Source organism: Parasteatoda tepidariorum, chromosome 6 (genome assembly GCF_982258835.1).
Source record: "Parasteatoda tepidariorum strain Cologne lab strain chromosome 6, Ptep-v5.0, whole genome shotgun sequence".
Lineage (NCBI taxonomy): Eukaryota > Metazoa > Arthropoda > Arachnida > Araneae > Theridiidae > Parasteatoda > Parasteatoda tepidariorum.
Window position 1 is genome coordinate 114,323,862 of NC_141760.1, and position 72,089 is coordinate 114,395,950.

At 28.8% G+C, this 72,089-nt stretch overlaps 1 protein-coding gene across 9 annotated transcripts; it reads right to left on the bottom strand.

Annotated features, from left to right (window-relative positions):
• Positions 1 to 22,409: 22,409 nt before the first annotated feature.
• Positions 22,410 to 39,493, bottom strand: LOC147808312 (pre-mRNA 3' end processing protein WDR33-like). Of its 9 annotated transcripts, XR_015434834.1 has the most exons (9): positions 39,289 to 39,493; positions 36,200 to 36,268; positions 36,022 to 36,126; positions 34,013 to 34,101; positions 33,142 to 33,243; positions 30,772 to 30,854; positions 29,312 to 29,371; positions 26,688 to 26,746; positions 22,410 to 23,800 (listed from the first exon to the last, which is right to left on the bottom strand). XR_015434834.1 is itself a non-coding variant. In XM_087166495.1 (5 exons), exons 2-4 carry the CDS (start codon positions 36,227 to 36,229, stop codon positions 34,039 to 34,041), a joined length of 198 nt encoding a protein of 65 aa, XP_087022621.1. In that variant the 5' UTR covers positions 36,230 to 36,268; positions 39,289 to 39,487; the 3' UTR covers positions 22,410 to 23,800; positions 34,013 to 34,038. The 9 variants fall into 9 exon arrangements, 3 of the variants coding, with proteins under 3 accessions (XP_087022621.1, XP_087022619.1, XP_087022620.1); XR_015434833.1 differs by lacking the exon at positions 26,688 to 26,746; XR_015434829.1 differs by having other exon boundaries at positions 22,410 to 26,746; positions 39,289 to 39,486.
• Between the last annotated feature and the right edge of the window lie 32,596 nt (positions 39,494 to 72,089).

Below are 72,089 nucleotides of genomic sequence, written 5' to 3' on the forward strand. Positions count from 1 at the left end.
ACTATACAGAAATTGTTTTTCTCCTCATATCGTATTTTAGACCATCATCGATCCAACGACACCTGTGCTAACTATTATAAATCGAGTGACATGGACAGAATAAAATATTTTTATAAAATGCTTTATACAGATTTCTCAGCATATGTATATATTTTTCGAAATTTTGACACCTCTCCTTTGATCTGGTATTAGTATCAAAGTTGTCATTTGAACCCAAAAATTATAAAAAATTGCTAAAGTGTCCACCAAATTATCCCCTTATAAATGGATATTAATAATAATTTGAATGCAATGGAGAGGAATGGCCCCAGTCGAAGTGAACGATAGTATACTTTAAATGTATACTATACAGAAATTGTTTTTCTCCTCATATCGTATTTTAGACCATCATCGATCCAACGACACCTGTGCTAACTATTATAAATCGAGTGACATGGACAGAATAAAATATTTTTATAAAATGCTTTATACAGATTTCTCAGCATATGTATATATTTTTCGAAATTTTGACACCTCTCCTTTGATCTGGTATTAGTATCAAAGTTGTCATTTGAACCCAAAAATTATAAAAAATTGCTAAAGTGTCCACCAAATTATCCCCTTATAATTGGATATTAATAATAATTTGAATGCAATGGAGAGGAATGGCCCCAGTCGAAGTGAACGATAGTATACTTTAAATGTATACTATACAGAAATTGTTTTTCTCCTCATATCGTATTTTAGACCATCATCGATCCAACGACACCTGTGCTAACTATTATAAATCGAGTGACATGGACAGAATAAAATATTTTTATAAAATGCTTTATACAGATTTCTCAGCATATGTATATATTTTTCGAAATTTTGACACCTCTCCTTTGATCTGGTATTAGTATCAAAGTTGTCATTTGAACCCAAAAATTATAAAAAATTGCTAAAGTGTCCACCAAATTATCCCCTTATAATTGGATATTAATAATAATTTGAATGCAATGGAGAGGAATGGCCCCAGTCGAAGTGAACGATAGTATACTTTAAATGTATACTATACAGAAATTGTTTTTCTCCTCATATCGTATTTTAGACCATCATCGATCCAACGACACCTGTGCTAACTATTATAAATCGAGTGACATGGACAGAATAAAATATTTTTATAAAATGCTTTATACAGATTTCTCAGCATATGTATATATTTTTCGAAATTTTGACACCTCTCCTTTGATCTATCTGGTTTTAGTATCAAAGTTGTCATTTGAACCTAAAAATTATAAAAAATTTACTAAAGTGTCCACCAAATTATCCCCTTAAAACCAGCTATTAATAATATTTAGAAAGCAATGGAGAGAAATGCCTATAAGTGAAGTAGACAATAGTATACATTAAATGTAGGCCATACAGAATTTTTTTTCTTCCTTATATCGTAACTTACACCATCATCGATCTTAGCGATACCTGTGCTAGCTATTATAAATCGAGTGACATGGACAGAATAAAATAGTTTTAAAAAATGCTTTATACAGATTTCTCAGCATATGTATATATTTTTCGAAACTTTGACACCTCTCCTTTGATCTGGTATTAGTATCAAAGTTGTCATTTGAACCCAAAAATTATAAAAAATTACTAAAGTGTCCACCAAATCTACCCCTTATAACCGGCTATTAATAATAATTTGAATGCAATGGAGAGGAATGGCCCCAGTCGAAGTGAACGATAGTATACTTTAAATGTATACTATACAGAAATTGTTTTTCTCCTCATATCGTATTTTAGACCATCATCGATCCAACGACACCTGTGCTAACTATTATAAATCGAGTGACATGGACAGAATAAAATATTTTTATAAAATGCTTTATACAGATTTCTCAGCATATGTATATATTTTTCGAAATTTTGACACCTCTCCTTTGATCTGGTATTAGTATCAAAGTTGTCATTTGAACCCAAAAATTATAAAAAATTGCTAAAGTGTCCACCAAATTATCCCCTTATAATTGGATATTAATAATAATTTGAATGCAATGGAGAGGAATGGCCCCAGTCGAAGTGAACGATAGTATACTTTAAATGTATACTATACAGAAATTGTTTTTCTCCTCATATCGTATTTTAGACCATCATCGATCCAACGACACCTGTGCTAACTATTATAAATCGAGTGACATGGACAGAATAAAATATTTTTATAAAATGCTTTATACAGATTTCTCAGCATATGTATATATTTTTCGAAATTTTGACACCTCTCCTTTGATCTATCTGGTTTTAGTATCAAAGTTGTCATTTGAACCTAAAAATTATAAAAAATTTACTAAAGTGTCCACCAAATTATCCCCTTAAAACCAGCTATTAATAATATTTAGAAAGCAATGGAGAGAAATGCCTATAAGTGAAGTAGACAATAGTATACATTAAATGTAGGCCATACAGAATTTTTTTTCTTCCTTATATCGTAACTTACACCATCATCGATCTTAGCGATACCTGTGCTAGCTATTATAAATCGAGTGACATGGACAGAATAAAATAGTTTTAAAAAATGCTTTATACAGATTTCTCAGCATATGTATATATTTTTCGAAACTTTGACACCTCTCCTTTGATCTGGTATTAGTATCAAAGTTGTCATTTGAACCCAAAAATTATAAAAAATTACTAAAGTGTCCACCAAATCTACCCCTTATAACCGGCTATTAATAATAATTTGAATGCAATGGAGAGGAATGGCCCCAGTCGAAGTGAACGATAGTATACTTTAAATGTATACTATACAGAAATTGTTTTTCTCCTCATATCGTATTTTAGACCATCATCGATCCAACGACACCTGTGCTAACTATTATAAATCGAGTGACATGGACAGAATAAAATATTTTTATAAAATGCTTTATACAGATTTCTCAGCATATGTATATATTTTTCGAAATTTTGACACCTCTCCTTTGATCTGGTATTAGTATCAAAGTTGTCATTTGAACCCAAAAATTATAAAAAATTGCTAAAGTGTCCACCAAATTATCCCCTTATAATTGGATATTAATAATAATTTGAATGCAATGGAGAGGAATGGCCCCAGTCGAAGTGAACGATAGTATACTTTAAATGTATACTATACAGAAATTGTTTTTCTCCTCATATCGTATTTTAGACCATCATCGATCCAACGACACCTGTGCTAACTATTATAAATCGAGTGACATGGACAGAATAAAATATTTTTATAAAATGCTTTATACAGATTTCTCAGCATATGTATATATTTTTCGAAATTTTGACACCTCTCCTTTGATCTGGTATTAGTATCAAAGTTGTCATTTGAACCCAAAAATTATAAAAAATTGCTAAAGTGTCCACCAAATTATCCCCTTATAATTGGATATTAATAATAATTTGAATGCAATGGAGAGGAATGGCCCCAGTCGAAGTGAACGATAGTATACTTTAAATGTATACTATACAGAAATTGTTTTTCTCCTCATATCGTATTTTAGACCATCATCGATCCAACGACACCTGTGCTAACTATTATAAATCGAGTGACATGGACAGAATAAAATATTTTTATAAAATGCTTTATACAGATTTCTCAGCATATGTATATATTTTTCGAAATTTTGACACCTCTCCTTTGATCTATCTGGTTTTAGTATCAAAGTTGTCATTTGAACCTAAAAATTATAAAAAATTTACTAAAGTGTCCACCAAATTATCCCCTTAAAACCAGCTATTAATAATATTTAGAAAGCAATGGAGAGAAATGCCTATAAGTGAAGTAGACAATAGTATACATTAAATGTAGGCCATACAGAATTTTTTTTCTTCCTTATATCGTAACTTACACCATCATCGATCTTAGCGATACCTGTGCTAGCTATTATAAATCGAGTGACATGGACAGAATAAAATAGTTTTAAAAAATGCTTTATACAGATTTCTCAGCATATGTATATATTTTTCGAAACTTTGACACCTCTCCTTTGATCTGGTATTAGTATCAAAGTTGTCATTTGAACCCAAAAATTATAAAAAATTACTAAAGTGTCCACCAAATCTACCCCTTATAACCGGCTATTAATAATAATTTGAATGCAATGGAGAGGAATGCCTATAGGTGAAGTAGACAATAGTATACATTAAATGTAGGCCATACAGAATTTTTCTTCTTCTTTATATCGTAACTTACACCATCATCGATCTTAGCAACACCTGTGCCAACTATTATAAATCAAGTGACATGGACAGAATAAAATATTTTTAAAAAATGCTTTATACAGATTTTTCAGCATATGTATTGACACCTCTCCTTTGATATGGTATTAGTATCAAAGTCGTCATTTGAGCCCAAAAATTTTAAAAAATTGCTGAAGTGTCCACCAAATTAACCCCTTATAACCGGCTACTAATAATAATTTGAATGCAATGAAGAGGAATGCCCCCAGTCAAAGTAGACGATAGTGTACTTTAAATGTATTCTATACAGAAATTGTTTTCCTCCTCATATCGTATTTTAGCCCATCATCGATCCTAGCGAAACATGTGCTAATTATTGTAAATCGAGTGACATGGAAAGAATGAAATATTTTAAAAAAATGCTTTTTACAGATTTTTCAGCATATGTATATATTTTTCAAAATTTTGACACCTCTCCTTCGATCTGGTTTTAGTATCAAAGTTGTCATTTGAACCTAAAAATTATAAAAAATTTACTAATGTGTCCACCAAATTATCCCCTTAAAACCAGCTATTAATAATATTTAGAAAGCAATGGCGAGAAACGCTTATAAGTGAAGTAGACAATAGTATACATTAATTGTAGGCCATACAGAATTTTTTTCTTCCTTATATCGTAACTTACACCATCATCGATCTTAGCGACACCTGTGCTAGCTATTATAAATCGAGTGACATGGACAGAATAAAATAGTTTCAAAAAATGCTTTATACAGATTTCTCAGCATATGTATATATTTTTCGAAATTTTGACACCTCTCCTTTGATATGGTATTAGTATCAAAGTCGTCATTTGAACCCAAAAATTATAAAAAATTACTAAAGTGTCCACCAAATTATCTTCTTATAATTGGCTATTAATAATAATTTGAATGCGATGGAGAGGGATGCCCCCAGTCGAAGTAGACGCTAGTATATTTTAAATGTATACTATACAGAAATTGTTTTACTCCTCATATTGTATTTTAGACCATCATCGATCCTAGCGACACCTGTGCTAACTATTATAAATCGAGTGACATGGACAGAATAAAATCTTTAAAAAAATTTTATACGTATTTCTTAGCGTATGTATATGTTTTTCGGATATCTGTATGGGTGATTCTTACGAAATATGACTATTCACTGTCCTTTGCTCCAAGATCTAATACTATAATATTAAAAGAATTTTTTTAAAAAAAATTATAAATTGCATTGCTATTAGCATTTTAAAATGACTTAGCACTAGCATTGACTGTTTTGTATAGTTAAAAAATTTAATTGAACTTCAAAATGTCATTTTCCAGGCATGTCCCAAACAATGTTTCCAATAATAACTAGCTTCAAAATTTCCCATAGCATTTTCAATATCTAATTTTTTTTACCTCAACCAATGTAAGCATTTCTAGAATATACGCAGAGGGTATTATTTACAAAAACTTCGTTTAAAATAATTTTTTCTGTCAGTAATTTGTTTGTCCCAAGAAAATCTGTCATTTTCCTGGCTACTCTTATTTAGTGGTTTATAACCAAAATAGATAGAGTCAGCAATCAATATCTTAAGTTAATAGATTTATTAGGGACCCTCCTATATGAACACGTCTTGTTGCAGGAATAAAGAATCAATTTTCTGGTTCAAAACCTATTTCAAAATTTTTTTTCAAGATGAGTAGGTTTTTGTGTTGTCATTTTCCTGGCTTCTTAAAATCATTAATAACATAAACTACATAGATTTATCTGAGTTATTTCAAGAAATCCTGTTGTTTTCTGCAGAATGTAAACGTCTTAGGCCAAAATATTATATTAAAGTAAAGTTATATGCTACAAAATGGCTAATTTGTCATTGTCCTGGCTGTCATTTTCCTGGCTTATGAAATCCAGGATATTGAAGTGTTACCAAATTTTTTTAACTGCTAATACTGTAAGGCGGAAAAGCAAATATTAACCTAATACCAAGTTTATGTATGATTGTAATATGGTTGGATGTAATCAAAGTTATTTATTTATTTAATGATTGATTATTATACACAAATTTATTCTGTACATATTAGCAACAAAAAAAAAATTGATTCTTTCCACAGCGGATAAAAATAATTAATTTAAGCAATTTATGGTCCATCTAACATAAGGCTCAAGTTGAGTTACTATTAACTTAAAATTACTATTTTTAAAACTTCTAAGCTAATATGTCATTTTCCTGGCATTCAATATTTGGCGAATTTCTATTTTTTTTTCTCGAGTTAATGTCAATAAACTACACTGCTGTCGGTAAGATATTAATAAATGTAACTAAAGAAGTATAAAAAAAAATTTTTAGATTATTTCGAAGACTTTAAATTTGAAGAAATTTTTTGGTTCGAATTGTCATGTTTAAAAAGAATCACCCATACATGCTTTTGTATATGTGTTTGGAAGGGGGATACAATCCTGTTGCAGGTGCTTTTAGCCCAGTTTAACAGATTTTTGCGATACACATTATTGGAATTATTGTGATAATTTAGTTAAGTAATTTAATATACTTAGTAATTTAATATTTTAGATGAATATTATCCTTTTTGTTGATTCCATGTGAAAATTTTTTAAACCAAGTAAAATAGGAACCAATTAAGTATATAGGATAAAATTTAAAAATTAATTTGAATTAGTTTGTTTTGAACGGGATTCAACGTCATCTTAAAGGGTTACCAAAAACTAAAAAATTTACGCCAATTTCAGGAAAATTAGAGCCTGAGCAAGTTTTACTCTTATTTAATATTTAAAAAAATAATGCATAGATTTTGTTGTAAATTTACACGTAACAACGGTGATAGAATCCTGTTTATTTCCCCCTGGTTTCAATTAAACTTACACTTTTAATAAAAAAAATAATAATAAAGTTTTTATTTATTAAAATATAGAACTTTGCAATGATTATGATTGTTAGAATTTAACTGAACTGTATGTAAAAATGCTATGTTTATTTTATCATCGGCGTTGACCATAAATTCGTGGCAACCAATGTTTAACACTTTCTAATTTTGATTACAACGAAGAAAAGAAAAGTTACTGTTTTTTTCCATTGGAAAACTTGCAATGGCAGCATAATAATGAAGAAAACCCTCTATGGTTCGACCGATCTCATAATCCATATACAACATTTGCAATGAATTTTGTAGCCGAACATTAGATATAATTCTACTCCTGGGTTAGGGACAAACTATAAATCTACAATAATTTACTGCTGAAAATAAATATTAAATACAATAAAGAATAAAATGTGTGAATAAAATTTTATTTCTCTTAAAAAAAAATATTCTGCTAAAGCAAAAAGTAAGGAAATAAAAATAAGGAATATTTTTGGGATTCATCAATTTTATCTTTTTTTTTTAAAAAAAAATAGAGCACTAAAAATGAAATTTTTAAAAGAATCACCGGATAACCTAAAAATCGGGAGTTAAAGACATAATCTAACATAAAATAAATTTAAAGTGAAATAAAATAAATTGTCATTTAAAACGATATTCTAAAAATTAAAAAGTAGAATTGATTGTTTTTTGTAATACCAACGTTGAATAGAAAACTAAAAAGAAGATTTTCGATTTTAATGATAAATTCTGTAATTCGATTTTAATGTCAAATTAGGAACCTTTCTGATGGTGCAATTTCTTATCAATGAGAAACTATTTCAGTAAAACCATCTTGTACCTTGTTACGAAGAGAAAAAAATCACGAAAACTTTCTCAGTTAGACCAACGATTTAGGAAATATATAACCTGACAGGTTGAAAATTGAATTTATGAAACTTAAGAGTAAAAAAACAAACACACACACACACACTTTATACAAGACATTCCATTTATACTTACCGCTTACTTATTGCATTCATACGTGCTTCAGTTTAATTGTAAGCGTGAATGAATTTAAAATATATTTAAATGTTCTCAAATGAGCTTGTTTTTAAGTAATGAAACCTTTACACTGGTTTTAACAGCTTTATAGGTGTGTGTTCTTTCGTAAAAATAGTAAGATTTTTAGAACTTGATGAGAGTGTGTTTCTTATTTGTGGAATCCAATGAATTATTTAATGTATTAAGTGTTTCGAAAAGTTTTTTTGAGTTTGCAACTAGCACATTGTAAAAAATTGCTATAATTTTTGCAGAAAATTTCCATGCATTTTTTTTACAGTACCGGTGTTGTAACGATGAATGAACCTGGTTGGCAGGACGCTGGATCCACGTTCATGAGAACGGGAGTTCGAATGTAGCCATCCGAAAACTCCCTTTGTAGTAAATGGTGCAAATTAAATCTATCGAGTCGTAAAGTCCTCCATGTTCCCATAAAAAATTATACCTCTGAGGGTACTGAATTGGAGATTGATCGTTCTCTGGCTCAGGTGAAAATTACGATGTGTGGAAGAATGAATGAATTCACCCTGTAAACGGGTGGGACGTATGGGTATGGACGAAGTCAAATTCTTGGCCATAAATGGCGCCACTGAAAAACAATAATAATCGCACCATTTGCCTACGACAACAACATCAACGAAAAATGAAAACTCTTTTTGCTGCAAAATCGATTGTTTTCATCACATATGCCAGATAATCAGTGCCGACTGAAATCATTTGACGCCATTTTCAGGTGGCTGAAGAACATTCGATGTACACTTGTCTTTCTTTTCATACTATTAATTAAATTTTATTTTATTTTCTTAAAACGTTTTAGGACGAAATACGCAAAATTAGCAATAAGGAGATCCCCATACCAAACTTTAGGACTCTATTTTCCAGCAATCCCCTTTATTTTGGGAGTCAATAATCATAATCCGTAGAAAAATTGTTATTCAGAGAAAATACGTTTTTGTATCTGATTTCGTAACTCATCTGCACTAACTAATTAACAGATTTAAGATCACCCCAGTCCCTTGAACTATTAAGTACAAGAACTTAAAAATGCTGTTATTAGATTAAAAGTTATTCCAGGTGTTGTTTTTTTTTTTCGCACTGTCATTACTTTAATTCTACTATAATCTATCACAAGATGTTCAAAAATAACAGTGAAAACGTGTAAAACCGAAAAACGTAACAGCAACTTGTTTCTTCTGCATGAAAAAAGCTTCCTAGTCTTTTCCGCTAGAGCGTTTTGTTTAAAATACTTCTATAGAAAAGTTCGATCTGGGAGAGGTCGTCAACTTTATCTCAATGCAGCTATTATAAAAATATTTATCTATTAGAATTGATAGATGAATATCTTATGTATTGTTGCTGTAGTCAGCCATATAGGCAGAGGGGGTAGGATCGTTCTTGTTTTCTAGTGGCGCCAACTGTGGCCAAGAATTTGACTTCTGCCACACCCGTTTATAGGACGGACCCATTCATACAAACACAGATCATAATTTTGACCTGAACCGGAGAACCATCAATCTCCAATTGAGTACCCCCAGAGGTTTTGATTTTTTATGAGAGCATGGAGTACTTCGTGATCCAACAGATTTAACGTGCAACAGTCACCATTTTACTTCACCGGCCGGCTGGATTCGAACTCCCGTTTTCATAAAACTGAGTCCAGCACCTAACATACCAAGCTATCCCGGCCTTATCTAATATGTATCTACTATTGCTATGAAAAGCTCCCCAATCGGTGCTCGGGGGTAATTTTAAAGTTGACAGTTTGGTCCGGCGGGAATGTCTCCTAACGTTTGAACAAATTTGAAGTGGATTGGTTCATAACAGCAAAAATTGGTGCAAATTATCGGAATTCTCCTAACACTGTTTTGAGCCGTGATGGCTCACCGGCTAAGGCAGTCATTGAGAAGAGCTAAGGTTCGATTCCCAGAGGCGGTTTGAAGCCCCCTCAGCTTCAGATCGATAGATATCAGATGGTGTGTAAAGTAAAGGGGGCATGTGCGTAGTGTCTACCATATTGCCACAATCATGACGTTGGTCACGAAATTGTGCAGTCTTATCCCCCATGACCCACTACGGGTTGTAGCGGGAATTCTTTACTTGACCACTGATTTATTTTTATACCGCATTGCGACCATCCATCTTAGGAATTTTAATTGAACGATGCATTTAAAATATAATATAAAACATTGAGTAAAATTTAAAAAATAAGCACTGAAAAACTATTAATATTTGAACTATCGGTAGTTTTAAGCAATGCAGATGCGGAAATAATTACATTTTCCACACAAGGTAAAGGAAAAAAAAATCCAATTCGAATGTGCTTAAAATTTCAAAAGTAATTGATAAATAGTAAAATATTTTTCTGAAATTATTTAAAAAGGCTTTGAACAAAGAAGGAATCATCTTCCAATATAAAACGATACGTGAAAATTGTAATATATATATTTTATCTGACAAGACAAAAATGTTCAAATATTAAATTTAGTAAATAATCAAAACTATTTTTTAATTCTTCGAAAATATATTCTGATTCGATGCAATGAAAAAGGGATGCAAAGAATAAAATTAGCAATTCGCAGCTCAAGGTCTCAAATTAACAAACTTGTTGTACCGTATTTTTAAAATTGTGGTTATTCCTTATAATTTGAGTCAAAAATTCGTCGGAAAAAAGGCGTGTTCCGTGGAAGGTCGAGAGTTAAGACAATTCGATTAAATTGAATCGTGATTCGTCAGGGGATAGAGCCTTCCAATGAGAGAACCGGGTTCGAATCCCATCAATGGCTGGTCGATACGAATTCAACATTCTGCTTGCTGACGTAAAATATCCTCAATGGTAGACGGGTCATGGGTTAGACTCCCCTTGCAGTCAGGCTAACTGTGGTAAGTTTTCCTCTCCATGTAACGCAAATGTGGTTTAGTTCCATAGAAAAGTCCTCTATGAAGGCAAATTTTTCCCAATACTTGATCCAGGAGTTCACTTGTCTTCTGGATTGGGTTCAAAATTACAAGGCTACGGAGTTGAGCATTAGAAGTGAGGTACAAATAGGTCGGCTATTCAACGACGGTTATAAAATAAAATTCAAATAATGTAGTAACAATTTTAGAAACCTAATATTATATTTATATCAAATTATTATTTATTTCATATTTTAATTATTTCCACTGAATTATTCAAGCAAAATGTCACTGAAAAAATCGCAGTTTTAAAAAATAACTCGAAATTAAAAAAATAGCTTTCAGTTTTGTTTCCCACCTTTATTATTCCATTTTACGTTGGACCCGTAACGTTTCATAATTCAAATTGCCTTTGTTTCGTATCATTTACGTCTGGCAAGTCTTGAAAATGAGCGCCAATTTTGAGTGCGGGAAACTGTTATTTCAAATCAGTATAATTTTGTTGTTGTTGTTGCTGATTCCCATCTGGTCTGACGGGGTCAGACCAGATCAATAAATCCGTTGACATTAAGAAAATCCGAAACCAGAATGGGAGAGGAATGAATGTCGTTCCAGTCCAGCCCTAAACAGTTCAAGATGTGCTCAGGTGATGCCTGGTTTTGTTGGCATTTAGGGCAAAGAGGAAAGGTCTTTTGATTAGTAGAAAATGTGATGCTTTTCAGGTGTCCACTGGCCAGTCGGGATCAGAGTATAATTTTAAAGCAATGAAGTGTTTTTAATCAAATAATAAACATACCACCTCAGTCTCTTGGAATCGTTTTTTTTTCTTCTTTTTTTTATAATAAACACAATAATATTTTCCAATAAACCTTTAACACTAAAAAAATATTTGTTTATTTGTAAAGAAAAGTGTTTCTCTAATAGCCATTTTCAATGTTTGTATTATTTGTTTGTTTTTTCCTGAAATTCTGCTTATTTTATTCATTTTTAGTTTATGCATAATTTTAAAATTATTATTGTTTGAACGATAACAAAAATCAATTCTTCACTTCAAAACTATTTTTTTGTTTTTTAAACAGGTGTTCCGCCACATCAATCACTTAAAAGTTCTGTAGCCGGAAAAAATTGGGAAACGCAGCTCTAGGGAAAATATGTTTTCTTATGATTTTATATCCTTTACGGCATCTGTAGCGTTTAATAAAAATATATGGTAATTCAATCTTCAATATAATGCCAATCTTTTTATCAAAAAAGTTTTTGTTTATTCTATATGTACATATATTTTTAAATTTATCTTTGGAATTTTTATTGGGCTCCATATACCCTTTAAAAAACCGCAGTTTCCATGATGAAAAGCCGAAAACAAGTGTTTTCTTATAATATTAATAGACTCTTAGCAATTTTCTTAAGTTACAAAATTAGACAAGAAAACGTATTTTCTCAGAATAAACATTCTACTTTTTCGCATTCGGATTAATATCGTTCAAATATAGGGAGTAGCTTCAATCTAGGAATTATGGTCCGAATATATTGGTCAGGAGGGCAGTCTATAGGTTGGAATCTTTTTGAACGAAATTCTTCGAATAATTCTTCTAATTTTAAAAATACGAATTTTTCTAAAATTTGATATTTTGAAAAATATTTGACCCCTTTTGCTTAAATTTTTAAGTAATAAAAATAATTAACTTTTGATAAAAACTACTTCCTGATAAAGGTATTTCCTGAACGAGAAATATTAGCCAAATAACGCCTACATTTTTTGGCTTATCGCCACCCTCCCTCTAAATGTTGACTGCCATCTTTCTTCCCTCTCTATTGAATTTATTCTTAATTCTACATTATATTATTAATTCTATATTATATTACTCTCAATTCTTCTTATTATCTTATATTTATTTTTTTAAAAATTAATAGATATATTTATTTTAATTGAATGCGTTCATAATTAAAATTTGAAAACTCTATTATTTGTTTTAACAATGAATTCTTTGTGCTTTTAGTTTAATATGAATTTTCGTCAGAGATCCGCATTCAAGAAAATTCTTTGTTCTGAGAGAATCTGGCTGACAGATCTTCTTTTAACCCAAAATATGCGAGTAAGTTCAGACATTTTAATTTATTTTATACAATTCATAATTCTTCATCTGAATGATTGGTTTCGCATAAATTTTCTATTTCTATTTTCGCTTACTTTTTATCCTTATTTTAATTTATTTCCTTTTTAATACTCATTACCCTATTGAGGATAGAAATCGCCTCCAGTTTGTGAACCACTGCCTTAATGCATGCGCTGGGCATCATTATTATTAGGAGAATAAAGGCTTTATTGTTCGGTTTATACTTGTCTGCCATGACCAACACTTCATGAAGTGATAACCCGGGGGGTTGGGCAGAGGGAACAGTCTGAAAATTAAGTGAGGGAATGAAGAACATATTTCGTTCCTCCTGAAATTTGAACATTAGCTGCTAAAATAGTCTCCTAAAATTGGTAATTTTAAAAAATAATTTTTTTTTTACAATTTTGAAGTTATTTTCAAAAAAATAACTTTATTTTCTTTTGAAACTTAATTAAAGGGTCAATATTGAGTTTGGCCCCGTCTGAAATTAGAAATACAGGGAAAAAATGTTTTTTTTCTTCTAACTTTGAAACTATTTTTTTTTCCAATGCCCACCTGTGTTAACATACGTCAATTCAGGCATACACAGAGCGATTTTGTTGGCCTCTCTTTCAGGGGCACCATATTAGGTGGGCCAACGTCGCTCCCACAGTGAAGACAGATAGTACAGAGAAGGAAAGAACATTCATGCCTTGCCCTGGATTCGAACCCAGAACCTTTATGATGCAAGGACAGTTCCGTGCCCCCTACACAGGCTGGTCGGCGCGTGTTTTTATGTAAAAAAACTTTATTTTCCTCTGAAATTAGCGAATGACGTGCTTCGCCGCTTCTGAAATTTAGACATTCATGGAAATAATGTAAAGTTAAATTGATCAAAAGAATATGAATCATATTAAATCGGGTAAATAAAAAGGTTATCAAAATTTTCTAATCGTTCATGATGAAGGTGGATTGAAAAACATCAAAATTAATAGAAAATCACTGTCTAATGAAACTTAAAAGTGTATATTATAATCGCCTTTCAAAAGTTTTCTGTTTTCTTCGAATTGCCTAACAAGTTATGTTGCTTTGAGTCCTGCGTTACACAATAGTGATTCGCTCGATTTCAATAGCTTTTTTTAGTTCAAATTTTATCTTGAATTTTTTACATTACGTGTTTTTTTAAATCCATTTTTAACAAGATTTTTTAAACATTATTTTTTACTCTTTATGTCAGACACATATTTTATAAAACCTGGATTTATTATCATTCACAACGACATAACAAAAATTGAATGAAACATAAATGCTAACTGCAAAGCAAAACGGAACATTTTTACTAAGAAATTTGCGAAAACAACGTTAACAAATTTTTAAAATCTGCTAACCTATTGCCGGGTAAATTAAAAACTCAATTCTCAATTCAGATCATACATCAACTGCAGAATCTTTAAAAATGCGAAGAGTAAATGATAATCTCACATTTTTCAATAATGATTTTGATAAAGTTTTTTCTTTCTTTATTTATTTTTTCTTTATTGGATTATTATTTTTCTGCTTTTAAAGTTGTTTACTTGGTTTCTTTAATTGTGAAAAAGATAAAAGATGGTGGAACATTATTTATTAAATCAACTATTTCAGATTGTATGCGATTATTAATAATAATAATAAAGTTAATTTGGAGTGAAGTAAGGTTAAATAAATGGAAGGTAAACAAAATCTCAGTTAGAGTTTTAGATTGATCGGAATTCAAAAAGTAATAAGCGATAAAAGAAACAGTATTTTTTGCATTAGAAATTTTCGTAATTACAATTTCTTTAAAAAAAATCGTAATTTAAATTGAATGAATTCCATGATTTTTTTTAAGAAAAGAAAAAAGATCTAAATCAAAAGTAAAAATAGCAAAACATGTGTATATATTTTCATATGTGTATTCTCAGCATGTGTATATATTTTTCGAAATTTCGACACCTATCCTTTAATTTGGTATTAGTATCAAAATTGTCATTTGAACTCAAAAATTATAAAAATTATTAAAGTGTCCACCAAATGATTCCCCCTTAAAAACCAGTTATTAATAATAATTAGAAAGCAATGTAGAGGAATGCCTATAAGCAAAGTAGACAATACTATACATTAAATGTAGGCCATACAGAAATTTCTTTCCGTCCTCATATCGTATTTTACACCATCATCGATCTTAGCGACACGTGTGCTATCTATATATAGAGAGTAACAAGGACAGAATAAAATATTTTTTACGTATTTCTTATCATATGTATATGTTTTTCGAATATATGTTTGGAAGGGGGCTACAATCCTGATGCCGGTGCTTTTAGGCCTGTTTAACAGATTTTTACGATACACATTGTTAGAATTATTATTCCAAAATGTGTGTTTGGCATCTCCTGCGAGGATGACATTTGCTGAGAGTGAGAATAATTTAGAAAAATCTCTGGCCGGAAAAGGTATCGTAGCCTTTTAAGTTCGGAACGCCTTATACTTTTGCGTTTCTAGATTGGAGTACTCTTTTTAGGAGAGTATAGAATATTATAAACCTCCCTATGGTTTTTAATTTCTTCTAATTCGCGCTCGAATGGGTTTTCAATAGAATTGACTTCCTTCACTTGACTTCCAGCAGGTTTGGATACTGGCAAGTGGCATTAGAGTCAACAACAACAAGACTTCTATAGTTTCATTAAAATCGGAAGTATCTTTTTTAAAATAAAATTATATTTATTCAATTCATAATTTTATTTTTAAAAAGCATATGGTTGCTAATTTCAATTTTGAAGATAAATGGAATCTATCAATTTAGGAGAGGAGGACACCACTCTCGGCGACCGAAATTCTCTCTGGATCCGCAGAGGGAACGGTTAAAGGCGCTTTTCAAAACAGTTCAAACCAATCTTCCTTGAATATGGAAATATGACTGTGTAAAACCTACATTTAAAGTATCCTGCTCTCAGTTTCGGTTTTAGGCATTGTTTTCTTAGGTTTACATTTGGCTGTTTTTCGTAGGGTTATATGAAATGATGTCTTTTTTGCGAATAATATACTATTTTCATAGCTGATGAGTTTTTAGCAGTTACTCGTCACTGTTAGGTCAAGTTTAGCCTATCTAAAGCAACCGCTGTCTTTGCTTATTTTCTGAAAATGCCGCAAAACGTTAATCCCAGTCGATACGAATTCCGCATCCGGCTTGCACCGACCACAGTGTTGACATGAAATATCCTCAGTGGTCGACGGATCATGGCCGACGGACCCTTGCCGTCAGGCTAATCGTGGGAGGTTCACGTGGTCCTCCTCTCCGTGTGACGCAAATTCGGGTGAGCTCCATCAAAAAGTCCTCTACGAAGACAAAATTTCTCCCAATACTCGATCCAGGAGTTTTCTTGTCTTCTGAATGGGTTTAAAATTACAATTCCACGGAGTTGAACATTAGTAGTCGTAAACCCTAAATTGGGTCGTCTGTTCAACGACGGTTATATTAAATAAAATAGTTCCTTGTTCAGCCCCGATGGCTCAGGGGATCGAGCGTTCGCCTTCCAATGAGGGTGAACCGGGTTCGAACTCCGAGATGGCTTGCACCGACCACAGTACTGACGCGAAATATCCTCAGTGGTAGACAGATCATGGGTTAGAGGGCTAACCGTGAGAGGTTCTAATGGTCTTCTTCTCCATGTAAAGCAAACGCGTGTTAATTCCATCAAAAAGCCCTTCACGAAGGCAAAATTTAAGCCAATACTCGATCTAGCAGTTCCCTTGTCTTCGGGATTGTGTTTAAAATTACAAGGCTACGGAGATGAACATTAGTAGGGTCGGCTTTCAACGACGGTTATAAAATAAAAATAATAAAATAGTTTCCTGTACAGTGCTGATGTAAAATATCCTCAGTTGTAGATGGATCATGGATTAGAGTCTCTTTGCCCACAGGCTAACCGTGGTAGGTTTTTGTGGCTTTCATCTCCATATAACGCAAATGCTGGCTAGCTTCATCAAAAAGTCCTCCACAAAGGCAAATTTCTCCTGATACTTGATCCAGGAGTTCCCTTGTCTTCTGGATTTGGTTGGTTCAAAATAACAAGGCTACGGAGTTTAACATTAGTAGTCATAAACCCAAATTTGGTTCGGCTGTTCAACGACGGTTATAAAATAAAATAAAATTATAGTCAACAGTTAATTCTTAAAGAACTACAAATTGTAACTACAATCTGGAGCTTTATTTAAAAGTACATCACACAGAAATTCGAATTTAGCTTAACTATGACGGGAAAAAAATTTCTTAAATTTATTTGACATAGTTAAAGATGTTGGTGAGAATGACGTCGATCAAAGTATCGATTGCATTCTGAAATATCATTTGTAAAATTCATTATTTTCTTCAAAAAGCACTTAGTATTCAATTTATTGGAGGTAATAATTTTATGAATCATAACAATCTATCTCGTATCTAACACAATTTTTTGCAACTCACGTTAAATATATTTATCATTTTAAAATAACGTTGACAATATAATGTAAATAGCTTGAAAGTTAACTTTAACGCTTAATAACATAATCATACACCGATTAAACTTAAAGAGAAAAATATTCTTTTTAAAAAACTAAATTCTCATTTTTAATTCTCGAACAAAACTTTTCTTACAAGCTCGTGTAGGGGTTTTGAGAACGCACCTCGAATACCCTCCTGTAAACCAGTTCCTGTTAACAAATAATAATAAATCAAATGGATTTTAATAACAACTTTATTTAGGTTGACTAAAAATGTGATAGTTTTAAATATTTATCACACTATAAATTGAAATTGTGGAATGAATCACACTAAAAAAAAGAAAGAAAAACAACGACGAGGTGATAGAAGCTTAATGCAAAAAAGAATTTATAAATCACGGTGATCGAAATTATTTTAAATCAAATTTAAATCATTATTTGCGGTACAACTGAAACACATTTTAAAAACCACATTCTCATCTGACTATTTTTATTTAAGCATCTAGTTTTGTTCCATTTCAAAACGGGGTCCTCATTTCTTTCAATACGATATGCCTCTTTTGCTAGCAGATGTTTAACTTACTCATCAAATTTCAATGCAGGAGTCAGGTGTCTTTTAAAATATCGTTTTCATTCTCAAGCAAAAATTTTCTTTTAATTTTTTATTTCTATGAAACAATTTTAAAGCGATTTTATAACTCTAATAAAAAACATGTAACTTTCTTTGACACTGCGCTTAAAAATAAAGATATTTAAATCACAGTTTTTTTTTTAAAGTGCTTGCTTAAAAAAATAATAAAAGTGATGAGAATAGTAATGATATTCCCCACTTTTAAAGAATAATTTCATTTATTTAATACCCACATACACTCAAAAGGGATTCGAATTCAGAGGAGAAGGTAAAAAAATTTTTGAATTATCCAAAAATTCAAATTTAGAATGAATATTTGAGAACACTGATTTCACTAAGTTATTTAAAAAAAAATAATAAACGTACTTTAAAACTGTTTATTTTTAATGATTGCCTACGAATTGTGTCAGATTAAATTGATTGCTAATCTGATAAATAAGCCACACTAAATCAGAAACGAATCGACGATTTTGTGGTCAACGGATTATTACTTTTCTCTGGGGCCATCTCTCTAAAAACAATATTATACACACACTGCTGAAATTTTTACTCTTTAAATTATAAATTAAGAGTTGATTTATACATACTTCAAGTATTAATTCTTAGTTTAAATTAATAGGGCTTTGACTCGGAACTTAATATGTTAATGAATTAGTGTTAACTATTAAGTAACGAAATCAGACAACAAAAAAACGCACTTTCTTCTAATTAACAAAACTTTTTTTCTTTGTTAACGGATATAGATTTTTGTCCACCAAAGTAGCCATAATTGTGGAAAATAGGGTTCCAATAATTTAGACTTACGTTTGGGTCCCTTAATATTAATTTTTCTTTTTCCGTATTTCGCGGACTTATCAAGCAAGCCAAAACATTTTTTCACACAATTATGAAATTTAATATTTTCCAAAAAAAAAAAAAATTCTTTTTCATTATTTCGTTCAATAATTGTGAATTTTTTTAAAATTGTATGATGTGTAAATTTTTACATCTTTTTTAAGCATGTAACTTTAAATGAGACAAAATTTGAACGAAATCGGTTAAACGGTTTCTGAGTTATCCAATTTAAAAAAACCGTATGCTTAAAATTTGTTCTTATGAACTACTCCATAGATTTTATTCTAATTTTGCCATTTAAAATAATTTATTCTGTAATTTAAATTTTGCCATAAATAATAGAAAATAATAAATAATTATTCAGAAGTATTTTCTTCTCAAATTATCTTAAATTCAATGAGCTTCATTGATAAGCGTAAGAATTGTTTTTAAATTACTTTGTAATTAAAATAAAGCATTTTATATTTTGCTAATTTTCAATCTTTAAAAGGAAAACGAGGTTCTCAAAGGGGTTTGTGGTTTGCTTTCGATGATAAACAAAGTCTGATAGTTTTAAAAAAAATAAATATAGATGGAAAAAATACGTTTACATTTATGAGTTCGTATTAAAAGTTCTTAAAATGAATCACAATATTTGTGAATTTACTACACTCAATTCCTCCTTTAATTTATATCACACGTCTTTGGAGGCAAATTGTTATTATTTTTTTTTTACTTTTTATCATGTTCTTTCCTTTACCGTTCTGCTCTTTTTAATACCTCACACCTCAAAGAAAGAAACGATTACTTTGTTTATATAATGAAAGTGCAAACAACAAAACTTATAATAGTTTCTTTTCATAAATACTGTAATTTTGTCCTTCTTTGAAAAGTATTAACTTAATATTTTATTTTATATTATAACCGTCGTTGAACAGTCGACCCAATTTTTGGGTTTTCGACTACTAATGTTCAACTCCGTAGTCTTGTACTTTTGAACCCAATCCAGAAGACAAGGAAACCCCTGAATCAGTACCCCAGAGATATGATTTGTTATGGGAACATGGAGGACTTTGTGACTCGGCAGATTTAGTGTGCACCAGTCACCATTTACTACACGGGGAGTGTTCGGCCGGCAGGGGTCGAACCCACGACCTCTTGGACATGGGCCCAGTGCCCTACCAAACAGGCTATCCCGGCCCCTTCACTTAATATTTTGGAATATTAATTGCTAATTCCATATAGTAGACGGAGTAAAAAAAAAGTTCTGATTTTTATTGTCTAAATAAATAATCCAAAAATGGACATTTTTTTTTCGTCTTTAAAGGGGCTTCTGGATTTGCACGAGTATAGGCCAACCGGATTTCTGGTTAGTATAAGATACGATCAGAATAAATAATTATAAATAAAACGAATATCATTATCATTTACAATTATAATTAAATCAAATGATCAAAGGTTAGAATTCCTTTGCCATTAAGGCTCCGTTAGAGATTCTCATGGTTTTCCTCTCCATATAAAATTCTATCAAAAAATTTTTCTAGTTTATCCCAATTCTCGATCTAGAACTTTCTTTGTCTTCTAGGCTGGGTTCGAAATTAAAAAAACTAGCAATAGAACATTGATAGACGTAAACCCAAACATAGATCGGCTTTTCAATACCAGACATAAATTAAAATCATATTCGTGACTTTAAGACACAATTATAATTATAATTACTTGCACTCGTTAAATTTTTAGTAGCGTAACAGGTTCTAACACTGCTTCTGAATGCAAAGTGTAATTAATATATGAACTTTCTTAATAGGTTGCAATCATAATTTAAATCCTTGGAACTCAGTGGTCGGAATTAGAGCACTACAAGTTGTGAAACTACTGTAGTCACTACATTTATTCGTGGTTTAAAGTGCAGAGTGCTACTTTTTTTGTAAAAAAAAGTAGTATAGTAGTTTGTTACCTACAGTGAGGAGAAAAATTTAAATACCTCGGTTCTTCATTACTGAAGTAGTAAAGCAAAGGGGGTCCCAATTAGGCTAAGTCGGGCCCTGGAGACACCTGCACTACTCTCCCACGGTCACCATGGCGCCCGTCGATCGGTTTTGGTGTGCCCCCTGTTTGTGCCTAACGATAAAATATTTCCGTTTTCCCATAAAATGCTATGCAAATTTTTTTGCTTTTTTAATATTGATGATAAACACAACCAATATAGAATTCGCAGGAGAAACACCTGCATCCCCACTGATATATTGATAGATTTATAAATTTAATTGAAGAAATAAAAAATTATCTTGCTGCCAAAAATCAAATATTTTTAGAACTTAGAGATCCTCTTCGGCTAGCAGATTTGTCTTTCGTAACAGACATAATAGAAAAACTAAATAGTTTAGCTGCAGGGAAGGACAAACATATATCAAGAATGATTATGATCTCGTTCAGAGCTAAGCTGGTTTTGTGGATATCACATTTGAAAATGAAGTCTCTTGTGCATTTTTCAAACATGAAAAAAATGATAGACAACAATGAAATTGACTAATCAACATTTGTCATCAACTTCCAATTACTTCAAGATCAATTTGAAAAGCGCTTTCAACAATTTAATATCATAAGGAGCTTATAGTCACCTTTTTTTGTAAATCCTTTGGCCAGCCAAATAAACGTAACCGAAATCGCAACATACATTTCAAAATTTTTTCAAGTAAGGAGATAGAAATTTTGGATCTCCAGAATCACATTATCCTCAAAACTATTATATCTGAATCTGAAAAACGGGAAATTCTGGAATACAGAAATAAATTTCCCTTTTTAAAAAGAGCAGCATATAAAAAAAGTCGTTTTTTATTTCCACATATACTTGTGTGAATCCTTACTTTTGACAATGAATATCATTAAATCAAAATATGGATCATGACTTACAGATGAACACCTTGCCGATTGCTTGCAAGCAGGAATTTCATCATATTCTCCCGATTCTGAAGCGCTGGTCAGTGAAATGCAATGCCAAAGATCACATTGACTGTATTTTATAAGTAATTTTTATATATTGCTTTGCAAGTTATTTAGTAATCATTTATTTTACACAATATTAATTATTCATAAATTAAATTATTTTTTAAAATTAATTTTTAAAATTAAATCTTTTGTACATTACATGTAGTGTGTATTATTACCTATGTCTACCAACTACAAATTTATCTTAAAAAAATTAATGGTGCCCGCCATTCGACCGATATTCTGGTATTTGCTCTTAGGTACAAAAAGGTTGAGGACCCCTGGCTCAGAGTATTAAGTATTACCAAATGCATTTTTATTAATTTCAAAATTTTTCCTTTTTCACAGGACAATAAACAGTATTTTCATGGAAGTTTTGTATGCAACAAATCAAAAAATAAGCTTAACTATTTTAAAAAAACAATTTTATTAAAAAAAATATTTACATGTCCGTTAATACAAAAAACGCAAGTATAATTAAAACAAAGTATTCAAAAATATTAAAAAATATATATGTTTTTAACATTAAACGTCAACACTACAGATCAAATTAAAAAATTTACAGATAAAACAATGAACTCATATATTTACAGGATGGTGAACATACTTTTTTAATGGAGTTTAGCTTACTAAAACTTCAATATAAAAAGTATTTTACGAATTCGGAATGTATTGCAGCCTTCCTTTAAAAAAATTATAAAACTCTGCTCCATTTTTCAAGATATTCTCAAATTCAGACTTTCCACCCCCTGATATCGAACCAAAAAATCTCTTTATCAAAGAGTTATTTGTCAAAAACTCGTTATTTTATCATGATCAAGTAAAGTCTATAAAAATTATTTTGCATTTTGTTAATGTATATAGTGCTTGAAAATATTTTTTGAGTGCTTAAAAAGTTCTTAAAAGGTGCTTATTTTTTGTTTTAAGATTTGACTACTAACCTTGTTCATGAACTCTTCACCTTTACAGTTTGAGTACAATTCTCAACCTGAGTTTTTACGGTACAACAGTAAAGTTCACACCATTAAAGGAACCATTCCTCAATTTCACAAGACTGATATTGTAAGCTTAGGATGTAATACATCACTTGTAAGATAATGTACCGGGTGAGAACAATTATTAAAATAATTATTTTAATTGCTCTCAGTATACAACTGTAATTTTTGTATGTTGTATAATTATATACATAACCATTGAAGGAACCATTCCTCAATTTCACAAGACTGATATTGTAAGCTTAGGATGTAATACATCGCTTGTAAGATAATGTGCTGGGTGAGAACAATTATTAAAATAATTATTTTAATTGCTCTCAGTATACAACTGTAATTTTTATATGTTGTATAATTATATACATAACGAGTTTTTATTGTATAATTATTTAATATTGTATAATTATGTCCCCTTGTCATCTGTCTAACCATGGGAGATTTTCGTGGTTTTCCTCAACATGTAAATTAAATGCAAGTTAGTTCCATCAAGAAGCACTCCTTGAAGCAAATTTCCCCCAATACTTGATCCAGGAGTTCCCTTGTCTTCTGGATTAGTTTCAAAATTACAAGGCGACAGAGCTGAACACGAGTAGTTGTAAACCCAAAATTGGGACAATTTGTAAAATCACTGTTATTTTATTTCTCCAATGTTGGCAGGAATGCAATGAAAAACTACTTATCATTTTGAAAATATTTAACATGATGAACGTATTTTCCTTGTTTCATCAGTCTTATATTTAAGTGTTAAAGAAGACAGTTCAATTTACTGGTTTGGAATGGCATCTAGTCTATTGGCATCTGCACAAGCTAAAAATGAATATAATAAGAATTATGGTAATTTTCCACTCAAACTTAGTAATAAAATCTCCTGACTTTTCCAGAATTTTAATTAAAATTTAAATTAAATTCTGAATTACACTTTTGTTATAAAAGGCAATATTTTGTCAGAAATAAAATATATTTTTGTTCAATTGGCAATAAAACTTATTTCTTGATAGAAAATTTGCAAAATATCAAATTTTGTAAAAAATAAAATTCAAATAAGCTTAACATGTGTATTTTTAGTGTAGACAATTATATGAATTTTAGACAGAAGCATTATTTCGGACAGCAATTGGAAAGAAAATTTTTTTATGAAGCAAATATATTAATAATTATTTAGACTGCCATCATGCACCCAACTTATGATTAGAAAATAACAAAAAGCTTAAAAAACAAGCTTAATTTTTAAAAACTAAGTATTTTTAACTAATTTGAAACAGGAAATTGTTTAACAAAAATATTTTTCACAAATTAATATTTTTAACAAAATTTAATCATAGCAAAATCTTTACACAGAATAATAAAAATATATGTTAGACATTGGAGCCTCATTGGTTACTAATTGTTATCATCAATTTTAAAATTGATTATTTCTCAGGTTTGTGTAAAGTTTTTTCAAGTTTTGGCCCTGGAACGATTCTTGAAAATAATGATAATTAGCCAATGAGTTGAATAAGTTTCACAAAGTTAATAGGTTGTAAAAGCTTTACTGCAACATGGTTAAACTTTTTTGGATTAAAACTAAAATTATATCATTAATTTGTAAAAACTACTTTTTGTTCAAAAATTTGTTTTAAATTTTTTCTTCAATCTAACAATATTTTCAGTTCTAATACTATATTTTTAATCTTTCTGCATAAATTAAGTTTGGCTTTTAATCAGATGTAAGATTACTTTTTTCTTTAATAATAGATTTATTGATGAACTATGTTACTTTGTTACCATGTTACTTAATTTTTTTCAGATTTTGTGCTTAAAATATTGCTTCTATCTATAATTTATATACTTGTGTATTTTAAAATCTACATGGTAAACCATCTACTGAAATGTCATTTTTTACAAAAATAATATGTGATATATTTTTGATCAAAAAGTAATTTGTAATTTATTGTATAAAAAATTATATATTTGATGAGATCTTGCCTCATATTAAAAAAATATATTCTGGAAATTTGAAAAATTTTCCTGACAAAGTATGGGGATTTTATTTCTGAAATTTGAGTGGGAACCCTGCCACAATAGTTATGAAAAAAACAAAACAAAAAGCTTTTTGTATAGTAGCATAAAAAAACTTCAAAAACACGATTTCCAAATCACAGATTAAAATTTAATAAAAAATGCAATTTAAAAGAAGCATATGCTAAATGAAATATTTTTTTCTTTTATTAATTTCAAAATTAGATTAGTTATTTAACTCCCAAATGAAATAATTTCATAATATGAGCCCATTAAAAAAATTTAAAATTTAGTTTAAAATTGTAAATTAATTATTTTTTTTAATAAGATTTTAATATTTTTGATTGAAGTATTACTAATTTTAAATGCAACTAAATGTCATTTCCAAAAATATAAATTTGAATTCAATTCCTCAATTTTAAAAATTATGTGGTTATTGAATTCAAGTTTTTTTCTTTATAATATTTAAAAGTCCTAAAAATTCTGAAATAAAAAAGTAGTTAGAATGTATAAGATACTTTAATCACTTGGTAGAATTATTTGTGGATAGTTCCACACTTCAACAAATCAAATTTTTACAATTTCAATTTGTCTATTAAATCTTAATAGATTAGACAAAAAAGTAAAATTTCTTGGATCTATAGAAAGGTGATATATTTTGTATTTATTAAAACTTTTTAAAAGTTTTGTTGAAAAAATTACAATGTTCAGGTACTTATGTTGATAGGCAATTCTGAAACTAAATTGGCATGAATTTTGTTACTTTTCAATCTATCATATTGAGATATATTCCTGAATAGAAATATTATGCACATTATTATATTTGAAAATATTAGTCCATTTTAAAGAAAATTTTATGCAAAAGTATGTATAATTAACCAAAAATTGTAACATATATATATATTTCTAAAAATATAAAATTTTACTTATCATTAAAATTTCTTTACATTTATTTAATTTTTCTTTTAAATATTACCTGTCAGTTTGGAAAAGATGATATATTGGAATATGATACTGAACGCAATAATCTCACTGAACTCAGCTCAGTAGAAGCTAAACGGACTCACAAGTATTTCTTCAAACTGACAGTTGGATTGTGGTTAATTGTTAAAATGGGTTGTGGTTGAATGAATTGCGAAAACGTTGTACAGAACAATGTGAAAAGTAGGTATAAGAAAACCACGTTTTGCATAATACGAGGAAAAAACCGACAGGGTAAAGAAAAAAATCTCCTTTTCCAAAAGGGAAAATTAAGTACTTTTTAAAATACCCTATGGAAAAAGAACCTTAAAAGGCTTTTAAATAACGAAAATCGAAAATAGGCACCTTTAAACACTTTTTAAAAACGCTACACACCATGATGAACAGGGTGAGGCTAGCAACACCTAAAATTAACATACATTAAAGCATCATGATAAGAAAACAAATAATATAGTATTATTGTTTCCCAGTAGATTTCCATAGACTTTAGAAAATATTGATTCTTAGGAAACATTACATCTAAATTTCCTTACACTAGAAGTGGGTTCCCTATTTCGAATGCGAAATCTCAAACTTTTTATTCATCTATTAATATGCACATTCATAACTATTCTCACTAATGATGGAAAAAACAAAGAAATTTAGAACTTGAATAATCAAGACACTGGCAACAAAGCAATGATGTAATTCGATACTCAGATTTATTATAACTTACCTCCATAATTTATTCAGAAAAATATTTTATACATACAGTAGGACCTTGATATGATGACGCTGTAAAATTGGACAAAAACATCATAAATTAGAAGATATCATTATATCGGAGATATAAAAATTGCCATTATAATTGAAATTCCCATGAAAATGCAAACAAATTTAATTACATTTTGTTATTTTTGTTTGTTTACTCTCATCTTACTGGAAGGCTTGGACCCCTGCTCGCTTTGCTCACCAATCCCCCCAAACGATTCTCGTTCACCATTGTTTACTTCCCTCTTAAATGTCAATATTTTGCATAAACACGTGGAACATTTTGGTTTCTAAATAAACAATCATTTCAGCTTCATGAAAGAACATTTGCTAACATAACGAAACGGATGATCACTTGAATTTGTAAAATAAACCTTTTTTCTTTCTGTGCACTACAGCCTATGACAGGCCAAGGGAGTCCCAATAAGTTTTTGCCATCTTGATCTATTCTGTGCCATAGCCTTCCAGTTAGTTATTCCTATTATCTTTAGGTCCTTCTCAACTGCGTCCAGCCACCCAGTTGGTGGATGACCCTTTTTTCTTGTACCTTCCGGTTTAAAAATGGTTACTTTTTTGCAGAGTTTCGGTAAACAGATCTAAAAAGGTGTTCCAGTCATTAAATGATTAGCCTTAATAGCATGAACTAGGTCTGGGCGCTTATACTTCTTTTTTGAGAGAAGGGATACTTAGAAGCATTTTTGGTGCAGTCTATGAGAATAACAAATGGCACACCCTTTACAATCATGAGTTATATTACATGAAATAATCCTTTGGACTTTAAAAAAAAAGTTTAGCCACAAGAACACAGTATGTGTGACTCAATCAGAACAGATAAATAAAAAGAAATTTTACTCATTTACAAAATTTATATCAATTCAAATAGAGAAAGGTTATCAGGGGTCTGTCCAGACATATTGTAAAAGGTCCTGTTTTTGTAAAATTGTGAAAAAAACTACACATAATTTGTGAATATAAAACTAGCGGTAAGTCATACTCTTTCAACCAGAGTCCTACTTTTGAGAATTTGTGCAAATAGGGTCTTGTTATTGAAAAAATTGCTTAAAGCCTTTTTTAAGAAGTTTTTAAATTGCAAATAGATACAAGATTCTGCTCAACAATGGCTGCTACTAAATTAGAGATGCTACATACAAATATTTGGTATTTAGCCTATACTGCTCAACATAGAATATTCATCTCAGATGAATAATGGAAACAAAATCACTCACATATTTAATAATTTCATTTGACATACTTTAAATAACACAATTTAGTTATGTATCAATTTTAATGTGTTACACATTAAGTAAACTTAAACAATTCTTAAATTTAATATTTTATTTCAAAAATTGCCAGAAATTAATTTTTATTATTTAATAATCTATTAATTAATGTTAAGAATAATTGATTGATTATGAATCATAAATTGATCAATTATTTATTTACAAAAAAAAATATTTAATATCATTAAGAATATGCACACGATGCTTGTAAAAGTAGAAATATTTTCTTAGAATTTAAACTTGGGTTAAATTTCAAATCTGTAGTTGCATTTCAGCAGTTATCTTTTTTTTACTACAAGTTTAACAGTTGCTGAAATTGTAGTAAATTCTCGAAATAACAATAGAATCATACTTTTTTTCCTTGTACACATTTCTACATGCTTTCTTGATTTCAAGTTTCTAAGTCTAATACTTTTTGAGCAGAAAAAGCAAAATGCAATGCAAAAGCAATGAAAATAAAAAAAAAGGTAGAAAAAATTCACACAAAAAGCTTTCAAAATTGAAAAATTCGTGAACAAATTGAAATTTAAAAAAAAATCTCCTTGTTAAGATTATAAACAAACACGTGGAAACCTTTTAACATGTCAAATTTTGACTCTGTAGTGGTATCCCTGCAGTCTGCGAACAATGGTATTTTTTCCAACAAGCTTAACAATTAATTTTTTAATGATAATTTTTTTTATTTCATCACAATTCCTGAGCACTTTTCTAAGTATCTTAGTAATTTCAAGTTTTCATGCAGCAAAACAAAACATAATGAACACTCAAAAGAGTTTTTATGATTTTTTAATAAAGAGAGAATACACAAAGAATTTTCCAACAATTCTAAAATACTTATTCTTTTTTGTTGAAAGATGACTTGGTAAGTTGTTGAAACATGGTATTTCAAGGCAATATTATTAGAGGACCTCTAAATACCGTGATTTTTTAACATTATTAATATAGAAGATTAAATAGAACCAAGCTGAAAAGAGGCTAAAATTGAGAAATCGTCATTGACGGGTATATATATATTTAAAACTGCATATACATTTAAAATCTGTTTGTAATTCTGTCGACATAAATCTACTAGCACGCTCATTTCCTTCATTTGAGAATTACATGTCTAAGTAATGCATCATGATTACTTAATATTCACATCTCCTCTACAACCTTGGCCACAATTGACGCATTATAATGCGTAAGCAGATTACTCCTGTTATTTACGATAATGACTAGATTTTAAATTTCAAATGAAATCATAAAAAAAAAGAAAAGTGATAAATGATTACACTGTTATTGTTCACAAATGCAAGTGCAAAATACACACCTAAAGCTTGTGTTCATAATTCATTTATCGGCACTTGGTTCGGGAGAAGGCTACATTCATCTGCAATATAAATTTATACTAAATATCAATTGCAAAAATTTAATTTTAGTTTGTTTAAATTTCAAAATAAAACATCTAATGAAGTACCAAAAACTTTGAATGAGAACTAATTGGGTTCATTAATTTTCTGTTAATAAGAAATAAAATAAAAGATTTTTCATAAAAAAGTAGGTCCAATTTAAATAGAATAGGATATTTAAAATGAAATCAAAGAATAATGAGGGTAATATGAAACATAATGCAAAAACTGCGCAATTTCCAGAATGATAAAAAAGATTTTGTGTTCATTGTTAAGAAATGATCCAATTATTTATACCTGTTACAAACATATTTATAATACATGGCAAGAAAAATAAATAAATAAACATTAAATAAGCTAATGTTTGAACAAGAAAAAGTTTATTTTTGTGCAATGCTTAACTTGTATAATTCTGATAGGATTTAGTTTAAAAAAATACTCAAAACATTAAATACTTTTTATTCATAAGCAGATAAAATAAAAACGGAATTGTTCTTAATAAGAAAAAAAAAAAAAAGGATTTTTTCTGGCCCATACAAAACAAATCCAAAATGAAATTAAAAGTTAAGATTTTTTGCTCATATTACCTTGCATTAAATGTATTCTTAAAACCTTAAAAAATGCAGTAAGGAAAAAAGAAGTAAATTCAATCTAGCCTGCCTTTAAAATCATATTTAAAAATATTTTTCATTACAATTGTTTTGATCGCAAAAATTGTAGTTTTTGATAATTACAATACTATTATAATTTAACTTTTAAAATATTATAAAATATTTTTTTTAAATGTAGTAAATAATTTTTACAGAATAAATATCACTTCATAGATTAGTGGGTATTTTCCTAACGTCTACTCTTTTTTATTATTAATAAAACCTTCGGAAGGTTAAGATAAAATAAAAGAAAAAATATATTTAGCAACCGAAACAAAGAATCAAGCATATATTTAGGACTGGCTTCTCAATTTTTTGGGTGCCAAAAATCAGTTACAAATTACTTCAGATTAGCCTCATTTATTTAAGCTAATATGAAACATGATAATATAAATTCTGTAAAAATATGTTTTTACATAAGTAAAACAAAAACATGAACACCAACATTTTCATTTTGAACAGATTAAACAGTTAAAAATATTAACCCCAAATAACCTAATATTAAAAAATTTATGTGCATATATATTTAATAAATTCCTGATGGATTTTTCGACATTCCATTACAAAATTTACATGGGATCCAAAAATTAATTGGATGAAACAATATATTCTACACTTTGTAACATAACACCTAGTTAATTTTAGCACTGGTTTAATGAATTTACTATTAAAGTATCATTAATTTAATCAGTTCAAATAAAATAACAAATAAAAAGAATTAACATTCATACCTAATAAAGTATCCTCAGGTTCTGAACCATGTGTAATCAAAGTTTTTGTAAACAACAAAAAAGTGACAGAACATCCGAATTATCTAAAATAATAATATAAAACATTTAAAATGCACATAGAATAAAATATATAAATTTTTAGTGTACTATAATGCAACAATTTCATATATGAGCAAATGTAATATTTTTACTTTTTAACTGCTTAAGCAAATTTTTTTATTTATTTTTTTTTTTTTTTTAAGTTATATAGCTGCAAGCATTAGAGAAGCAATTATAAGAAGATTATGTGTATTTTTGTTTACAACATAGAAAGGAAATTTTATAGTAGCTAGGGATTTCCTCTTCTTGTTGCAAATCAAGCCAGAAAAATAGGAAATTGGAGCATACTGAAATTTTATAAACATATGCATATGCAAATACAATTTTATTTCAAGCTAGAAGAAACATATTTTTATTTGTTCAAGTAAAATATTTTAAATCTGTCACTTCAAAAATGTATTATCAGACTATTGAATAAAAATTAAGTAAAATTGAAACACATAACAATCCATTTATAATTAGAGAATTTTTAAATAAAAAAAATGTTACGACGATGGGGCACATTTTATAACTCATATTGCTTCCTTCAGTGGAAACTAAAAAAAGTTGATTTTAAAGATGTCATACAAACAAATTATGCTACTCACAAGACATAAGTTTCATCAAATATTTCAACAAAAAGCAAACACCTTTTAAATGCTTTTCAAGAAATCAAAAAATTTTCTTAAGCACTATATACATTAACAAAATGCAAATAATTTTCAAAGACTTTACATGATCATGATAAAATAACTAGTTTCTGATAAAGAACTCTTTTCTTGATTATATGAGCCATTATAAAATGATCGATAGATTTTTCAGCTTGATTTCAGAGGGTAAAAAAGAAGCCTGAAATGGAGAATATCTTGCAAAATGCTCCCACATATTACTGTTTTACCACTGTGTTACCACATATTACAATCTACTGTTTTACCTTAACTATATGGAAATGAAATATTTTATGACTGTGGTGTAAATGGCAAATATAAAGTACAAATTTTTATAACTCTATAAATAACTAAGGTTTTCAGAATAAAACATTTAAATTCTCACATTTGTGAGTCCAGCCAGCGAGTGTAGTAAATGATGACTGGTGCATGTTAAACCTGTCAGGTCACAAAGTTCTCCATAACAAATCAATACCCCTGGGGTACTGTTTTAGAGATTCTGTGGTTCAGGTTAAAATTCTGTAAACAAATGAATGGGTTTGCCCTATAAGCAGATGTGGCAGAATTATTGGCCAATGATGGAAAACAAGAACAATTGCACCAGCTCTGTCTCAATGGCCGACAACAACAAGAATCAACTATATTTGGACAACAGGAGAAATTTAAGAACATTGATTTATAACGGGGCTAATATAAAATGGTATAATAATATCAATTTTATTAAAACATTAAACAGTATATTGTATTAAATTCATAATATTGAGTTCCATAATAATATCAACTATAGCAGTAATCTTAATTACACAAATTTAAGTTGTTTGGACTGTTAAATTATTTGAAACACTTTAAAAATTGAATAAGATATTGCGGTTTAATTTCGAAGAAAAGCACAGTACTGCTATAATTTAAATTATAAGTTTAAGCAGTGAGAAGTTATCAACTGAAATAAAATTAGTTCGAAACAATTCAAAAATGAAAACAAATCTTCAGTATAGTTGACATATTAACACATTAAAAACATTTATTATTTTCTCTCACAAAATCATTCATCAATGAATATGGATATTAGATTATCTGAATCATGCCCACCTGATATAAGACCATTAAAAGTTATAAAGAAAAATAAATAAAAGGTATAATTTTTAAAAAAATAAAATTATTTTAAACAGCCACGGAGGCTCAGGAGATAGAACGCTCGAATCTTCATGAGGTGGATCGGGTTCGAATCCCAGGGGTAGCTGATGATTACGAATTACACACCAGGCTCGCACAGCCCACAGTGCAGATGTAAAATATTCTCAGTAGTAGACAAATCATCGCTAGAGCTTCGGTGACAAAGATAATTGCAAAAATCGAAAGTGACATTCTAAAACCGATCATAAGTGTGGAAGATCTCGAAGAATTACTCAGATTGAGGGCTTAATCAAAATCGATGCCACTGAAGAGAATTTAAATGTATAGAAGAGTACAAAGAAAAAAAATAACTAGAACAAAATTTAGAACATCATTAAGAATTTAAACAAAGAACTTGATTCAAATAATTCCTTTCAGGAAGCTAATATTTCTCTGAATAGTCCCAATCAGAGTGACATTCAAACAGTTGAACAGGAACGCATAAAGTTACCTAAATTAACTGCTCCTAAGTACTGAATGATTAAATGTTTGGAATTGTTTCAATTCTTCAATTAATGAGAACCTCAATTAATATAAGTGGTCATCAAAGGCACTGTAAAAAATTTACATATTTTAGAATTTATAAAAAAATTAATTAATATTACAAATGATCACAATATAAACTAATTGTGAAGTAGGAATTAAAAGTTTAAAAATAATATACAGTTTATCTTCTCTTTTACGCACTTATAAATTGCGTGTTTCCCTGAGCAATGCACAAACAATTTCCCCTTAAAAGTTTTGTATCACTGGTTTATACAAATACAGCTCATAAATATACTGTAAAAATTAAAAAAAAAATTAAAAAAACTATGGAGCATTGTAAAATTGTTTTAAATTGTTTTTAATTTATAATTTTATTCTTTTTATTTAATTTTTAATTTAAAAAATTATTCATTTTATAAAAAAAAAAGGTATGCAAGTACTCCATGAAAAAATTTTGCTTTTTAGTCCTGCATTTAGATAAAAATTATTAAATATTTTATAAAATGCATAAATGTTATTCTTTAACAGAGAGCTTTAACTTGGGTTCCCTTGACTTAACAGTTTATCTTTAAGTAATATACGAGGTGATTGTGTAGTAGTATGACAAAGAATGGTAGTGAAGTGTGACAATTTGTGACAAAGAATGGTAGTGAAGTGTGACAATTTCTGACAAAATATTAATAAAAAAGTGAAATATCAATAATGAACATTGATTTCATGTAGGAATAAAAAGCAACATACGTGAATATAAATTTTATGATAAACTAAATTTTAATTCATAAGAAATGGATAAGAGAGATATATCACAAAAAATTAGAAAACAACTATTATTTTACCTGTAAAATAGCTTCAAAATTAAAAGTTAATCCATTTCATAAAGTAAATTCACCACTAGATGCACCAGTCTTCTACCTTCAGGTGTCCACTAAAATTTAGGATATTCTTTATTACAAGCGCGTAATTAATTATAAAGTAAGTGATTTCACAATATACCTACACACACAATGTACATTTACCTATGCCGTGCAAGGTATCTCTATGTATTTACATATTGTATACTTAGAATAGCCTCCCTCCATTAAAAAATTTATTTTTTTCTATCAACTGTTTTAGATATAAAATCAAAAATTGCAGTTTTTAAATATTTTATAATATTGATTAAAAAAAACTTTAGATAAATTTTAATATATTTTGTATTTGTAACATCAGTCACAAGGGCTTTTCTTTTTATTTGCCATTTTCTATAGGTCATTTCATTATTTTTTTTAAATGCTTCCTGTTAGTTTAAAGCTTTCTCTAGATTAAATCATAAAAAACCATCCCATTAATGCATATGGATGGAGGAGCATTTTAAAATAAGACACATTACTCAATGTCCTTCCAATGTAATTTATCAATGAAAAAATTTAAAAAATAAGAAAACATATCAAAATGTAACACCAGTCACCATAGAATTGCCCATTTATGTACATACAATAACATGCATAGGTATTAGTGTGTACAATGTATTTACATAACTATGTTTGTACATATATCCTTAAAAGTATCCATTTAATATACCTAACAATAGCATTCATTTTAATATGCAATATATGCATTGTGTAGAAAAGTAATCAATTACCAACAATCCTGATTAAAATGTAATTAAACCTACGTGAAATTAGGATTGCATTACTGAAATTATTGTATTTTATAATTACTTGTATTAAAGATAATTGGTTATAATAAGTTTATAATTACTGAGAGTTATGATTTCTCCAAAACTCAAATTATGATAACAGGAAGTGCTGATTACTTGCAATTATAGATTTTGATTACTTGTAATTGTGATTATCTGTAACCACTTTTTGTTATGATTATAAGCAATGATTACTGCCTGTAATGAGAAATTGTGATAATATTTTATTACTTGATTACAAATAGTTGATAAACATTTAATTATAATCTGTTATTAGTTACATTCATTTCTAATCAATTACTATAATCATCATGCAAGTTTCCATGAAAATGACAAAATATTTGCAATTTGCTTCTCTCATTCAAACATTTAGTCAGAAAAATTAGTTAAGACTGATAAATGTATTATCATGATGAGTGTATTAAGACTGATGAATGTATGAAATCATTAGTTCAAAATATGCATAATGAAAGATGAATAACAACTAAATTTACATATAAATTATCATTCAAAATAAATTTAGTCTGACTAATTTTTCTTTGAGTGATATCAGTGGCGTAGTTTTGGGGGTCAAAACCCCCGCCAAAGTTATATATACATTACTTGATTAATGAAAAATTGAACGGGAATTAGGGGGTAAATATGAAAAAGTTTTCATTATTCATTTTTTATAATTTAAACGTTTAGAATATATGTTAGAAGGAGATAACCCTCCTCGAACATACATTAAAACTACGTACATTGAGTGATCTCTGTAATAAATGCAGAAGAAAGTTATACGAAAATCACAAAAAGAAACTTTTTAAAAGAATCAAATAAAGAAATGTTTTAAAAGATTTAAATAAAGAAACTTTTTAAAACAAAATTAACTGAAGAAACTTGTCACAAAAATCAAATAAAACTAAAAAAAATCAAATAAATCAGAAATATAAACTTTAATTTCACATAGTGAGAAAATGTTTTTAGACAATATGTAATTTAAAAAGTAGAAAACACACAGACTTTTCTGTAACCTGATATTTTGTACTCAATTTTGATTTCTGAAATTTCATACTCTAAATTAAAATCTGTGAGAACAGAAATGTAGAGTAGCATTCCTGATAAAATTACATATTTCCTCCTTAAAACTATGCTTACAATATCAAAAGTTTATTGCAAATAACTTACTGCCACACAAAATATAGGACATCTCATTTTGTTAGTTGATGTACGCACAAATTTTGTGGTGACTGCATTTATGGGGTTGTCAGGCATACTCAGTGGTGGTGTCATCTGAGAAGTAGAAATAATTCAGCAACAAAAAATATAAAAAAAGTTATAAACGATAGTTTGAAGGAATAAATACCTCTGTACAATATGCCGCATCAGGTTGCATTACTCTTCAATCTCTGTAGTCTATCTGCCATACTCGAGCCTTAAAAAGATATACATAATAAAGTATTCATCTAAAAAAAAAATATAGATGTAAACATTTTTTAAAAAAATTGAAGGTTTCCTTTTGTTTTTTGTTTTTGTTTAAATAACAATGTTATTTATTTTAATAAAGAAATTTTTCCTTTCCAAATATCTTTTAAAAGAAAAATTTATAAACATTGCAAAATGAGAATTTTATTCCATATCAACAGCTCTGTGTATACCTAAATTGCGTGTTTTATAAACATTATTTAGAAGGTCATCATGCTTGGAAGAAAAATTTCACACAAATTAAATAAAGATTTCAAGAGATTAAATGAGATAAATTTGAAAATTGAAGAATCAATGCAAATTAAGTTTATTTTAAAATGAAATCTTTGACAGTAATCTATCAAAAATTAAGTAAATTTCCCTGAAATATTTAACAAAGATATAAGTTGTAAAAACTCAGTTACAGGGTTGTAATAAAAAAGAATTTTTTTAGAAACACAAAGCTAACAACTCTGGATAACTAACTAGCAGACAGACATTTGTGTCTTTTTTAATTTTCAGGATCTAATTCAAGATTCTTTATATCTTTTCCTGATTTATTGCTCATGGCAAATCTTATGTGTGTGATCTGGTAATAATAAGTATTAAGAAAAAGAAAATCCTAGCAAATAAATTCTGCAAAATTTAGAAAATATTTTATCTAAAAAAAAAGAAAAGAAAACTGTAGGTCAGATTGTGCAAAACCAACAACCATCTGAATATAGAAGTAACAAGAAAATGGAACAGGCCTATATATATTAGGCCATATTAAACTATAACTATATATAAACTATATATATATATATATATATATATATATATATATATATATATATATATATATATATATATATATATATATATATAATATATAAACTATATATTAAACTATATATTAACAGAACTATATATTAGGCCATATTAAATTATAACAGACTTCTAATTTAATATAACTTATACTGACATAAATTTGAGATTAAATATCTTAAAACTTACAAATTTTCTTCAAAAAATATTTTTACTTTAAGAACCAGTGCATATATGCCAGTAAATATAAGTCATCATTATCTTATTCCAATTTTAAGGTTATATATATACTATATAAATATTGGATCACCGAGTCACATAATTAGGTACCTGTCTATATTTCCCATTAATTAGTTCATAATAACTTTCATCAAAAATATTTTTATCTCATCCATAACTTTAAACATTTCATTCTGAGTTTTTGTTCTTTCTGGCATATAAACAAATTTAATGTTTCTACCAGCAACCCTTGACATTCATCCCCCCCCCCCCAAAAAAAATCAAGTTTCTCTTTTGTTTTAACAGAGCCTTGCAAGTCAAGGACACAAATTTTCAAGAAGGCACTCTTAATGGTGGCTCCATGATGATGTGGACTGCTTTTTCATGTCATGAACTGGGTCCTGTAATTCGATTGCACCACCCATAAATGACTAGAAAAGGTAATCAATTGCAGCCATTCGTGGACATCATGTAATTAAGCAACAATGAAGAAAAAAATAACATTAGTTTAAAAAATCCTTAATTGAATATTAAAAGATTTATAGCAACAGATTTGCAAATGGTAAAAATGTAAATTTTAAATAACAAAAAAAAAAAAAATTTTGTAAATAAACTTATTAATAATTATAACACACAATTACTCAATGATTTTTTATAGAACTTAATTTCATTATTAGAATATCAATTGTTTTTAATAAAATTTTTGAAGGAGTTTGTCCATTTGTTTTTTGGATAAATAAACAATGCTAAAAATCCCTTTAATTCCATCTATTTGATTGAAAATGATATTTAAATCAATTTAATTGATTGTTTATCATCGAATATACCTTCCCAAAAAATCAATTTAATTGATTGTTTATCATCAAATATACCTTCCCAAAAAAAAAAATCAAAAAATATTAAAAAACAATTTTATGTCAAAAACATTATTATGTATAATGTAAGCATTGATATAATTGTTATAATTAACAGGGCTTGCCAAAGAATTACCGGGAAATTTTTGCAAAACCGGGTGGTTTTTTTTTGTTTTTTTTAAATTTCTAGATTGTTAAAAAATGTCATTCAGATTGTAAAAGTTAACATATGAAACTAATCTGCATTCCATTTTTAATGATTTCATTGAAATTGAATTGTAAAATTAAGTGCAGAAATTAAGATTTGCAATTTTTCTTATGTATATCAAAAGAAAAAAAAAGAGTAAATAAAGAAATTTGTCTAAAACATTGAAAAAATTAATTCAACAAGTTTCAATTTAAGTACAAGTATCACTACTACAAGGCGCATAGCCAAATTTTTCAACTAAAAAATTTCACCTTTTAAGTACTTTTAAAGCTCTCAAAAAATATTTTTAAGCATGATATACATTGACAAAATGTAAAATAATTTTCAAAGACTTTACATGATCGTGATAAAATAACTAGTTTCTGACAAAGAACTCTCTTTTTGATTATATTAGTCATTATAAAATGATCAAGAGATTTATAGGTTCTATAACAGAGGGTGGAAAATGAAGCCTTGTAATATATCATAAAGTAAGATTAATTACTCAGAGTAAATATTCCTTAACGGAATTGTATAATTTCGAAAATTAAATGTATTAAATCAAAAATAATTCTAAAAACATATTTAATATTAAAAGTGCAAAAATAAGTTAGCTAGAAGTGACAAAAAAATTCGATGCATTCTATCAATTCGAACAAACTAAATGTTTTACATTGTCAAGATAATTATTAATTAGAATTTCCTAAAATTCAAAATTGCAATTATGTATATTTTTATAATTATAATAAGAATTTAAAAGAACATCTTTCAGTTTAGAAAGAGGAATGCTATAATAACAACATTATATACTAAATAAAAACTATATTTTTATACATTAAATAGAGTTACTACTGTAACTGCCAATACAATTTCTTACAGTTCAACTCGAATGTATTATATTATTTAAAAAAAATTTGCACTTGCATATTAGAAATCTTTTCAAATCAAGCGTGAGCTCATAACGATAGGAGCAACTTTTCTGCGGAATCTGTCCCGAGAAGCTGGTCTAAATACTACTTTCTAGGGGACTAAAACCATTAAAAAAACTTCGTAGTAGCTTATAAAAAAGAAGGAACTGTAAAATTAGCTTTTCGTACACAAGTATTTGTTTACTCCCATGCAAAGCACTTTTTCTCGTGTTTTTATCTGACTCTCTATAATATTTGAATTTCAAAAGAATAAAACAGCCTTCACATATAAGTAAGCTACAAGCTGAAAATATTTCTTCCCCACAAGTGTTCTAAATAAAAGGAAACTTCAGCTCAGCTTATTTATATATTTTATTATATGTCTTACTATTATTTACGAAAATACAATTGAAATATTACATGGATTTACGTTACAATTATCGTAAATTGATTTGAAATGATTAAATGCATGATTCAAAATTTTAAGTATAAATACTTGTAGAAAAGAAAACTTTTTACTTTTCAAAAGGAAGGTTTTTCTGTAACGTTCTGCTACCAGTTCGACACGTCGCTGCAATTTTGCCACTGGGAAAATGTTTATTGGTCGTTTTTAGGGGTTACCTCTATTGACTTCAAAATGTTAAAATATACATGATTTTCGCCCAGCGTTTTTAATTTTAGCTATTTTCATTTTCTTGGTGCGGAAAAGCCACTGGTTTTGGTATCCTGAAATCAGAATCAATGAATTAGTGTTTATAAGAATAATCCCTACTTATATAATTATGAGTAAAAATAAATTTACCAATTATGATGATGGAACTATTTAAATGAAAGAAAAATTATGTTTTTGTTTAAGTTTGGCTTTATTTTTATCAGATACAAATTAGTTAGCTTTAAAAGATGGGAAGAGGTTTGTTTGTTTGAGGTGCTTAGTTTTTTTTAAAAAGACATAACTATGTATTATCTTTAAAGTTTCATAATTTGTTATAAAATTATTTTAAGTGTCAAGCATTACTTTACTGTAAGTTTGAGTAATATTTGACACTTTTAGTCAATAAATACAAATACTCCACTTTACTATTAGAGTTAATTTTAACAGTCGCAAATATAAAGTGTGGAACCTATGCCAATATCTTCAATAAGTTGAAAAAGGTTTTTATTATGTTCTTCCGAAAATCAGTAATGTTACTTTTCTAGTTGTAACTTTTATATTCAATTTAAGTATAGGAGAAATACAAAATAATCTCAATCTGAACTGTAACTTAAAAAGAAAATTGCAAGACTTATTCTGTTTGTTTTTTTATAACACTTTATGTAATTTATGAATGAAATACCAAGAAGAAAGTTCACCTAATTTCATCATATGTTTTGTTTTTTAATATTTTAGTAACAATGAATTATCTTAATTGAAAAGTATATTTTTTCTTAACTATTCACATCATTCATTACCAAGAGTGATATCTTCATAATGATAAAATTTTTGTCTCATGGTTTTAAATTTTTGAGATTAACTAAAAAGAAATAAATTACTATTATATTTTTACTGTTCATTGGTTTTATCCCTTTGTAGCTTGGTGAAATTCTTTTGTTTTAAGGGCATCACCAAGGATCTTTTCTAGTAAATGCTTCTATGGTTTTATATATATTAGTGCCAAAAACATTTCTTTAGATATATTTATTATTTTTTTAAAACTTTTTTCTATATTTAAGAAAATAACAAACTATCTTCTAGGAAAAAATAGTTTAGTTTATGATAGTATTAAATATTTTTACGATTTGATTTTTTATAAATATTGGTATATTTATCTTATTATCCAAAGATTTTGCAAAGCTTGTATTTAATTTTATTTTAAATTATTTGATGATTCATATTGTAAATTTTTTCTAGTACATTAATTGTGGAAGCTTGGAACAGCTTTTTCAGAACAAGCATATTGAGTTGTCATGGGAGACAAGAATTAAACTGCCATTAGATATAGCTCATGGCATATGTTACTTACATTCACGTGGTGTTTTTCGCAGAGATCTTACTTCAAAGGTATGAAACATCTGTTATGATTTGACCTCATCTTTCTTTTCATTCTGTGTTTATTGTTGTGTTGCTGGCATCAGATTTGTTTGATTAGTATTTTATTTACTTGTATTTTAGTGTGTGCACTGGTAAGAAATTAACAGCTATTAAAACTATTTTTACATCTCATAATTATGGAGAACTGTATGTGTATTGTAAGGATAATAACTGAAAAATTTTTTTAGAGTTTATCTTTTTTTCTATAATTTTACCTACTGGTTATGAGAATATGTTGGCTGTAAAATTATTAAATTATAATCAGTTATTTTTTTAAGTGTTATAAATTAAACAAAATAAAAATTTTAAATTTACCTAAAATAGTTTTTTAGTTTAAATTTGTGCCATGCTTAACATAGTGCCCCAGCACGATGTTTTTCTTCCCCCCTCCCCCCTTTTTTCCCTTAAGGTTTTTTTTAAAAAATTAATTAGACCTAAAGTTCTTAAACAATATTTTTTTAGTAGATTTGAATTTTTAATACTTGTAAATCTTAATTGAACTACTATGACATTTAACTCTTTGACACACAATTTTTATTAAACATATTTTTTATTATTTAATATTAATTTAGGTCAAAATGAGTGAAAAATATTATATTTAGCACTTTAATAATTTATGGTTATGATATACAGCTATGTCTTTTCTTGTGTTAAAGATTAAATCTTCCAAACACTGCTCACTTCCAAAGAATAATTTTTCAAATTTGCACTTAATTGCAGTTATATATATTTAAAAGGAAGTTATTTATCATTGAAATTTCTTTAATTTACAAAATCAATAATTGATCAATTTTAATGTGATTAAAAAGAAATAACTACTTTCTTTGGATTTTATATTTTAGTGTAAATATAATTGTGATAATCTTCTAACAATTTGTTTTCGTAACTATTACTGATTTTCATAATTTAAAAATACCAAAATATATGTGTTTGTAATTGGAGGGTTTGTAATTAGAATATATATATGAAAGGGACACTGGCGTCCCACTTGCATCAAAGTGTCTAAGATGAATTGAGATTAAACTGTTCCCAGCGCAAGTTCAGTTTAGCTAAAAGGTTTCAGGCTAAGGCAAAACTTTTCTTTCACTAAAGTTCTCTTTTTCTGAAAGTTAAGGAATTATACCAAATTATACATATATTATAAAGAATTATACATTATATATATATATTATAAAGAATTATACATTATATATATATTATAAAGAATTATACATTATTTCTTTCATTGCAAATTATGGCTTTAATTTGACATATCGTTGTGCATGCAACTTTAACACAAATTTTTTTACTTCAAACATTTGAAATCTTTTATCTTCATAAGTTACTATAATGTTCTAATTTGCTGCGCATTTGCAATACATGAGACATAAAAATGTGTTATTATTTTTATTTTAATATACATTTCATTTATAAAGAAAATTTGAAAGTTTTAACTTTTATTATTATTGTATATGATTTGTAAGTAGTGATACTTTGTTCTACAGAATGTCCTCATCAAACTGAATGAAGATGAGATGACCTCAGTTGTTGGGGATTTTGGCTTAGCAGAGAAAATACCAGATTCAAGTTAAACTGTAACTGCCCACGAGCCTGTATATATTTGAATGTTTATAGAACATTATTTTAATATATTTTCTGTATTAATCTGTTAACTGGGTGAGAAACAAAATAGCCAAACTTCATTAAGACTTTAGCAATAGATTATTCTTTTGAAAAAATTGAATTCTTGTGTCCACCTTTTATTTGGTTAGTCCATCTTAATTTAAACAGCTTCCTTAAACTTTCAAAAAACTTAACTTTTTAAAGTTTACTTTTAATTAGTTTAAGATAAATCAGATTAGTTGTAACTGTCCTTCTTAATGCTGAAAAACTTGAAACCATTTTGATGAAGGTACCCAGCTAATGGATAAATATCTCAATCAATTCAAAACTCCCGTTTGAATTTCTGGTTTCTTATATATGATGTTAGCACTTTTTAATTGGTAGATAACACTGATGGAAGTATCAACAGATGGCGATAATTTTGTTTTTTTTTTTAATTAAAGCATATTTTATCTGTAACTTAATTACAGTACCAGTTTATTCTTAATATATGCTATGTTAAAATAATTTGTTTATATGACTGAAAAACATAAAACATTGGTTTATATGTTTGTTTTTTTTCTGTACTTTGACTTTTTCTTCTTTTTTTTTCATGTAATCTCTAAATATTTGCCTTGGATTTCAGAAACTCTTAAGGCTTCCTAAACTCTAAAATACAATTTTTACCCCTTCAATTTGTTTTCTTCTTAATTGTCTATGTGTGTGGAAAGAATTGTATATATTTGTGTACTCAAATTATTAAGTAATGGTATGATTATTTTAAACTTATTTCTATATTTTTTCTACATCGATAACATTAAATGTCACCTTAACAATGGCTATTGCATTGTCAAAATTAGTGTTCTTATGAAATATTAAATTTAAGTTATTTGATTTTACGAAGTAAATATATCAATTTACTTTGGAAATTGATGTATTACAATTATGAATTGACCAAAGTAAATATATCAATTTACTTCGGTACCTTGAAAAAAAATGTTTTATTGTAATATTAAAATTTAAAAATATGAAGGAAGGATAGTCATTTTAGAAGGCCTCTTTTATCCTGCAGTGTGCTTGGTGATCATGAATGCTATATTTATCCTAGTGGTAGTAAACTAAAGCAGAAATTTTAAAACAAATAAATTTTTTGTTCAATGTTAATTCAAACTTATGAGCTTTTGTGTATCAGACTTTTCATACATTAATTTAAATCATTTGCATGTAGTGGTGAACAATTTTATTTTAAATTTAGTTAATTAAAATATTAATACTTTGCATTTGCTATCATTAAAAATATTTTCTGTAACTAAGAAAATTCTGTAGTTGTTAAAGGGTTTCTGACACAAACTTCTATGTTGTGCAATAACTGTTGCAGCATAACCATAAAATGTCTATAAAGGAAAAAAGATCTGATTTTTCTCTTTTTTTAAAATTTGGAATTTTTTTGTAGAATTTATTTAATTACATTCAAAATTAGCATGTCTCAAAAATATATAGCATTTTTAAAAGCACTTGAATAATTCAATATAAGCTTAATATGTATATATTTTTTTAATAAAAGTGTAAATATCTTTTTAACAAAGTCTAAATTATACATGCTAGTATTTAAACTTCTTTTGTCCTTATTTTGAGACTTTTTCTGTTGAATTATAAATTTAACTGCTTTTTATAACTAAGCTTAATTGTTTTTTCTAAAATATTATGATGTTATTTGTTCACTTAAATATTAAGAGGTTATTAAGGTATTAAGACATTATTTGTTTATTTTAGGGATCATAGTCCACTTTTACTAATTGTTGGTTCATCTTATTGGATGACACCTGAGTGTTAAAAGGAAAAGTGGTATAATGAAAAGGTAAATATTTTTTAAGGTTCATGGGCAGTGGCACTTGACCTTAAAAAAATATTGATGTAGGACATACCGAGCAGTGATACTCAACATGACCAAGTATATATTTTAGCCGTTTATTGCAGTAACATATATACATTCTGTTGCTGGGTAAAAACTAACAAGATTAAACTGCAATTATAAAGTTAAAAAAAAAATATTTATTTTAAAATCTTGAAGCAATCACAAAAGAAGTACTTAACAAAATACCTGATATTATAAATTGAACATCGCCCACTGGTAATTTGACTGAAGGAACAAAATAATGTATTAAAAGTATTAATTCTGTAATGAATTACATTTGTTGTATCTTCTAACAGCCAATTGACAAGCAATACAATTAAACAAGGAGCTTCATAAAAAAATCCCTATTGAAATAGCATTTTTACACAGATATTTAATTTGAATAGATATTGAATAGACACATAATAAAGCCAGTCTCATACAAATCAGTTTAAGACTTTTTTTTTTGCTTTAAAATGTTCAGTTTTTTTTATTTATGCTGAAATCCCTTTTTGAAATTAATTAAAAAGTCTTTTAACTATATTTGATGCCTGTTACTATTAAAAATTATGAATAAACAGAATAAATGTTCATTTAATATAAAATCATAACTGTAAAGTATTACAGTTTTTTTCTATTTTGATGACCATAAAAATTCCTAAAATTAACTATGTGTATAGTTCATTATGCAACAATTATCATGAAATTTGTATTATTTTGTAAAATCTACTGGATTTTTTTCTATCCATGTTGGGAGCTATGTTTTTATGTTGACTTTTAAATTTGTGTCCCATTCATTTTGTCCAGAAACAGCCTTTCACTGAAGGAAAGTGGGAAAAACTTTTATGAAAAGAAAAAAACTGAGAAACTGGAGGAAATGAATAAATAAAATAACTATTTTCAATTTATTTATTTTAGTTTTGTACAGAATTTTAAAATACATGAATCATTTAGATTTAGTCGCATACTAAACAACTTTCAATGAACAAAAATAAGTATGTTATTTGTAATTGTGAATAAATTTTGTTATTTGCAGTAGTACGCAATCTTTAGTATGTGATTTGTTAATTGAAAAGAATTAAAAAACTGATTATGATATTTTAACAGTTTATGGCATAAACTGTTTAAATATGATAATAACTGCCTTTTTAAAAAATATAAAAATTTATATTTCATTTCTAACATGTAGGGTGACCCGGGGTAATTCACGATCACTCTGTTTCTGGGGTAAATAATGATCACCTAAGTTATATTTAAAAAAAAAAATTTTTTTTTAAATTTGAGACATGGACAAGAATGCTTGTACACTTCACTAAAGTATAACTACATTTACTTAATAATAGCTTTTTGTTTTATCTAACAAAATAAGTATCTTTTAAACTGCTTTCTGTATTTTCAATTTCAAAGATGGGTTTCAAAATGTGCACATTTCTGCAAAGATCCCCCTCCTTCTCTTAATAATAAATATTTTGAGTTACTTTATATTTCTTTTATATAAAAATAGTGTAAGCTTTTGTTTAATTGTTTCACATCTACCGTAAACATTATAATTGATTATAGAAAACTGTATCAAATGTTGCCCCCTACAGATGGGGTAATTATTGATCACTGGGGTAATTCCTGATCACTGTCATTTCTTCTTATAAATAGTATATAAAATAGCTAATAAATAGCTAATTGTCTTTTCTTAAATAACAGTTCATATTTATTAAGTGGAACAACTATAAAATATATTTTAACTATCATCACAAAATTTGTTTTTAACGGTATACAAGACTGTATTCTGATTTGCACCATTTCTGGTTTGTCATACCTTGCTTCTATCTTAATTTTATGTGTGTACATTGTTAGAATAATTTTTAAGTTTATAAATTAGCTTAGTATAAATATGGTGAGAAATTATTAGCCTAAAAAGGATACTAAGCTTCTAGAAAGCAAAATTAGTTAATTTCTTTTAATGATTGAAAATGAAAATTTCAATGTGAGAGCTGCTGCCAGAGCTGTTGAGTTGACATACCTTACTTTACTTTACACTTTCACTTAATGAAGTTAAAAAATCCAGCAAAAGTAATCCATGAGGGAACTCTTATATTTCAGCAGAACATGAGAATGAGTTGGCTGATTGCCTAAAATGTATGGCATGATGCAAAGATTTTTTGCAATTTAAAGTGTTAATCTTTCTTCTTGCTTTTAAATAAATAGTTTTATTAGCTGCTTAAACATATCTTTTTGGTTTATTTGTTTGATCTTGATGTCTTATTTGTTAATTACCATTATATAGTTATTTTTAAACAGCCCCTTTACAATAAAAACTGGTGATCAGTAATTACCCCAGAAGTGATCAGGAATTACCCCAGAAATGATCAAGACCAGGGGTAATTCCTGATCACTAAAAATTTAAAATCTTTTAAATTCTAATTAGATTTTCAAACAAAAGAAGGAGGCATAGGACTCATCTCATATAGCCTCAAACTTCCAGTAAATATTAAAATTCTATCTTGAATAGTTTTTTCACAAAATAGATGTTTGCATTTATTGATCAAGAATTACCCCGGGTCACCCTAAGTAAAATATTAAAGCTCTACAATAATTTTATTTTCTTTAGAAATGCATTAAATTTATTTTTATTCCTAAGTGTTGCTTTTTTATTATAATGATGTATTAAACAGCTTGGAAATTAATACTATTATTTGAACTTCATTGCAATTAAAAACTGTTTTTTCCACTTCGGTTGAAAGAAGCATAATTTATTTCTTACTGAATCTAGAAACTTGAAACAACAATATTTCTTCTATATATATGTATGTTAATTTTAAATTATTTTAAGCTCTATTAAGTTATACTTATTTAAAACTAGTATAAAATTTAAATTAATTTATGATTCATTAAATTTTTTTTTAAAAATTACATTAAAAAAATAAATGTTTAAATTTTATTTTTCTTTTAGGTTTGGTAAAATTCCAAACAAAATGTTTGAACAATACAAGATGTCTTGCCATAAAGAACAACAAAATCTTATTGCAGGTAACATTTAAATTGTTTTCTAAATGCACATTTTATGTGTATATGTTTGTATTTCTTGGTTGTTTTATCATAGTAGTTGTTTATGAATGTATTTATTTCTTAATGCCTCATACTATAAACATGTGAAAGTTATATTAAAAATTTATGGAGCAGCTAACTTTTGATTTTGCAATGCGTGATAACAAAACTCAATCTCAGAAACAAACTTTTCAAATTGAGTTTTATGTTAGAATTAAATCTCTAATGATTTTTTTTTATTGAAGCTATTCAATTATTGTGCTATGAGAGTTGAATTATAGTCTATCATAAACAAATGCTTCATAGTGGCTATATTCTGTTTTGTAACATTTTTGTCTAAAGCACTAATACCACAAAACATAATTGTTTATATTTAATTTCATAATAATACTTGAGTGCAATTTTCTAATTTTCCATTGCATGAAATTTTTGAATGATTCTTCGATACTTTTGTTTTGCTGTATTTCAAGCAATGCGAATACTCTTCATCTTTTTATGGTGGTTTATATAATCAAGAAAGAAAAAGAGTTTTTTTTTAAATCAGAAACTTAGTTATTTTATAATGATCATGTAAAGTCTCTGAAAGCTATTTTGCATTTTATTAATGTATATAGTGCTTAAAAATATTCTTTTAGTGCTTAAAAAGTACTTAAAAGGTGCTTATTTTTTGTTGAAAGATTTGACTATGAACCCTGTTATATATTTCATGCAACGAAAAAAAAATTACTTATTTTATGTTGCATAAAATATTTGAACAATTCTTTCATACTTTTATATTGCTATATCAGGGTGGCTACCCTCCTGGAAAACCTGGAATTATCAGGGAATTTTTTTGTACTAGAGAAAATCAGGGAAATTTGGATAAAAGCCTAGAAAGATCAGGGAATTTTGAAGAAAAGCGGGAATTTTTTTTTCTTAATTCAAATTATTTTACCATCCGTTTAACCCCCTTTTTTTAGATGGACACTTATTGCCAAACAGTTGAAATATCATCAACTTAGCAATACCTTACTTGCATCAAAATTTGCTTCATTTTAACCCTGTTAAACTAGAATACCACATTAAACTCCCATGGTAGCTAAATGAGTGAATAAACCTTTGACCTCTTTGGAGAAGATGGGACTGTATAGTTCAGAATGGGCAAAGATTGTGGGGGAAGAGGTTAGGATATTTACTTCTGATAATAAAAGTGGATTTTTTCCCCTTTTAGTCTGTGGGCTGAATCCATTTATTGTTCTAGTTTGTTTCAATGCTATTGGGATAGTTTTTTTGTTCTTTTTTTTTTGACAAAATTTTTTACTTTTAGCGTAATAAAATTCTCCAAAAATTACTTGGTTATACAACAAAGGTTGGTTATAATAACAAAAGATTTTATATAGCACTAGCTTTTGTGCACTCAGCCAATGAAATCAGTGGATTATTTCTCGGCAAAGCCGATCAATCACACATTTTCTTGCAATCACTAACAGCAATGTTTGACAATGAATCGTTTCAATTGTTGCATTTCTTCTAATTTTCTCAATTTCATTTTAGCCTCCTATTTCATATTTTAATTATAGAAAGGTTCTTTTAAGTACCAACTACAGTAGATAACCATTTATCCGGTATCCAGAAAACCTGGGAAATGAGAAAATTGGGAAGAATTTTGCTTAGTTTTTGCGCTATTTTGAAGTAATATGGTAAATATTCTATTTTTGCTTCTATTTATGTGTAGTAATTAAAATGTTAAACGTTTGTAAGTGTTGTTTGCAATCTAGAGATATTTTTGAAACTGTTTCTCCTTTTACCTTAAAAAGCTGGCAAAGACTGAAAAATGTATAAGAAATATGTTAAATGATGTATTAAAGTAAGATCTCAAAAGTTTTTATTCATGTGCAGGCCCCACACTAAACACTCCAAATTACTAGCCAATAAATTATCCATACATTTATTAAAGGTTCAAATATAAAAAGTGTTAATCAAAGGAAAGAGTTCTATTGCATGATATCGCGTAATGCAGCAACAGACATGTGATCTGAATTTTTTTCCCTTTGCTTTTTTGTTGCTTAAATTATCTGGACTTAATATAATTCTAATTGTTATATGACATATCCATAAAAAATTACTGTAATCGAATAAAATAAACAAGATTTATTAAAAAAAAAATCATATTGATGTAATTTTCATGATCAATGGGAATATATATTTTTCTTAACTATGGAAAAATTGTTCGCGAAAACTCTATTTCTTTCGCTGAATTTACAATTTTATCGCATTCGGCGAATATTCTGCATGGGCTCTATGTGTGTCTTTCTTGGAAAGAAGGAAAACAAAACTTTGTTTTTTTTTCTGTACTGTACAAGGGCAGGTTTCTAGTTGTAAAAACAATTGACTAATTTAAACTAAAAAACTATGTGGTTAGATTTGAATTCTTTAAATATTTTTATTTCTTCTAAGAAGGCAAAATGAATAAGATTTAAAGAATTTTATCGAGTTTTCTTATAGAGTGCGCAAGAAGAAATTTGACAATTCTGCATTTACTACATTCATTTTTGTATTCTGACTATCTCTTAGAATAATGCTAATTCCTAACAAACTACATTATTTATTCATTGGTACTTTAGGTATTGGTTTACTTTACTTTAGGTATACTTTAGATATTGGTTTAAATAAAATAGGATCAATGAATTTTATAAAGAGCTCTGTTTAAATAATATAAAGTACAAAATAGCTTTATTTTGAAATATAAATATAGTGTCTCTTAAAAAAGTTCATACACTAATGACTTTCAATGAAATAGGACTTTGTATATTAATTAAAATGAATATTTCAGAATGGATATATCAATAAAAAATATACTCTATTCTTGGCAAAACTGCATAAAATATTTTAAAAACAAAGCAACAGTTTATTTTTAAGAAAGTCGTCGTACACTTTAAAAAAAACTCTGCTTATTGGTAAATATTCTAATTTTTAGTATAATTAGAATATTTACCAATTAAATTTACCAGTAGCAATTTTAATATAAAACAAAGTTTCCAATAACCAAATTTTTGGCTGATAATTGTAAATTGTATCTTAAAATATTTAAATAAACAGGTTAATTCATTATGCCATCAATTAATGACTAATTACCTTATCCCTGTGATATGCACCAACATACAAAGACACCACCATGCTTAACTGTTCCAACTATTTTGGATAAAGTTCCTCATTTTTTCTGCTTCATAATGCACATCAAAACCCAATGTATTAAGTTTGTTTCCATTAACCGATTAAACATTATTACTACATTAGGGATCTATTTATCATTGATTTTGCAAAGTAAAGCCTCATCGAAAATGAAATTTAAGCAGAATATTTTTATTAAATTTTGCAGAAATTTTTACAACTTTCAAATTGGAATTTATGAATTTTTTCGCAAATTTTATAATTTTAATCTCAGATCACGCTGATATGAAGCATTTTACCTCATGTTGCATAATGGAATGGGACAAAATAGACAAATTTAGCAATATTCATTACTGAATTACCTCTTATGATGACAAATAATCATCTTTCAAATGTTGTCTGTTGTATAATTATGACTACGAGCCACTTATAAATGATAGAAGATAATATTATGGAGTTAGCCAGCAAAAATCTATATATATATTTCTCTTACACGGCACCAAAAAAAAAGTCTCATTACAACTCCACGAATGGCAACGTTAGAAAATCGACTAATGATTGCTGCTAAAAATGTCACATGGCAACTGTCACATGAGGTGGCTCAACATATAGCGCTTTTAAAAACGGAAACAATAACCAGAGTGAGCATTATCAGGTTGTTCAATTCAGATTCATGCCCTAAAAACATGATAATATTTAATTTAAACTCAATTAGGAATTAATTAGGCTGGCCTTCTCCATGACTATAAATAAGTCACAAGGTCAGAGTTTTGATAAAATCAGTATAGTATTGACTGAACAAGTTTTTAGTCATGGACAACTTTATGTTGGCCTGTCAAGAGTTAAGTCATTTGACAGCCTTTCAGTAATTGTTCCAAGATGCCAAATCTATAATTGTGTTTTCAAAGAAATTCTAAATGCTTAGTGTTAATTTCTTAGAGCTTTGCAGAAAAAAAATGTTTTTTGGAAAAAATTTAATTGAAACTTCTATTGCCAGTAGGCAAGGGGAACTGCCAAAATCAAAACTCCCCGATTAGAAATGCAGCATGGCGACCTCCACTTGGTACTTCTCGGGTAATGCTAACAGCTATGCATTTTAATTTATTGTATGTAAAACATCCTTATTTTGTTCTAAAATGTTATGTACTTTATCACAAATGTTAATTAATATAGAAATTGATTTCAATAATGCTGATCACCAAAAAATATTTCATTTGGCGATAAAACAAATTTTTGTGTTCTTGAAAATGAAAGACTTTTTGAGGGTTATTATCTCACAAGGAAAAGTTAGAGTTTAAAGTTTATATTTTTAAATAATAAATTTTTTTCTAAAACTTTCAGAATTTCTAGCATTAACTAATATATTATACACATTTAGTTGAATTTAGGTGAGTAACTGCAATATTTGATAATTTATTTTGCTAATATGTTTCTCATTTAGCTAATATTTTGATTTTATCACCATGTACAATCTAAATAGCTAATATACTTTTTTAAAAGCCAATAAGAACATTGATAGAATTCTACTACATAAGTACAATACTATGTCTTTGGTGATAAAATACTATGTCTTTGATGATAATATACTGTGTCTTTGTGCTAGAACATTGTGTTCATTGGTGAGCGAGTGCAGCGAGCCATGGTTCACGGCGTGAACCACGTAGGATTGCGTAGCAATTCTCGGGTGTTGGCGAGTGTCAGCGAGCAGGGGGCAGAGCCTCCTAATTAAAATATAATTTTGCTAACAAACGTTTGATACTAAATTGCAAATAAATAAATAAATAAAAATTAAGTTAAAATAATTAAATAAAAAAAATTAAAGTAATAGACACTAATTTTAATTCTGAAATCCGAAAGCATTTAAGTGTACAATGATTGTAAAGTAAAATTTTTGTTATTTTTTTATTGATTTCTTAAAAATAAACTTTTGCTTTGTTTTTAAAATATTCTATGAAGTTTTGCCAAGAATATATTATACATCTTATTATTAAATACCCATTCTAAAATATTCATTTTAATTAATGAAAAGAGCCCTATTTCAATAAAAGTCATAAGTGTGTGAACACTTTTGGAAGCCACTGTAAAAATAAAAAATTTGGGGATATAATTGCTTAGAATCCTTTTCTTTTGCTTAATGAAAATATATGAAACAATACTTATTCAAGGTTTTTTTTTTTTTTGGTCACTCTTTATTTCACATTTGGTACACTTTGTGAAAAAACTACTTAATGTAACTACTACTTAAAACATTTTTTATTCTCTAAAAACAATGTATTCTACTAGTTAAAGATATTTCCTCCACATCTGTTTTAATTTTTTTTAAATTTATCCAAACATTAAAAATAAAAGAACAATATCTTACTTAAATAAAATAGTAACCGGACATGATTGTCTTGCAGATCACCTTCACCGTATTCGGATCTTCTCAAGCCCTTACTGCCCCCTCTGTAACTCTAATATCCCTATCCACACCACATCCGCCACTGTGCAGTCGTTAGGGGGGACTCCGAGACTGGACTTTATTGAAAGGCCAGAGAACTTATGAGGCATTAACTTCGGTCAATTCATTGTTGTGTCATCTTTACTTTTGTTCCTGTTCATTTATTTTTATTTTTGTCTTGCCATTGGAAATATTAAAAAAAAATGAATGAAAAAAAAATATTTCATAATATGGAGACTTTTCTTGTACCTATCCTACACTTTATGAGAATAAAACTTGATGACCTGGAAATTTTAATATGTTTACATGGAAAAACCTGAAAAAAATTAGGGAAATTTGAAACTGGATTTAAGTGACCACCCTGCTCAGTGTTGGTTGATGTAAATATAATTGTATTTAATGTAAATTTTTGTCATGTAGAGGTTTGTTTGATTTTAATTGAATCCATTCTATGATATTTTCCTGATTTTAAACTGGGTCTTATTGTTATAATTATTGTTTATTTAACCTTATTTTTCATCTTCTCTAATTATAATTTTCTATTTACAATACCAGTTTGATTTTTACATTTATATAACTATTCTGCTTTAGATATTTTAATAATATTTATAGCATTTCCCTGAAAATGCTCATACGTCATGAATTTTGCAGAAAATTTCCTAAATTGTAAAGGCATTTTTTACAATAAAAAATTTTTGAATGATAAAAATATTTTATTTAAGATTTATTACAGTGTTATATTATTATTAGTTTTAAATCTAAAAGATTTTAATAAAATTTACTGGGGTTTATTAGTTTTTTATTAACTTTTTCGAGTATTTTTCTGAAAAATCTACTCTGAACTCTTAAGCTTTTCAACTTATTGTAAAAATTTTGGGAATGTATTATTTAATATTTGGCCTTGGTTTTACAGTCTACTGTAGTGTTGCTACAGCTTACTTGTTATGCAACCTGTTCTCTCTTTTTTATAATATCTGATTTCTTCTTTTTATAGTCTCTAATTTTAGATTGATTTTTTTTCGATTTTTCTATTTCATGTTTTTGAATGTTTGCATTTTTTTAAGTCAAGGGGGGAATTTATAATTTTAAGTGAAAAAATTGAAAGTTGTATAGATTGCGAATGGTATTCATTGGTAAAAGACTATTATCAAGGAAAAATAAACAGAATAATAAACAAAAAAAAAATCAAGAAAAATAAACAAATGACTTTGAACAGACAGAGAGTAAATAAAAACTATTAAAATCTTTTTTGAAAGAATTCATTTAATTGAAAAGTAGGCTTACAAAGATTTATCTGCAGCTAATTGTGTATTAAATTTTTTGTCATTTTTTACAAAAGTGTGTTTTTTATAAATCTTATTTTTATATACTGATTGTATATTATGATTATAAATTGTATTCATTTCATGTTAGTTGTGCTTCTAACATAGGGAACGTATTGTAAATAGAGAATAATTTTTTATAAATTTTTAGATGGTAATACAAATTTTTCGGGAAAGTGGGCTGCAACATAAAAAGCTTTAATCTTTTTATGTTATTTTATTATCTAAATCTTCTTCTTAATTTATTATTCAAAACTAAACGTTTTCTCACACTTAATTATTCACTCATAATTTTATTCACACATATAAATTTTATTCTTTTCATGTTCATTGTGCTTCTAACATAGGGAAAATATTGTAAATATAGAATAATTTTTTATAAATTTGCCTGGAACTTTAATACATATATATATATATGTATATATATATATATATATATATATATATATATATATATATATATATATATATATATATATATATATTATTGCCATTCATAAATTTCATGTTTGAAATACTTATTGATTTTAATTTACAGCTGGTATTTTCTACAGATGAAGAAATTGTAGTATGATCTATTGACCGGAAGTTCTCTTTGCCTTTATAATTTCTTTCTAGCATTTGCCTGGAACTTTTATATTTCATACTTTTCTGCCTATTATAAATTCCATGGTTAAGGTATTAGTTGATTTCAATTTATAGCTTGTGGTCTTGAGATAAAGATGAAATTGCAATATAGTCTTTGGATATACAGTTTTCCTAGTTTCTTGTAAAAAAAAATTCTGGCATCAGCCTGAATTTATTACTTTTTTTTTCTTCCTTAAATTATATTTCCTTGTGCTTGAATTTGCAAATTGCACTTGTATTTTTCTGACTTTCATTAATGGTGACATTTCCATAATTCAGTTATTCCTTAATCTTAATTTAATTAAAATGATCTTAATTCAAAGAATCATAATATGATTAACCAGCTGTTTTCCTTGCTACTGAAAGTTTTCTTTTGAACCTGTAGTTGTTGAGTTGCTATTTTGAAACTAATGTATTTCAGTTTGTAATGCAGGATTGTCACAATGCATTTGGATTTGCAGCTATCTTAATTTACTGGTACATGTGTGGTTCACTCTAAGTATCTATTCTTTGTTTTTATTTGTGCTATAATCCATGAGATATTTTACTAAGAACTTAATCTAGCGTTCTTGATCTCTTCTTTCAAATTTAACCTACAGACTTGGTTTTAATATTTTCTTGGTTTTATTCTTAGTTTTCTTTTCCTGGAGTATTTTTTCTAATTCTTGCGTAGAAACATTTCTTCATTTAGTACTTTTACTGTACTATACCTAAAAGTACTAAGTAGTACTTTTTTTTTGTTATTTCATTTTATTTATTATTGGTTGCTCACACAGCTATTACCTTTTCAGTTTATAAAAATATATGCCTTTTAAGTTCATAAATATATATATACTAATACGTATGTATATATTTTTCCATCTTTCAGCTTTCTCTTGGGTTTAGTTAATGCGCATAATCACATTTTTATTTCAGATTAGTTTAAATGTTTCATGTGGTATCATTCCTTGGGATAAGTGTATGAAGTATCATTTAGCCATATATGTATATGGCTAAATAGCTAACTCCGTTGAAGTTGATAATAGTAAATTGTGCAACTCCTTGGAGTTGGTGATATTTAGTCATTAGTTAATGAAAAGAAGGCCAGAATGTTCTGATATTGAAAACTTTGAAGGGTATACCTTTTATTTTCTGTTGATTTGAAGAAGAAAAACAACATTGTGAAAACTTACAAATATTAGGTTTCTGACTTTAATATTTTCTTGCTGTAGGATTATTATTATGAACTATTTTCTTTTGGATAAAGTTATAATTTTACAGCTTTGCTTTTCTTATTAATCGTTCGTTTAAGTAACTATATTTAAATTTCCGTTCACAATTTTTTTTTCTAATACAGTTTATCTTGAAATTCAATTTCATAATATGTGAGTTGTTAAACATAAAGTTTTTTTCCAGATTATTTTTAATGCTCTAAGCATGAAAGTACTCTTTTCCACAGAATTATCATTCCTAAATGATTTATTATATGCTAAATATTCGTTTCCATTAGAAAAGGTAACATCAAAAACTTTACATAAACCAATTTCGTGCTTAGAATTTGGTTTAGTTTCTTGTTATATAAGGTTTATTTACAATATGAATCCAATTATTAAATTATTCTCTCCTTGCAAACTTGTAATTTTGCATCAACTTGCACTTTTTTTCTTGCTCTTTAAATATTTCTTCTTACAATTGTATTTCTACAATTGTAAGTAATTGTATTGTAATTCTTACAATTGTATTTCAGCTTGCTCTTTGACTTAGTTAAAACACACAAGCTTATTTCAAATTACTTTAAATGTTTTGGGTCTTAGAGCACTTTTTCCTTATAATTAGTGTGTGAAGTATCATCCTTTGAGTCATCAAAAAAGATATGGCTAAATAACTGACTCCATTGAAGTTGATGTTAGTAAAACTATGCAACTCTTTGGAGTCAGTGATATTTGGCAAAGAGTTAATGACGCAGAAGCAAAAGAGTTCTTATGATGAAAATTGATTTAATTGACTTTGCCCAGGTATGACTTTTTTTTCCTGTTAATATGAAGCAATCCAACATATTTGGTCAATATTAAAGATATTGAGATTTCTTACTGTAAGATTTCTTTTTAATGTTCTTAACACTGTTCCTAAATAAAGTTTCAATCATGTTTTTCTAAACTTTTTATACTTGCCTTTTTTTATACAAAAAATTATTTTTTTTGGACAATACAGTTTATTAAAAGTAAAGATAATAGATTGCAGATTGGAAATCATAATGAACAGATTCTTTTCTAAAATTAATTATTTGACAGAAGCAGAGTTTTCTAGAATATTGCCTTAAAGGACTATAAAAGCATAATTTTTATTTGAAAACTATGAAAAGTTTTAATAGAAAAACAGTTTTAATACAGTTCTTTTAAAGTTTAACATTCAATTAATTGAAATCAAAAGCTCTCCAAATGAATCTATAATAAACTTTTATTTTACGTTTGATTAATTTTTGAACTACTAAAATAGTATGTAACTTTGCGAATTTGTTTTGAAAAAATTTAATAAAGGGAAAAATACAAAAATAACTTCTCGTTTACTAAAAAACTAAAATAATAAATGTTTGTTTTTGCATGATATATGTTTAGTACGTTTAGCCCCGGTAAATTCTATAACATCACTCTAAAACAAAATAGAGATCAAGCAATTTTTTAAAAATGCCCTCATTTTATGGGTTTGTTTCAAAAAATTAAATTAATTAATCATCAAGCAATTTTTCTCTCAAAAAATATATTTGCCTGCTCTATCTTCTGGAAATTCTTTAAAATCACGGAAAAATCAATACACTCAAATTACGTTTAAAAAAAAAACTCAGCACATTCTTTAATTTTTTAAACGATATGCTAAAAACTGACTATTTTGCTTTTTTTTTTAAATGTTTTTACAGTATTTAAAATTATTTTATCTAAATCATCTTTGATAAATCGCAAAACTGTTTAATTAATCTGTTACTTTACTCCCCAGAAGCAGAAAGTGCCTAAAACTGTGACGTACGTCGCAGAGCAAACGGAATCCTGCAGAACAATTTGTATCTTGAATAGAATTCTCTTTAGCTTTGACCACTTGCTGTTTTCCTGGAGTGATGTTGCTTTAAAAGAGGAACATTTGACACCCTGCACAAATTTCAGCACATTTATCAGTATTCTCCCTCTCCCGTATCTTTGCCATTCTGAGGTGGAAATTAAAGAATAAGCTTTTGGCTATAACATTTTTATAAAATGGGTGTATCAGTGTTTAGCAGACAGCAGGAGAAATCGATCACCTATTTTATCAAGAAAGCTTCTAAATCAAGCCGTTAAAGAATTAAATTCCGAGATTTCCAATTTCATAAAGTTTATGACTTTTATATTTTCCATTCCCATTTCAAAAGCAATTTGAGAATCGTGGGGATCCACGATTGACAGAATTGTTTCTGAAAGACCAAATGCTTTCGATGGAGATGAAGAAGTTGTTGGAACAACAGCCAGCGAATGTTTGTGTTTGCAAATGGTGCACCATTTGGGCACTTGTCCCTTCCAAAGATTTTTAAGGCAGCCCTTATTTTAATGTTCGGATCTTCATATCATAGGTATTTTATTTATAATTTATCATCATCATCGTCGTCATTAACAAAAGTTGTACTTCAAAAGTGATTGAAAAAGTAACAAATCAAGAATGTTTGCCTTGGTTTAAAAAATAATGCAGTGTATCTGTGTATAATCCTGTATATTAATAAGTGAAAATATAGTATTTTAACGTAAAGTTGACTTTTTTTCGCAATGAAATGCATGCAGAACATTTGTATAAATTAATAAGTCCTGTTGCAGAACATTTGAAAATATTCTGCTTATGGGCTTTACTCTATCTAGTTATAAATTAAAATTTTTATCACGCCTAAATAAGAAATGAAACTGCCGTTTTTTATTTTTACATAGATTAACTGATGATGATTTTTGAGATCACGACGGGAAATAAGAAATTTCTATTTTCTTTACATAAATTGAATTTCTAACAATTTATAATATTTAATCTGCCATAATTACTAAGAATGATTTCGACCGGATAAGCATTTCATGAACACTTAACTAAAGTCGTTGCTTAACTGCTTCCCTGATTATCCCGAGTTAACTCGGATATATTGCAAATTATTTATCATCCCGAGAAAACTCGGGCTTAGCAGAATTTGCCATTTTGTTTTATCACGTTTTTGCTCGGTCGGAAGCGAAAAACCTGCTGTTTGCCAAGTTTTATTTGTATGTTGAACTGCACACGTGTTTTGTGCGATTGTATAAACGATGGTTGCTGAATTTACATAGCCAATAAGAGTAAAAACGAAATGATGTATTCCTTCACTGACGTTTGAAAAGTATCACTTTGTGTTGTGTAAGAACTATCATACAAAGACTAATATTTAACTTTTTTCATTTGCTCGGAATAGTAAACTGATTTTAAATGAAATGTTTCTTACACATGAAAAAATTCAAACAACAATTTAAAACCTGTGCAATATCTTTTGTTTTAGTTCCTCGTATTTATTAATAAAATAAAAAAAAAATATGTTCATTTTTTGCATTTTTTTCTTTTTCAAAATAATTGGTATGGGAAGTAGTTAAAAGATGGGGGCTATATCTATTTTAGTTGTTCCCAATTAACGCAATCAATGGATTTTTAATCTACTCATATCACATTTGCCGATGACCGATGTTTTCGCTAACTGTTTGGCAAACTCATCCAAGATTTGCAGTCAGCGCTTTCTTTGTCATCCTCAGATGAGGAGAGAAATGGAGAAGTTCTGCAACTAGGAGTAATGTTTGTTTGGGAGGTTTAAAAAGATCTGATTCCGCTTTCTATGCGTGAGCTGGTAATCCTACCTCTTCAAAAACAATGATTAGAATAAAGATCTTCATGATTAAAAAAATATAAATCTCAAAACTACGAAAAAAAAATTAGAATTTAACACCTCCTCATGTTCAGTGGCGTAGCGAGGGGTGGGCAAGGGGGGGGGGCATCATGCCCCGGGCGCTACTCACAAAAGGGCGCAAAATGGTCCGCAAAACAAAAAATTGCTGGATAATTTTTTTTTATTATAACCGATTTCTGGAAAATATATTTTAAATTAGTGCCAGTGTAATATAATAAATGTTAATTCATAAATGTTATTCATAATATTTAATATTTAATTCATATTAAATATTATATTAAATTCATATTCATATTAAATATATTTCAATATTTAATTCACGTCCTTGTCATCGCGCTCTGCTTAGAATAAAAATGAAATGTTATTAAATGTTGTATATAAGTTTAATCTCAGCATAAATTATATTGTATATTTCACTATGTTATTACCTTTCAAGTTCAAGGCATTCTTGGTAAGTAATAAATCAAATAAGATTACTTACTACATCTATTCGACGATTTAATTATTAAGTGAATAGAGTATGAAAAAAATTGTTAACAGAAAAATTTGTTGTTCTCATATTTGTCACCACAGATTAAAAATGAATTCATTCATCTTCTGGCATCTGCAGTTCGAAATCAACTAATAAACGATATCAAAAGAAATAAATATTATGGACTTTTGTTTGATTCAACTCCTGATATCTCTCATCGAGAACAAATGTCCCAAGTCGCTAGGTATGTAGATGCTGATTTTATCAATAAAAAAGTTTCCATCAAAGAATCTTTTTTGAGTTTTATTGAAATACATGCTAAAGATGCAGCCTCGATCGAAAATACAATTTTAGAGAAATTAAATTACGATGAAATTTCATTAACAAACTGCAGATCACAATGTTGCGATAATGCTGCCGTGATGGCAGGTCACACATCTGAAACACTATGGAGTGCCAGAATAGAAGCGGTTATCGTTATCATCTATGGGCTATAGAATATAAAAGAACTAATAGAAAAATTAGCAGAGCACACTACCACTACAAGTGACAACAGAAGTGAAGCTACAATTCTATTGCAAAATATACTAACCTTTAGTTTTATAACTTTAGTTCATTTCTGGTACGAAATCTTAAGAAGGATTGATCGTGTGCAGCTCAGATTACAAGATCCTAGAATGAATTTCAGAGAAGTGTTCCATGATCTTAAATCATTAGCGACTGAACTAGCCGAAATTTGAGACAAGCTCTGTAAAGAGGCAATAGAAAAAGCAGAGCCTATTTGTGAAAAATGGGTTATGGATACAACAATACGTGCCTGGAGAATTGGCTATGATGGTCTTTCCGCAGAAAGTGAAATTTCTCGCGTTATGAAAGCGTTAACAAGGATAATGTTGATAACGACATTGAAAAAAAATTATAAAAATCTGGGTGAATTTTATAATACAGATTTCAATGTAATAGAACTTTTTATCAAAATATGTGACAGCAAAATGTTACTCCGCAGTAGAAAAGAAATTAAACCTAAAACTCCATTAGAATTTCTTACTTTTATAATCAATCTCGAATGGAGAAGATGTTTTTCCAAATCTGAGAGCGGCATTTCAAATACTCCTGACTATCTCAGTATCAATTGCTAGCTGCGAACGTTCATTCAGCAAATTAAAATTAATTTTGACAGATCGCCTAAGTGACCTAGCATTTTTAAGTGTGGAAAGAGAAAAATTTTAAATGATCAATTTTGATGATATTATTGATACATTTGCTTCATCAAAAGCACGGAAAATTTAGACATAGTAATTAGTTTTATTAATGTATCATAATCATATGATTATTAAATATATGTATCTCCTTAGGATAATAAATATTTACTTTTTTATTGTTTTGAAACTGCGTGTTTTTAAAATATTTCTTTATAAATATGTAAAATAAATAATAGATATCTTTTGAACTAATTCTAGATGATCATATACATTTCAAAATCTAGTCTTGTTCTCTCAACTACATTTTTTGTCTCAAATTTAAAGCCTAGCTTAAGTCTATGACTTTATTTATTTTATTTTATTTATTTGCGAGTATATTTTACATATAATATTATATGGTTTTCGAATGGGGGGGGGCGCTAAAAGGGTATTGTGCCCCGGGTGCGAGTTAAGCTCGCTACGCCACTGCTCATGTTTAAACTTTATTGATTTCAGTAAAGCCTTTGATTCAGTTAAGAGAGAGAAATTATGGGAAATTTTATCACTTTATAATATACCATCGAAATATATTAACATAATCAAAGATATGTATTATAACAGCAAAGCATGTATAGAAGTAAATGGAGAATTAACTGAATTCTTTTTGGTAAAAACTGGCGTGAGACAGGGATGTATTTTATCAGGATTTTTATTTATGCTGGTGATAGACTGGATTATGCAAACAGCTTGAAAGATGAAAAAAGAGGAATAAGGTGGAATTTCACAACTACTTTAGAAGTCCTTGATTTTGCTGATGACATCGTACTTTTTTCATCCAAGTATACAGACCTTCTGCTTAAAACAGACAAATTCAAAAAATATTCAAATAGTGTAGGTTTATTCATAAACAAGAAGAAAACTAAAGTAATGAGAATAAATCAAAAGAAAAATGACAAAATTAAAATCGAAAATCACGAAATAGATGACATAGAGTCATTTAGATATTTAGGTTCTATTGTAGATAAAAAAAAAAAGGTGGAAGTAGCGAAGATATTAGACAGAGAATAATCAAAGCAAGAACATGTTTTAAGGGATTACATAAATTTCAGTCATATATATTGAAATAAAGACAAAAATAGTTGTTTACAAAGCTATTGTTAGTGCAGTACTATTATATGGCGCAGAAACCCGGAAACAGACTAAGATCGAAATACGAAAATTAGAAACCTTTCAAAACAAATGTTTAAGATTTATTTTTAAAATTTTCTGGCCTTCAAAAGTATCAAGTCAAAATCTATTAAAGAAAGCTAAAATAAAAACAATAGAAGATGAAATTAAAAAACAAAGAGGGAGCTGGCTCGGACATATCCTTAGAATGCCCAAAGAAAAAATTACATCTGTTGCGCTTACATGAGCCCCTGATGGTAAAAGAACAAGAGGAAGACCCAGACTTACCATCCAGCGCATGTTTTTGGGCGAATTAAAAGAATGCAGAATATCTGGCTGAGAGGAAGCAAGATCTAATACTAGAGACAGGAGGCGTTGGAGGGATATGCTAGAGGCCTTAAGTGCCCAAAGGCACGTAGAGGATAAGTAAGTAAGTATAAAAAAAAAAGAGAAGAAAATAGTAGAAAGTGAAAGTTAAATGAAAATTATTGCAATCTCAAGTGAAATGTGTTCTTGTTCCTGTTTAATTTATCTGGTTTCAAATCGACATTGCCATTTTGAAATGGAAAATAAAGTTATTTAATTGACAAATTATAATTCTGATGGTCAGATAAATTCTTTTCCTCCCTCAGCAGTATTCAAAGTTTAAACATTAAAAATTTCACAAATGCATACCTTAAACATTTTTAAAAATAATGCATAAAGAAGTTTCCAAAAAGTTAATTACCACAATTACTTTTATTATCCTATATGATTTTGATTAAAAGCAACTAGATAAATTTTGCTCAACACTATTCCCTTCTCAAAATGTTATGGAAACAAATTATCCCAATTTTAAAAATATGTTGTTTTTTTTCTAATAAAAGTAGTTTTTATTACTGATAATAAAATTTTATAGAATTTTTTTATGAATTTTTTGAATTAAAAATATTTTTTCGTTATTTTAATTGTTTAAGCTTTATTTTGAGATTAATTCTTTCTTTTGGAATAAACATTACCTTTGTTTATATAAATTATGGTTGTAGAATAAATGATATTTTAAATGGTTTATTTCAAATAAAAAAGAATCAATATGTTACGGATGAAATGTTTCAGTTCCGCTCTACATAATATCGTTATCCTATAAGAAAAGAATAAAACAATGAATTTAAATGAAGATTAATTATTCAACCCTATCGTGTTATTTCCCTGATTTTTGAATTAACAGTTTTCTTTTTTTAAGTATACCTGTAATATATACCATTTTTTTGTCAATGAAAGCAAAGGACGTGAAAGAAAAGAAAACATTGAAATTAAAAATGAAATAAAGGTGAGTAAGGAAAGAACAAATAAGGCTTAAATTTCACATTAGAAAAAAATATTTTTAAAAAAATGAGGAAACGTTAGATCTTAAATAATAGCACACAGAAGAGAGTTTTGTACTGCCTGATACTTTGAAAGATTACCCTACCTCTACCGAGGTGGGACACCATCGTACACCGCCACAATGAACTTTCTTTCGCCCCACCATGACAAAAGCATTACAGGCAACAAAGTGGATATTAGTCAGAAGAAGAAGATAAAATTTAAATTAAAAAAAAAAAAAGGTGAGTAAGGAAGGAACAAATAAGACTTAGGTTTCACATTAGAAAAAGATATTTTTAAAAAAATGAGGAAAAGTTAGATCTTAAATAATAACACACAGAAGAGAGTTTTGTACTGCCTGATACTTTGAAAAGCTACCCTACCTCTACCGAGGTGGGACACCATCGTACACCGCCACAATGAACTTTCTTTCGCCCCACCCTGACAAAAGCATTACAGGCAACAAAGTGGATATTAGTCAGAAGAAGAAGATAAAATTTAAATTAAAAAAAAAAAAAGGTGAGTAAGGAAGGAACAAATAAGACTTAGGTTTCACATTAGAAAAAGATATTTTTAAAAAAATGAGGAAAAGTTAGATCTTAAATAATAACACACAGAAGAGAGTTTTGTACTGCCTGATACTTTGAAAAGCTACCCTACCTCTACCGAGGTGGGACACCATCGTACACCGCCACAAGGAACTTTCTTTCGCCCCACCGTGACAAAAGCATTACAGGCAACAAAGTGGATATTAGTCAGAAGAAGAAAAAAAATTGAAATTAAAAAAAAAAAAGGTGAGTAAAGAAGGAACAAATAAGGCTTAGGTTTCACATTAGAAAAATATATTTTTAAAAAAATGAGGAAAAGTTAGATCTTAAATAATAGCACACAGAAGAGAGTTTTGCACCGCCTGATACTTTGAAAGGCTACCCTACCTCTACCGAGGTGGGACACCATCGTACAGCGCCACAATGGACTTTCTTTCGCCCCACCCAGACAAAAGCATTAAAGGCAACAAAGTGAATATTAGTCAGAAGAAAAAAAAAACATTGAAATTAAGAAAAAAAAAGGTGAGTAAGGAAGGAACAAATAAGGCTTAGGTTTCACATTAGAAAAAGATATTTTTAAAAAAATGAGGAAACGTTAGATCTTAAATAATAGCACACAGAAGAGAGTTTTGTACTGCCTGATACTTTGAAAGATTACCCTACCTCTACCGAGGTGGGACACCATCGTACACCGCCACAATGAACTTTCTTTCGCCCCACCCTGACAAAAGCATTACAGGCAACAAAGTGGATATTAGTCAGAAGAAGAAGATAAAATTTAAATTAAAAAAAAAAAAAGGTGAGTAAGGAAGGAACAAATAAGACTTAGGTTTCACATTAGAAAAAGATATTTTTAAAAAAATGAGGAAAAGTTAGATCTTAAATAATAACACACAGAAGAGAGTTTTGTACTGCCTGATACTTTGAAAAGCTACCCTACCTCTACCGAGGTGGGACACCATCGTACACCGCCACAAGGAACTTTCTTTCGCCCCACCGTGACAAAAGCATTACAGGCAACAAAGTGGATATTAGTCAGAAGAAGAAAAAAAATTGAAATTAAAAAAAAAAAAGGTGAGTAAAGAAGGAACAAATAAGGCTTAGGTTTCACATTAGAAAAATATATTTTTAAAAAAATGAGGAAAAGTTAGATCTTAAATAATAGCACACAGAAGAGAGTTTTGCACCGCCTGATACTTTGAAAGGCTACCCTACCTCTACCGAGGTGGGACACCATCGTACAGCGCCACAATGGACTTTCTTTCGCCCCACCCAGACAAAAGCATTAAAGGCAACAAAGTGAATATTAGTCAGAAGAAAAAAAAAACATTGAAATTAAGAAAAAAAAAGGTGAGTAAGGAAGGAACAAATAAGGCTTAGGTTTCACATTAGAAAAAGATATTTTTAAAAAAATGAGGAAAAGTTAGATCTTAAATAATAGCACACAGAAGAGAGTTTTGCACCGCCTGATACTTTGAAACGCTACCCTACCTCTACCGAGGTGGGACACCATCGTACAGCGCCACAATGGACTTTCTTTCGCCCCACCCAGACAAAAGCATTAAAGGCAACAAAGTGAATATTAGTCAGAAGAAAAAAAAACATTGAAATTAAGAAAAAAAAAGGTGAGTAAGGAAGGAACAAATAAGGCTTAGGTTTCACATTAGAAAAAGATATTTTTTAAAAAATGAGGAAACTTAGATCTTAAATAATAGCACACAGAAGAGAGTTTTGTACTGCCTGATACTTTGAAAGGCTACCCTACCTCTACCGAGGAGGGACACCATCGTACACCGCCACAATGAACTTTCTTTCGCCCCACCCTGACAAAAGCATTACAGGCAACAAAGTGGATATTAGTCAGAAGAAGAAGAAAAAATTTAAATTAAAAAAAAAAAAAAGGTGAGTAAGGAAGGAACAAATAAGACTTAGGTTTCACATTAGAAAAAGATATTTTTAAAAAAATGAGGTAAAGTTAGATCTTAAATAATAGCACACAGAAGAGAGTTTTGTACTGCCTGATACTTTGAAAGGCTACCCTACCTCTACCGAAGTGGGACACCATCGTACACCGTCACAATGAACTATTGTTCGCCCCTCCCAGACAAAAGCATTGCAGGCAAAAAAGTGAATATTAGTCATAAGAGAAAAAAGCATTGAAATTAAAAATAAAAAAAAGGTGAGTAAGGAAGGAACAAATTAGGCTTAGGTTTCACATTAGAAAAAGATATTTTTAAAATAATGAGGAAAAGTTAGATCTTAAATAATAGCACACAGAAGAGAGTTTTGTACTGCCTGATACTTTGAAAGGCTACCCTTTTTATCATTAGTCCATTATGCGTTTTTTAACAAAGAAAGATGCACAATTTTACTCATAGAACACCTTACGCATTAGAAACTGTCGAATATATTGTAAAAATAATTTAAAACTATAGAAATAAGACAATTTTCCAGGATTTTTAAAGTTTTTACGCATTATTCGCCATTTTCTCAAATTAAAAAAATTATTTTCTATATGTAGGATCCTCTTAAATATGGAAAAACACATTGAAAAAATAATATAATACAAAATTATCGGAAGAAAAAAAAAGAAATTTTTTGAAAAAATTTCTTTTTTTCCCCTTCCTAGCCCCTTCGCCCCAGCCATCAGTTACTAGTCCCTTGTCCTGACCACAGTACCACTAGAACACGAGAAGCCGGACACAATTTCTCTTCAAAAGTCCTCTTTCTGTCAGCTATCCAATAAAATTTTGAGGGGCCCCCTGCTCCCCCTAATTCATCTATAAAAATTTCCTGCAGCAGATATGTTTGGACCATAGAACCCTACTCAGGATCCGAGTTTGAAAATTATAACTTAGTATTAAAGGGAGTTAGACGGCTTCGAAATTCGATCCCCACCCCGCCATTTTTTTTATATATTATATGTTTATTAATATTCCATTATGCGTTCTTTAACAAAGAAAGATGAACAATTTTACTCTTAGTACACCTTACGCATTAGAAACTGTCGAATATATTGTAAAAATAATTTAAAACTATAGAAATAAGACAATTTTCCAGGATTTTTAAAGTTTTTACGCATTATTCGCCATTTTCTCAAATTAAAAAAATTATTTTCTATATATAGGACCCTCTTAAATATGGAAAAACACATTGAAAAAATAATATAATACAAAACTATCGGAAGAAAAAAAAAGAAATTTTTTGAAAAAATTTCTTTTTTTCCCCTTCCTAGCCCCTTCGCCCCAGCCGTCAGTTACTAGTCCCTTGTCCTGACCACAGTACCACTAGAACACGAGAAGCCGGACACAATTTCTTTTCAAAAGTCCTCTTTCTCTCAGCTATCCAATAGAACTTTGAGGGGCCCCCTGCTCCCCCTAATTCATCTATAAAAATTTCCTGCAGCAGATATGTTTGGACCATAGACCCCTACTTAAGGTTCGAGTTTGAAAATTATAACTTAATATTCAAGGGAGTTAGACGGCTTCGAAATTCGAACCCCATCCCGCCATTTTTTTTTATTTATTATATGTTTATTAATATTCCATTATGCGTTCTTTAACAAAGAAAGATGCACAATTTTACTCTTAGTACAGCTTACGCATTAGAAACTGTCGAATATATTGTAAAAATAATTTAAAACAATGGAAATAAACCAATTTTCCTGGATTTTTCCAGTTTTTACCCATTATTCGCCATTTTCTCAAATTAAAAAAATTATTTCCTATATGTAGGACCCTCTTAAATATGGAAAAACACATTAAAAAAATAATATAATACAAAATTATCGGAAGAAAAAAAAAGAAATTTTTTGAAAAAATGATAACGCTGGGATTCGAACCTGCGCCCCCTCGCCACAGCCGTCAGTTACTTGTCCCGTGCCCTGACCACAATACCACTAGAACACGAGAAGCCGGACACAATTTCTCTCCAAAAGTCCTCTTTCTGTCAGCTATCCAATAGAACTTTGAGGGGCCCCCTGCTCCCCCTAATTCATCTATAAAAATTTCCTGCAGCAGATATGTTTGGACCAAAGACCCCCACTCAGGGTCCGAGCATGAAAATTATAACTTAATATTCAAGGGAGATAGACGGCTTCGAAATTCGAACCCCACCCCGCCGTTTTATTTTATTATTTTTTTTTATTATTATTCCATTATGCGTTCTTTAACAAAGAAAGATGCACAATTTTACTCTTAGCACACCTTACGCATTAGAAACTGTCGAATATATTGTAAAAATAATTTAAAACAATGGAAATAAACCAATTTTCCTGGAATTTTCCAGTTTTTACCCATTATTCGCCATTTTCTCAAATTAAAAAAATTATTTACTATATGTAGGACCCTCTTAAATATGGAAAAACACATTGAAAAAATAATATAATAGAAAATTATCGGAAGAAAAAAAAAGAAATTTTTTGAAAAAATTATAACGCTGGGATTCGAACCTGCGCCCCCTCGCCCCAGCCGTCAGTTACTTGTCCCGTGTCCTGACCACAACACCACTAGAACACGAGAAGCTGGACACAATTTCTCTTCAAAAGTGATCTTTCTGTCAGCTATCCAATAGAACTTTGAGGGGCCCCCTGCTCCGCCTAATTCATCTATAAAAATATCCTGCTGCAGATATGTTTGCACCTTAGACCCCTGCTAAGGATCCGAGTTTAAAAATTATAACTTAGTATTAAAAGGAGTTAGACGGCTTCGAAATTCGAACCCCACCCCGCCATTTTATTTTATTTATTATATGTTTATTAATATTCCATTATGCGTTCTTTAACAAAGAAAGATGCACAATTTTACTCTTAGCACACCTTACGCATTATAAACTGTCGAATATATTGTAAAAATAATTTAAAACAATGGAAATAAACCAATTTTCCTGGAATTTTCCAGTTTTTACCCATTATTCGCCATTTTCTCAAATTAAAAAAATTATTTCCTATATGTAGGACCCTCTGAGATTTGGAAAAACACTTTGAAAAAATAATATAATGCAGAATAATCGAAAGAAGAAAAAAAAGAAATTTTTTTGAAAAGTTGATAAAGCTGGGATTCGAACTTGCGCCCCCTCGCCCCAGCCGTCAGTTACTTGTCCCGTGTCCTGACCACAATACCACTACAACACGAGAAGCCGGACACAATTTCTCTTCAAAAGTCCTCTTTCTGTCAGCTATCCAATAGAACTTTGAGGGGCCCCCTGCTCCCCCTAATTCATCTATAAAAATTTCCTGCAGCAGATATGTTTGGACCATAGACCCCCACTTAAGGTTCGAGTTTGAGAATTATAACTTAATAGTCAAGGAAGTTAGACGGCTTCGAAATTCGAACCCCACCAAGCCATTTTTTTTATTTATTATATGTTTAATAATATTCCATTATGCGTTCTTTAACAAAGAAAGATGCACAATAAACCTCTTAGTACACCTTACGCATTAGAAACTGTCGAATATATTGTAAAAATAACTTAAAACAATGGAAATAAACCAATTTTCCTGGATTTTTCCAGTTTTTACCCATTATTCGCCATTTTCTCAAATTAAAAAAATTATTTCCTATATGTAGGACCCTCTTAAATATGGAAAAACACATTGAAAAAATAATATAATACAAAATTATCGGAAGAAAAAAAAAGAAATTTTTTGAAAAAAATGATAACGCTGGGATTCGAACCTGCGCCCCCTCGCCCCAACCGTCAGTTACTTGTCCGGTGTCCTGACCACAATACCACTAGAACACGAGAAGCCGGACACAATTTCTCTTCAAAAGTCCTCTTTCTGTCAGCTATCCCATAGAACTTTGAGGGGCCCCCTGCTCCCCCTAATTCATATATAAAAATTTCCTGCAGCAGATATGTTTGGACCATAGACCCCTACTTAAGGTTCGAGTTTGAAAATTATAACTTAATATTCAAGGGAGTTAGACGACTTCGAAATTCGAACCCCTCCCCGCCATTTTTTTTTATTTATGATATGTTTATTAATATTCCATTATGCGTTCTTTAACAAAGAAAGATGCACAATTTTACTCTTAGTACACCTTACGCATTAGAAACTGTCGAATATACTGTAAAAATAATTTAAAACAATGGAAATAAGCCAATTTTCCTGGATTTTTCCAGTTTTTACCCATTATTCGCCTTTTTCTCAAATTAAAAAAATTATTTCCTATATGTAGGACCCTCTTAAATATGGAAAAACACATTAAAAAAATAATATAATACAAAATTATCGGAAGAAAAAAAAAGAAATTTTTTGAAAAAATGATAACGCTGGGATTCGAACCTGCGCCCCCTCGCCCCAGCCGTCAGTTACTTGTCCCGTGCCCTGACCACAATACCACTAGAACACGAGAAGCCGGACACAATTTCTCTCCAAAAGTCCTCTTTCTGTCAGCTATCCAATAGAACTTTGAGGGGCCCCCTGCTCCCCCTAATTCATCTATAAAAATTTCCTGCAGCAGATATGTTTGGACCAAAGATTCCCACTCAGGGACCGAGCATGAAAATTATAACTTAATATTCAAGGGAGATAGACGGCTTCGAAATTCGAACCCCACCCCGCCGTTTTATTTTATTATTTTTTTTTTTATTATTATTCCATTATGCGTTCTTTAACAAAGAAAGATGCACAATTTTACTCTTAGCACACCTTACGCATTAGAAACTGTCGAATATATTGTAAAAATAATTTAAAACAATGGAAATAAACCAATTTTCCTGGAATTTTCCAGTTTTTACCCATTATTCGCCATTTTCTCAAATTAAAAAAATTATTTACTATATGTAGGACCCTCTTAAATATGGAAAAACACATTGAAAAAATAATATAATACAAAATTATAGGAAGAAAAAAAAAGAAAATTTTTGAAAAAATGATAGCGCTGGGATTCGAACCTGCGCCCCCTCGCCCCAGCCGTTAGTTACTTGTCCCGTGTCCTGACCACAATACCACTAGAACACGAGAAGCCGTTCACAATTTCTCTTCAAAAGTACTCTTTCTGTCAGCTATCCAATAGAACTTTGAGGGGCCCCCTGCTCCCCCTAATTCATCTATAAAAATTTCCTGCAGCAG

Excerpts from the sequence above, each read along its gene's own strand:
- LOC147808312 (XM_087166495.1), bottom strand. The coding sequence starts at position 36,229 with ATGCAACCTGATGCGGCATATTGTACAGAG. Across the intron at positions 36,127-36,199 it reads ATGCGGCATATTGTACAGAG|ATGACACCACCACTGAGTAT; the intron begins GTATTTATTCCT and ends TCTACTTCTCAG. Across the intron at positions 34,102-36,021 it reads GTCCTATATTTTGTGTGGCA|TGGACACCTGAAGGTAGAAG; the intron begins GTAAGTTATTTG and ends CCTAAATTTTAG.